Below are 52,547 nucleotides of genomic sequence, written 5' to 3'. Positions count from 1 at the left end.
GGGAAATATGAGGGTTTTTAGGCTGCTCAAGTGAACCATTAAGGGATGAAGGGGTAGAGATGATTTCAAACAAATGAGATTACTGGGTGTTCTTAGAAAAGACGCTGAAAAAATGGAAGCACCATAGAGAGTCAAGGGCAGATAAATATAAGCAGAGACTGGGTTCTTCCAGTCTTTTGCAAGTCAGTCAGATGGGAAGATCAGCAAGTTGCAGTCTCAAAAGAAGGGAAGTCAGTGAGGTTTGACATTTAGAATCCAAGACTTGAGTGGAAGAGATCTTGGTCACATCCTTGATGGATGCTTTCATTTAACAGATAAGGAAAATGGGCTCATGTGGCAGAAAAAATCTGCAGAGCTGAGACTAGCTCTTAGGTGACCAAGACCCCGTTCCAGGGATTTTCTGTGGGATGAATAAATAAATGGTGGATTCTGGTGTGATTGTCTGAGTGCTTCGTCTATGATTTCAAACCCTAACACAAACTATGTTCCAAGTTAAAGCAGTTCCATGGGATGTGAATAGGCATTTATTTATCACTTGTCTAGCATTCATTTTGTGCCATATTTTTTCTCTTGTCCTCACTTTAAAAAATGGTTGCGCTATAACTTATGTGCAGTAGATGTATTCAGTTCTGTGAGTTTTGACAAGTGCCCGGCCAAGTAGCCGCCACTACAATTAAAATATTTCCTTCATTCCAAAAACTTCCCTCTTGCCCTTTTGTAGTCATTGCCTCTCCTACTCCTAGACTTTGGCAGCCACCTATCAGCTTTCTGTTCTAGAAGTTTTACCTATTTCAGGATGTCATATGAATGATATGATACAACACGTAGCCTTCTGAGTCTGGCTTCTTTCCTTCACATAACGTATTTGCTATTCAGCCGCGTCCTAGCATGTTTCAGTAGTTCATTCTTCTTTGTTACAGATCAGTATTCCATTGTACACATCACAGTGTGTTCATCTATTTAACATGTAGGGGAGGAAAAATCTTTTTCCTCTACCCTCTTAGGTTCATTGAGTGGAGCACTGAAAATTAAACAGACGAAAAAGATTAACAGGGGGGAAAAAAAGGAGGGGAGGAAGTTGTATCCCTTCATCTCAACCCAGGGTCTTTATTTCCTGCCCCAGAAATGATCTCTTGCCAGGATGATTGGCAGCTAGAATGTTACAACCTCCACCTGCAAGAGGATGGCCTGGCTATAAGATAATCATATAAAAAGTGATATCAATCTGTTTTCCCAAGCTTGGTTTCAAAAAGGCTAAGGATACAGGTTCACTCATGGGCTTTTGATGGCAAATCCTTAACAGAGATTTTAGTGAAACAGTGCTTTAAATTATTAATGTGCCATCATTGTTGTCTCTCTTGACAGAACCATGTGGACTGGGCTAGAGGAAGGCAAGATGACTCTATGAGTTCTTAGACCTTACAGAAGCCTGTTAAAACAAATTATCTTGGGTGTTGGAACAAGGGAGGTACCACTTCCTTCCTGTTTAAAACCATTCCATGCATCCATGCCATAGGCAGCATTTCAAGTCATGCTTGGAGGATGGCCCTGCCTCTTTTAGCTGGGTCTCCACGGGACTGTGCAGAGTAGAGCTTTGCCTTTCTTTGCCAGTGTCAATTGGACACTACATGAGTGAGAAATAAATTTCATAAATACAGTTTTATATTTCATATAAATAAATAATAGTATTTTGCCACTGAGGTTTGGGGGTTTATGTGCGATAGCAACGAGCATTATCTTAACGAATACAAGATGCTTTATGATTGACTTTCCCTAGAATGTCAGCCCAGGTTTGCTGGAGATTTGGCTATGCGGTGACCAGGTACTTGAGGGTGTCTGGTAGGTGATTACCCTAAGTCCAATGTACCTTAAACCCAATATTCAGTGCATGTGTACACCTTTCTGAACAACAAGAAGGAAGGCTGATATTTAAAATATAAGTCTGGATCCTTGAATGTTGAGTAGATTTCCAATACACAGTAAGTACCAGCGTATATAGGTGGAAACATTCATTTACTGCAGATTTTTTAAAGTTCTTTCTTGGATTTCTAAACCCAAATGAACAGTTTTAGAATTACCTGCTCAGTAATTATTTATTGATGAACTAATTTAATTGGAGAAGAAAATACAAGAACTGTATATGCCCATCCTGGTTTGCACAAAATTGTTCAGATATCTTAAACACATAGTCCAAATAATAATCACTTGAGTTCTTAAATGTCTTAACAGTATCTATAGACGACTACTTAACCACCAAGATAATATTACAAAATCTACTGTGTTTTGTTTTTCATTTGGAGCCTTCCCCCTATAAGGAAGGATCCCATGTTAGGACAGCTCACTTTCACTTCAGTTAACTTTGGTGGGGCTTAGTCTCCTTCCTTTATCAGTCTGTCACAGGGGCTTCTTGGACTGGGAAGTTTGCCAAGTTCCTCACATTTCAGCCACAGAAAGCAAAACTCACTGGAAGAATACACTTCCCTTCTCGTCCCAGCAACAACTGCTTTATCCAGTCACCAGGAAGTCCTGTCCCCTGTCAGCAGTACAGTGTGTTTATGTGTGTGTGTGTGTGTGTATGTGTGTCTTACCCACAATGTGGCATTAAAAAGACATAAATATTGGGGCTTCCCTGGTGGCGCAGTGGTTAAGAGTCTGCCTGCCAATGCAGGGGACACGGGTTCAAGCTCCCACATGCGGCGGAGCAACTAAGCCCATGCACCACAACGACTGAGCCTGTGCTCTAGAGCCCACGAGCCACAACTCTGAGCCCACGAACCACAACTACTGAAGCCTGTGTGCCTGGAGCCCGTGCTCCGCAGCAAGAGAAGCCACCGCAATGAGAAGCTCGCGCACCGCAGCGAAGAGTAGCCCCCACTCACCTCAACTAGAGAAAGCAACGAAGTTGCTTTGAAAAGTAGCAACGAAGACCCAATGCAGCCAAAAATAAAATTTTTAAAATATATATAATATGTAAAAAAAAGACATAAATATTAAGATGCAACAGAAAAGGGCTTTTCCCATGACTCCCTGGAAATCCCTGATCTGTCTGATAAGCTTCGTTTGCTGCTTTCCTCCTGCAGGGACCACTCCTGCCTATGTTGGGTGGTGATCTTTCCTATACCTGCCGGGCAGTTCACCCTGGGGGATCCTGGGGGGACGGGCAGTTGTGCCTATTTGCATTGGTCTCTAGGCACCCAAATTGTGCTCACTTTTCTCTTCTAGAAAGGTGATTTACTCCCCCACCCCCCAAATATTTCTTCTTTCTGATGACATATGGCTATAATGATAACTCTGATTCAGGAACATTCCTGAACAGTAAATTTAGTGAAAATATGTATACTGCTCATACCTGGTGCCCCAGTTACTGTTGCTGCATAAGAAATTATGCCTAAAATTCAGCAGCTTCAAACAACCAGCTCATGGATTCTATGGGTTTGGAATTTAGACAGCAGGGATAGCTTGCCTCTGTTCCATGCTATCGGGGCTTAGACAGCTGGGGGGTGTCACACCCTTTGGGGGTTAAAATCATCTGAAGACTCCTTCATCTGCACATCTGGTGCCTGGCCTGGGAGCATTTGAATATGGGCACTGTGGACTGCAGAACCTATCCAGGGCCTCTCCACGCGAACGCTTCCTCACAGCATGGCAGCCCCAGGGTAGCTGCACTTCTGGTGTGGAAGCTCAGGACTCCAAGTGCAAGTGCCAGCAAGCAAGACAGAAGCTCCACAGCCTCTTGTGACCTGGAAGTCATGGAGCATTATTTCCACTGGCTTCTCCTGGTTACAGTCAAGTCACAGCTTTCCCAGATTCAAAGGAATGGGAATTCGACCCTACATCTGGATGGTTAGTGGTAAGGTTCTAGAAGAGCCTGGATACTCTTGTAATCTTTCCATCTTTGGACAATACAATTAGCTGCACCAGATTCTGCTTTTACAGGTTGTAAGGGGATTTGTGTTCAGAATTTGAAACCACACATGGTCGGTGCTTGTGCTTTGCAAACAAAGCGCTCTGGGGGTCCAGGAGGGGCAAAAATCTTTCCTCATTGAGATGAATCTGGTTGCATTTGAGCTAAACCCGGCAAGATGGGTGAGGCAAGAGGGAACACTAGGCAGGAGGACACTGCACTTTTAAATATAGGGAGGTAGGGAAGTATGGGGTAATGTGACTACATCATCGTACCTACAGAGTTGGAGGGGGTGCGCCGGGGTGGAGGGAGAGAAGCTTGAAATGTACATGGAGCCCGGATTTGTGTGAGCATTTGACTGACAAAGCAAAAGCCCAGGAAGGCTGTTTATATCTGTCCCTCCTGCCTTCTCCCTCCCCCCCATTAGTGTATATACATTTACTGGTTTGTTTTTTTTTTTTTTGGTACGCAGGCCTCATGACTGTTGTGGCCTCTCCCATTGCGGAGCACAGGCTCCGGACGCGCAGGCTCAGCGGCCATGGCTCACGGGCCCAGCTGCTTCGCGGCACATGGGATCCTTCCAGACCGGGACACGAACCCGTGTCCCCTGCATCGGCAGGCGGACTCTCAACCACTGCGCCACCAGGGAAGCCCCAGTGTATATACATTTAAAATATTTTATCGTGTCACTTGAAATAAGGTGAGCACTCCTTTGTTCTTCTGATACATTTAGGCATAAACATATTTTGCTGCCTTCTGGGCTCTCATTTTTATACTGTTACTTCTTTGCACACTATCTTGGCCCCTCATGACCACTTTGATTTTCTGAGACCTTATTCAAAATGTATAAGAGAAAATAGACCCACTTGGACTGGCTGTCTCCTCCATTCCTTCCAGCTCTCCTTGCTCTGTCAAACTGCATCTGATTTGGTCTCACACTTATTTTTACCTTTAGTTGTATGTGTTATTCATGCCTGAAAGAGCCTGTCCCCTGGATGCTGGCCAGTCATCCTGAACATTTTGCAAAGCAAATTTATTGGAAGTTGGGTCCATATTTAATCATCACTGTATCCCCAATGCCTAGCAAGAAGGTAAGGTACCGTGGTTGGCTCAGCACAGCCCATACCTGGATGTTATTCAAAGTAGAATCAGGAAGGAAAGTTAATTTTAAAATACCCTCTGAGGATCAATTAGGAGTTTGAGATGAGCAGATACGAACTATATATAAAATAGATAAACAAGGTCCTACTGTATAGCACAGGGAACTATATTCAATATCTTATAATAACCTATTATGAAAAAGAACATATGTGTAACCGAATCACTTTGCAGTACACCCGAAACTAACGCAACGTTGTAACTCACCTATACTTCAATTTTTAAAAAGTGGTAAAAATACCCTCTGAGAATTTGGATCCGGCAATTGCTGTAGGGAATAAAAAGACAAAGAATCAATCCCTCCCTTCAATGAGTTTCCAACCTATTGGGGGTGCCAGAGCGTGAACACATGGAAAGGTAAATGACAGGGTGGCGGCAGAATAACAGGCCCCTAAAACATCCACGTCCTAATCCTTGAAAACTGTGAATATGTTACTTTACGTGACAGAGAGAACTTTGCAGATGTGATTAAGTCAAAGCTCTGAGACGGGGAGATTATTCTGGATTATCTAGCTCAGCCCAATGTAATCACATGCGTCCTTGTAAGTGAAAGACAGAGGCAAGTCAGAGTTACACAGTATGGGAATGATTTGACTGGCCATTGTTGGATACGAGCCAAGACATGAAAACAGACTCTAGAAGCTGGAAAAGACAGAAAGGAACACAACCCTCCTACGACCACTTTGATTTTAGTCCATTAAGACCCATTTTGGAATTCTGATCTGCAGACAGTAAGAAAACAAATAGGTGCCGTGTTAAGCCATTACGCTCGTGGTAATTTATTACACCAGCAAAAGGAAACTAATAACAGCAAAGTTAAATGAGACAAAAATCCGGAAAATAGTGTCATAGGTCAACAAACCAGAAATTGCCACATACTGGGGTTTCTACTGAATGTCCTATATGCATCTTCCTTCCCCGCCCCCCAAAAAAACCTGACTTCTAAACATTCAAGCATGAAAAATAATTGGGCTTATGGAAAAAGTAGGGTTGGGGCAGATCATTTAAACGTATGGAACTTACAACCAGAGTACTGATCAAAGTAATAACCGTGCTAATAAAAATATTAGTACAGTTCATCTCAGCTGGCATTGCATCTACTTCAGTGAGTCCATCCTTTGCAGCTTTATACCCTGGGCTTGTTGCTTTCTCCCTGAGAATGGAATGTTCAGAAGGACATTGGTTTCTGAGAGTGACTTGCTTCCTTCATTAAAATGAAAAATATTGTCCTGAGATAGCCTTCTTGATCAATGACTTCTTTTCAAACACAGGGAGCAATGTCTTTGCAAACCCTTCACCCATACTTACAACTTCCCCAGATGTACCGGAAAGTCCCGTTTCTTGAAGTGATGAAACCAGCTCCTATTTGCATTAATGGAAGACGCTTCTGCAAGAGATTCAGATTTTTTTTCTACGTTTTCATAGAGCGCTGAAACTTTCTCTTGAATTCTGAACACCCTTGCTGCTCGTATCTGCAAAATGTTGATCGGCTTGGAAAGACTGGGGAAGAGCAGACTGTAATTAGTAGAAGCAGTGAGTGCTGCGAGCTCAGCAGTGGCAGTGGTCGGGCAAGGCCTCCTGCTGGCGGTGGTCTGGAGCTGAGCCTTCGGAATGACTAAGACTGTGGAGGGTACGCACTCCCTTCCAGGCGGCGGGAAGAACCATGGCAGCACCATCAACCTCGGCGCGTCCCCGCCGGGCTGCTTGGCTCGGGTACCACTGGCTGGCTCAGTGGCTAGAGGTAGGAGTCCTCCCAGGCACGTGGCTGCTTCTCATGGTATTGGACGGTGGGCATTTAGAAGCTTCTCTCAAAGAGGCAGTGCCAGCCCTATGCTCATACCTTATGCTACGGTTTCCTCACATATCCTTCAAGCTGCCTCACCGCTGTCATTTCCCCTTCAAACCAACGTCCTGTGATTTTTGTGGCACTGGCACTCTTGGAGGAAATAAAAATATAGAAGAGAAGTTTCTAGACGTGCATACTTCCCCAACATTTCCAGCCAAGGTCCTTCAAATGATTGCAATGCCTCTGCCTATATCACAGAACGCTTAGAGCAAAGGCCTCACCAACAAAGCGACTACAGGATAGGTGGGCCTTCAAAAGCATGTGCTGCCTCCTGCATGTCAGAAGCGCCTGCGCGCTCACGTGTACTATGAACTGATACCCATCTCTCGGCCTCGGAGCCACTCTTAACCCGTACCTATTCCTCCTCCTCCACGCCCTGCCGTGCAGTCTATTCTTTTCCCTCCCCTCTTCCTGCGTCTCTCTCCGTGTCTCTTTGTTCCCTTCACCCTTCAAACCCACCTCTAGGTTTGAAGACGGCGCTCCGGGTGGGAGGGGGCTGTGAGTGTCCGTGCAGCCGCAGCTGCGAAGCCCCAGGCGTGGCCTCCGGGCCGCGTGGCCTCCAGGCCGCGTGCCCACCGGCAGCGCCCGGGGCCGTGCTCTGCCCTTGCGTTCTGCTGCGGCCGCCCTGTGCGCGCGCCCTTCCTCCCGGGCTCAGGCTCGGCCTTTGTTGCAGAAGGGCCGCACGTTCGTGCCGGCGTTTTCAGACTCTACCGCTGCTCATCTGCCTGCCGTGCACTGAGGGGAAACTCAGGGCCGACCGGATGGGCCGGCTCAGGGCAGAAACACAGCCTTAAGAGGGCTCCAAGGGGGCCCCGGAGGCCTCGGGGAAACCGAGGCCACACGACGCGGGAAAGAAGGCAGGTGCTGGAGAACTTGCCAAGGAGGCGCTTCCACGGAGGAGGACTCGTTCTTTCCGCGCAGCAAGCAAGACAGAGTCAGCATCCCTGGGAAGGAAGCGATGCAGGAGCGGGGGGTACGACGGGTGCTGAATCTGTCACCAACGCAGAAAGCTCCAGAAAGAGGTCTGGGATGAGATACGACGACATGGAACTTCTTCACTCAATTTAATAAATAATAGTGACGGAGGGACAAATTAGGGGTATGGGATTAAGAGACAGAAACTGCTATGCATAAAATAGATGAGCGACCAGGACACACTGTACAGCACACGGAACTATAGCCATGATCTTGTAATAACCTATAATGGAGTATAATCTTCAAAAATACTGAATCACTCTGCTGTACACTGGAAACTAACATAATATTATAAATCAACTATACTCCAGTGAAAAAAATAATAATGAGGGCTTCCCTGGTGGCGCAGTGGTTGAGAATCCGCCTGCCGATGCAGGGGACACAGGTTCGTGCCCCGGTCCGGGAGGATCCCACGTGCCGCGGAGCGGCTGGGCCCGTGAGCCATGGCCGCTGAGCCTGCGCGTCCGGAGCCTGTGCTCCGCAATGGGAGGGGCCACAGCAGTGAGAGGCCCGCGTACCGCAAAAAAAAAAAAAAAAAGAGAGTTACACACAATGGATTAGTAAATGTCTATAAGGCACAGATTGGCTACCGAAGTGAAGTGGACTTAAATTACACAATAAGGAGCTCTATCCGGGGCAATTATGAACACTGCGCTGGAAAGCTTTAAAAAGAGGATCCATTGAAGTTGGTTTAAACTGGGACTTATTAAAGGCAAGAGGAGGAAAGAGTTAGGGAGGTAACTTTCCCTGTGCAGCCCCTGCCCAGGAAGCTGCACCTGGAGGTGTAAATATTTGTTCACCAGGTGGTTCAGCAAATCAACATATGCTGCCACGCCCACTGGCTCCCAAGTTCTCCGATTTGAAGCTGGTACGGTGAGAAGGGGAGAGTCATGTTGGCCTTTGTGTTCTAAAGCAGGGACACGGAGTACGGTGGACCTTGACCTTCCGTTAACACCGCAGAGAAATGATCTCCATAATCCCCTGAATTCCCATCATCCCACTGCATTAGCAAAGCTATCAGGTGGTATTTTTCCATGGACCATATGCCAGTGCAATGCCCCGGAGAAACGCTTGGGAAGTTGGCACTAGTACAATGTAGTACAGGATGGCGGGGATGGGAGGTGGAGAGGAAAGCAAAGGACTTATATGTTTTCGAAAATTGCTGCCAAAAGATAAGGTTGTTTCTGCAACCTCCAGCACAGGATGGGGGCAGGGGGGACTCTGCGAAACCAGGACAGAAAGAATTTTAGTCAGCAAATAAATACACGACACTAGCCAGTGGGTGGGGAAAAGGGTTGGGAAAGGACTGAGTCTGTAAATAGTCAGAGACTAATAATTTTTGAAGGCGTATCTAGGGCTAGGTGTCTGATTTAATTTCATTGGTATGGAGTGATGATTTGGAGTTAACATTCAGAAAAACAATTTATCTAATGGAGCACCAGACTCCAAATAGAGGTCTCTTAATAGAACCTGATCGCTGGATTCGAATCATGATGTCCCACGTCCTGGGGGCCAGATGGCTCTGCTGCTGGCCTCATACTGACCTCTGGGTAACAGAGCCTTGCCATGAGGGAAGAGGTGTTGGGCAGGTGTTGAGGCCGGCTGGGGGATTATGAAAGGAGTCAGTCACCTATATGAGTCCTGGCTGTTACCAGGAAATGATCTAAAAAAAATAAAAAGGAAAGAAAAGAAATATGCATATCAGAAGTTGGCACCGATCTTTTACTGAAAGGCTGTTTGGAGAAGTGCATTCACTTCAAGGTATTAAAACCCACCTTCTGTCTGGGTGGAAACACTGAAAGCTCCTCTTGGCTGCTTTGGGCTCTGAGTGTGACCAGATCATGCCTGGGAACCTCTTTCAGGTGGGGCAGGCTCCAGGGGAGGAATAAAAGCAGAGACTTTGATGAAAGTTTCTCAGTGACAAGCTCTTTCATCCATCATGTGTGTCCAGGAGGCAAATTCCAAAATCCTCCTTAAGCAAAACTTGAAGAGATCCAAGGACGCTGTCTTAAAGCCTGGGGAATTCATCACAAGGCAGATGGACACGGCAGCAGCACAGGAGGTGTGGGTGTGGGACTCAAGTCCAGCCACGGGCCAGGTTTTCTCAGCAGAGGGGAAAAAACTGACTCTGCTCGGGTACCTCTCCCAGGAAGATCCCGGCCCAGAGGAGACAGTCTGAGGTGTCTGAATATCCACGTGACTGTTCATGACATTGGGTAAATCTCAGGGTGGGACACCATGAGACCTCAGGTTAAGATTGAAATGTCGGCTGGATGCTTATGTGTGAATTTTATTTTTAAGTTGTGACTTCCTTCCTGTATCTGGTGGCCAATGCATGAGCGGGAGGAGGGAGAGTTGTTATTGCTCTGCAAGAGATGTTTCCCCAATTTTCTGGGTGGACTCTTGAGTCAATAGAAACCTGACACTGCTGAGAAGTAATGTAGACTCCGAATCACAGGCTCATGGGCCCAGAGACAGAATATCATGCATGTCCTTCCATCCATTTCTATTTGGAGACCCCAGAAGGGTGGGAGAAGGTAAGTTCTGCAGCAGCCTTTGCTGTTCCACAGCTGAAAGAGGAACTAAAATTGAAGGCAGGAAAGCAACATTTTGAAAATGCCTGTGGAATTCACTGAGCATTATAAAGGAAAGTGTCTTAAAACGTCCTAAGAAATCACCACTGGGGATATACTTTTTTCAGACCCTTGGGATGATCTGTCTTATAGTTGTTGTAAAATTGAAGAATTACCATTATTGCTTTTCTGACCACCTGCTGAAAATATGGTGATGTGAAATTCCAAAAGAAACACCAAACTATTCACAGAGAGGAAACCCCTTGTTAGTTGCTTCCCAGTCATGGGTTTTCATAAAATGGTGTTTAAAACCATTTTTCGGGCTTCCCTGGTGGCGCAGTGGTTGCGAGTCTGCCTGCCGATGCAGGGGACACGGGTTCGTGCCCCGGTCCGGGAAGAACCCATGTGCCACAGAGCGGCCGGGCCCGTGAGTCACGGCCGCTGAGCCTGCGCCTCCGGAGCCTGTGCCCCGCAACAGGAGAGGCCACAACAGTGAGAGGCCCGTGTACAGCAACAACAAAAAAACAAAAAACACCATTTTTCTATAGATGATATTCACCTAGAATGGAAGCTAAAATATTTTATGACCTCAGAACATCTCATTTTCTCTCTCTCTCTCCTCTCTGAGTTCTGTTTGGCTTAAATGTATAAAACTTTGGACCATGGAGATATTTCACAGAACTAGGTTAGGAGGACAAAGTGTTGAGATAGAAGGAATTTTTAGCCAGCAATTTCCCAGTAGCACACGATATCCTTTTTTTTTTTTTCCTTGCTTCTTGTTCTTCTCCAGAGGAGAGCAGGGTGTGTGGGGTGAGGACCCGACTACAAGGCTATCCAGGCAGGAAATACTGTCTTGTATCATCAGATTTTAAAAGGAAGAGATTTTAGAAAATGGTCTATATTTATGGTTTACTTCTTTCATTTTGTTCAACACCACGGACTCCTTCATGCTTTGTAGTAGCTCAAAATGAGCCCATGAAATTGAGTTCAGTGGCCACTCTTTTCCTAAAATGCTGGGGAATTTTTTTTTTAAAAAAAAAGCTTAGTGTGTTTTTTCAGTTGGTCAGAAGATATTTATAGATCTCCCCGGGGTGCACAGTGAGGTAATGGGTCCGCAGGGATAGCAATTAAAGAGCAGGCTTGGGCCCTGCCCAGCTGTATTTACAACCTTTTGAAAGAGGAGGCCTTACGTGTAATGTAAGAAGCTTGCCCCGTGCAGCCCAGCGGATTGGGGTGCAGACGGAGGAAGGGGCCGCACGGGGGGGGGCCCACCGTGGCGGAGGTGAGCAGAAACATTTGGCCGGGACCCCAAATCCAAACTTATACTGGGTTCTGGAAAAAAAATAAATAAAAGCAAGTGGCCTAGGCCTCTCGCGACCTCTGAGAGACACTGGCAGGGAAAAGGGGACACAGGAGAAAGACAACTGTGACAAGTGGTGGCCGTCCCAGCCCCTCCACCATTTCTACTCACTTCCGTCCGAACCAGTCACCTGGCTCTTGCCCTTCTCTGCCCAGCCCTTCTCCTGCTCTTTCAATGCTTACATCTTAACTCCCAAAGTTGATTGGGAGGCTGCTGGTATCATGGAAATAATGTGATTCTGGAGTACGTTGGACCTGGGTTCAAATCCTCTCTCTGTACCCATTTATAATGTTAGACTTTACGTTCCCAGTCTGAAAAATGGGAGCGCCGATACCTAGCAGTCGGGGTACTTAGGAAGACTAAGGTGGATAACGTATGCAAGCACACAGCGTGGTGCCTGGCCCAGGACAGAGGCTCAGTGAAGGTTACTTGTCCTCAGCCCCCTTAGGGGGAGCCAGTCATCAGGATTCGCCCGTGTTGATGTGTGAGTGGACCAGCTAGGGCATGGAAACTGGCTGTGTTGCCGACCTGATGTGAGGTCCCCCCGTTCCCCTGTTTCTACAGAGCCTGCAGTGATTCCACCGGTGTTGTGCAAAGTGCGGCGTGGCATGCAAGTTATCACCAGCATGTGCAATAGTCCCTGCTCATCCTAAGGAAGAGAGGAATAAATGGGCAGGAAGGAGAGCGGTTTGATCGTGAGATGGTTACTTGTGGTGAGATAATGTTCAGTTAGAGGTTTTGAAACATTCAATGTATGCTCTCTTTGCTTCCGATCGACCTGAGTGGAAAACATCTGGAGATACACACACATCTGTGTGAAATATCTGTGCATGAGTTGCGCCTGGGGCTGGTTCTTTGTCTGTAGCCTCTCAGCTCCATTCCCACTCTCCCTGCCTTTCTCCATGGAGGGCTGGAAGCCTGCAAACTACATTTCCCGGACTCCCCTGCCAGCTGGCTTCCAGCTGGGCTCTACCAATGGGAGACACGGCTGGGAGACTGGAAGGTAGGTGGAAAGGAGAAGCCAATTTTTAAAAAATTCTGCTGAAGTCTTTGGCAGCGGCAGCAGCAGTGGGTGATGTGGGTTTGTGCTCAGGTAGTGGAATGTGAGCAGGAGAGGCAGAGATGCCCCTGGAGCCTCCACAGCACAGGATTCCTGCACGCTGGCTCTGGTAACAGCAGGATCAGTGATCGGCACCTGTGGGTGGGAGTCCAGCCTCCTGGGTTCCGGAAAGATGTTCCAGCAATAGCAGTGGAGCAGTGGATGTCCTAGCAACCTCAGCAGCAAAGCAGTCGTGGATTCGGGATAACACCATTTTTTCTTTTCCCCAACACTATTTTTTCTCTGTTTGGTCAGCCCTAGGATGGTAGTAGCTTTCTGCAGTTACTAATCTCTGAGTGAGCTCAGCTTCTCTCTCTCTCTTTCCTTTTTTCCCTCCAGCCCTTCAACACATTTGTAGCTGATTTCCTATGTTAACGCCCTCCATTTGAAAGTCCTGCAGTGGTTTCTGTTTTGCTGACTGGACACTGACCCATACGCACACATATGAACTAAACACAAAAACTGAAGGCAAATCAAATTAAAATTTCAAGGTGCTTCATCTCCTACTCCACTTGCATTTTGGAGCTTTCAGTAAGGAAGGGATAAGCAAGACTTTTCCCCCCAAATATGACAACAAAACTCAGTTTCTTGTCATATGTCTTGCAGGGTCTACCAAGAAAAAGAGACAAGTTAACAAGACAAGTGTTCTAGAACAGGAGACTTTCCTTTGAGAGGTACCTGTCTATAACCTTAGTCCGTAATGACCTTAATAATAGATGCCTTTTCACCAGGTGTTTTTTTATATGTTAGGCCTTTCAGAGATGTTAGTTCACTTAATCATCATAATAACCCTAGAAATTAGGTATCGTTCTTATTTCACGTATGAGGAAAATAAATTTTTTTTTTTTTTTTTTTTTGTGGTACGCGGGCCTCTTACTGTTGTGGCCCCTCCCGTTGCGGAGCACAGGCTCCGGACGCGCAGGCTCAGCGGCCATGGCTCATGGGCCCAGCTGCTCCGTGGCATGTGGGATCTTCCCGGACCAGGGCACGAACCCTTGTCCCCTGCATCAGCAGAAGGATTCTCAACCACTGCGCCACCAGGGAAACCCAAAATAAAATATTTTTAACGGCACTGGTTGATTGTTTAATGGCTACCTATCCCTCCTTTGCTAGAATGCATACTTTTTGCAACGTGCCCCAGCCACGCCTCTTATTCCAGCGGCACAGTCTGTTTCTTCACTCCCTAGAACTTGAGATGACTTTGTGTCTTATTCTGGCCTGTAGAATGTGCCAGAAGAGACCTGCGAGTCCCAGAGCCCAGGCTCAAGAGGTCTGGCAGCTTCCGCCTTCCTTCGCTTGGAACATTGCCCTGTAATGTCCCTGAGGGCCGCAGGCTTTGCCTATCAGAGGATGAGAGACCCTGTGGAGAAGAAACATCAGAGCATTTAGAGTTATAGAAAGAAAACCAACCCTTAGGGACTTCCCTGGTGGTCCAGTGGTAAAGAATCCGCCTTACAATGCCGGGAACTCAGGCTCGATCCCTGGTCGGGGAACTAAGATCCCACATGCATGCCGCGACTAAGCCTGCGCGCCACAGCTAGAGAAGAGAAAACCTGCACGCCACAACCAGAGAGAAGCCCGCATGCCGCAACTAAGACCTGACGCAGACAAAAAAAAGAAAAAAGAAAATGTTAGAGTTCAAACTGATTACTTGAGGCCAAAACATCATTTCCTCAGGCTAATTCCACTGGTGACCCTGGGAAGGAATTGAGCTCTGACCTGGTTACCACCACCTGGTAAATAGGGTTGGTCCAAGGCACAGGCAAGAGAAAAGAGGCATCACTATTGGATACAGGCAGATTCTGACCAAGACTCCAGGCCAGGGGAAAGAAAAGAGAGAGTGCTCTCTTAAGCCCAGAGCGCAGTTGAAGGCCTGGATCTCTGGTCTGAGTTCCGACTAGAAACAATAAAATGTCATATCAAAAGTGCTGTAAAGTCTTCAATTGACATAGGCAGTGTGATATCTGTCTTTATTTAATTGACACCTCAGGAGCAGGTAGTTAATATTGAAAGACCCTCCTCGGGAATGAATATGCCCTCCAGGGGAGGTTTGTGGGAGGATTATTAGGAAGGTCCTAGGCTAGGGACAGCTATAAGCACTTCCCCTATCTTCATTCCCAATAAACACCAGCCGCCTGGATATTTAACACAATGGATCTTAGCAGTAATTTTCACTGGTGAAATAAGAAGTGTTTCAAATATGTGAGTTGGTTGAAAGTACTGTATCAGATCTTCCTGCCCTTGCTTAAAAAGGGTATTTTGATCTAGAAAGCCTAACTGATAGTTTATGACCTTCCCAATGCAGTCTGTCTCTGGCTTAGGATTTGAAACGGGACCTGTATCCACAACTTGTAGGAACATGGTCGCACCAGACTCTGACTAGATGTGTAGCTAAATGCGGTGTTAGAATATTGTCACATCTGCCTTAAGTGAATCTGTTATACAAGGAATCTGTCAGAGCGCCAGGAGGATGGAGAACTGATACCTCATTGAATTTGCAGAACTGGTTATGCAACCTTTTCGTGACTGCTGGCTTCCAAATGTTTATTTTATGGCAGAATTCAGTCTGAGACTTGCTTTCATTGTAACGTACCACCTGGTAATGAAGTTCAGGACAGGAGACCATAGCCCTCCCCTCCCGCTATTGCAGGCCCACAGGCCCACCTGGTGCCCACATATGAAGGTTTATGTCCCTTAGTTTGAGAAAGTTCTCAGAAGCTCGAGGCCTGGAATAAAGCATGAATCCCTTGTTAAGGACCTTGGTTGCAGCAGCAGAAGTGTTCTTTATTTCTAGGACCCCTTATATTTCTACATATTGGCTTTTCCACCATTAAACCTTTCAGAGTAAGCTGCCTCAGTTCTTGCATTAGAAAGACTTATAAGATGAAGGGAATGGTATTGAGCTGGGAGAATATTAAAGAGATTACCCTGCTTGCTGCTCCAGGAACCATTTTTTTAAATGTCTGTGTTTCGGGCTTCCCTGGTGGCACAGTGGTTGAGAGTCTGCCTGCCGATGCAGGGGACGTGGGTTCGTGCCCCGGTCCGGGAAGATCCCACATGCCGCGGAGCGGCTGGGCCCGTGAGCCATGGCCGCTGAGCCTGCGCGTCCGGAGCCTGTGCTCCGCAACGGGAGGGGCCACAACAGTGAGAGGCCCGCGTACCGCAAAAAAAAAAAAAATAAATGTGTGTGTTTGTGTTTATAGGGTCAAAAGTTTCAGCTTTTGAAATTTACTTCAGGCAGGGCTGACATCCCTGTAGCCAACAAACCCCCCTAAGGCTACAATTTCTACCCCCTGGCTTGAGCTAAGTGCTCTTCTTAATTTCAAAGCCTCAGAAACCTGTCCCACTCCAACTTATTTTTGCACTGAGCCAGTTACTTTGTTTGTTCTTTTTGTGTCTTTCAGTACCACCACTGGAGGGGGTGTACTTCTTTTTTTCTGTGCCGCATTGCTCATCTCTGTACCACGAATACACCACTGAGCGACGCTTTACTTCTGTGTCAGCCGACTTTGGTTCTGGTAAGTGAGAAAATGCTTACTTTTTGCTACCTGCGGTGTGAAATTCCTTTTGGGAGCCCCACCAATAAAATAAATAAGACCATCAGGAGTCCTTAGATTCGCTAAAATTCCAGACTCTATAAAAACAGTATTTCCTGTCTAATCTTAATGTTAACAAAATGATCAGTTGGGAGCCGAAGCATGGTTGTGGGATGAGCTATTTTGGACATTAACTGCCTGATGTTTAGAGTAGCCAAGTCACATTAACTTGCCGACGTGAAACATTCATTTCTCTGATATGCATTTATAAATGCCTCATAGTTGTGTACGTGTGTGATGTGTAAGTGTGCACCCCAAATCAGTAGAGAAAGCAGATAGTTTCATCACTACCATAAACATTCATGTTGAAAATCTATCATCGATTTAACTTTTTTTCACTCTTGGCCTTGAACTAAGCTTTGTGACCCCTCTGTGAAAACAAAAGCATCGTAAATGCAAAATCGTCACGGGTTAAATGATTCCACAGAGGTGAGAGGGCCTTTGCCCTTTCCGAAAATATGTTTCCTTAGGAGGACAGTTACCTCTTCTTTAAAGGCCAGAGGATGGGAACAGGGGGGGAGCAGGATGACTGTCTGATTGGAATTTATGCCAGTGGAATGCAGGCGAGTTGTACTTATAAGGCCTTATGCTCACCCAGCTGGGCGCAGTCCTATTCAGGAAAGCCATGAGATTTTTTTGGACGCATCAAACCACAGTGATCATTCTTTCATAAAAGCTTGGGCTATTTATCGTTAGGTTTGATGTAGTAGAACGGTTCCTGGATGTTTAACCAGAATGGTTAAGGAACTAGGCAGGGGGCTTCTCAGCCCTTTTCCGGAATCCACCGCCTTTCTCCATTTACCCTGTCATTCCATGAAAACAATTCTCTGTCAACCCTGGATCCGCTGAAACTGGGTTTAGCAAACAAGTTTTCATTTCAATGACTGTCAACCCCTCACCTATCCGCATATTCGATGACTCCAGCATTTGCTGTGTTCCTACTGTGTGTTACTGACTGAATTTTATAGGTGAGCGAATCGAAACTCAGAGAATATATAACTTCCCTAAGGGCAATAGCTGCTAAGAAGCAGAGCTGGGATTTGAAAGCATTTTTTTTTTTTTTTTTTTTTTTTTTTTTTGCGGTACACGGGCCTCTCACCGCTGTGGCCTCTCCCGCTGCTGAGCACAGGCTCCGGACGCGCAGGCACAGCGGCCATGGCTCACGGGCCCAGCCGCTCCGCGGCATGTGGGATCTTCCCGGACCGGGGCACGAACCCGTGTCCCCTGCATCGGCAGGCGGACTCTCAACCACTGCGCCACCAGGGAAGCCCAGGATCTTATATTTTTATTTTTATTTTATTTTATTTTATTTTTTTGCTGTACGCGGGCCTCTCACTGTTGTGGCCACTCCCGTTGCGGAGCACAGGCTCCGGACGCGCAGGCTCAGCGGCCATGGCTCATGGGCCCAGCTGCTCCGCAGCATGTGGGATCTTCCCGGACCGGGGCACGAACCCGTGTCCCCTGCATCGGCAGGCGGACTCTCAACCACTGCGCCACCAGGGAAGCCCAGGATCTTATATTTTTAATAACACTGTGGGGTAGGAAAAACTTTTCCTCTACCTTCCTACATTCAGGGTGCTGTGAATTATATTGACAAAAGACAGAGTAACAAGAGAAAAAAAAACATTTAATTGATTCATTTTTGCCATATTTATTCATGATTCTCTAAAAGGCCTCCCACCAGATAGTGCTGATTTGCCAACTGGGCTGATTCTCTTGGCATCCTAAGAAATCAACCTTTTAACCCTAGAAACGTTGACTGGACTTGATAGCCATGCTGCAGAGGTACGGAATGAGCGTCTCAGGAAGATGTATATGCCCAATTCACGTGGAAGAAATCACGGTTAAGTCATCTCACAGAAACTCCTGTGCATCCTCTGTGCTAGTTAATAACTAACTTTACATGGTAATTTATAATAGGGTTTTTCACCGGCATTGAGTCATTTGCTCCTCACATGGGCTGAGTAGAGCAGACAGGCAAGGGAAGTGAGCTGGAAGGAATTTCAGTTGCAGAGAAGGAGCTGAAACTCACATCTTCACCCATAAGCCCTGTCTCTTTCCTTCTTCTCTGATGAGTCCTATTTATCTTACACTGGGGAGTATGGCTTGAGAAGGAGGAGGACACAGGGCTTTGAATGCTTAGCTGAATTAGCTGATGAAAGTTCTTCAGAGGTAAGAAGCCAGTAGCTGATGCTGCCCTCCACTGATGTAAAAGCTTGGATACCCCCACCTAGTGTGGGCAGAATTGACTCTTCTAAGGGAACCGCAAGGGTCAGCTATCAGGCACATGCATCTCTAGGTCAAATAGCCAGGCACTGGCACTGGTAAGCACCTTGCTGTGGGTTGAATATTAATGTCGTGGTCCACCTGGGCACGCTTGGTCTTCTTTGACATGCGTGGACTTTCCCACTGTGAGTTATCGAGAAGTGGCAGGTCCTCGGACAGGAAACCAGAACTCAGAAGGTGGGCCTTCGTCAGGCAAGAGAAGGAATCCTGAGGTTTCTCTGAGTCTCACTTCTTGCGTCTGAAATTTAAGGAACTGAGAAATGCTTTAAAGGATTCTAAGCGTTAGGAGTTAAGTATGACCCCAGGGTCTGGAAGGCAGTTTGGGAATCCTACACTGGAGATCAGAACGCTGTATTTATTACGTCAGGATACTCAGGAGTCTCTGTGTGTTCATGGAGAGTTGCTACCCCATACCTGTAGAAACATTTCAGTTAAATGGCGTAATGTCGTATTAACTGTGTAGAATGCAGAGGTAGGTTGGGTGAGCCAGTAGGAAGGGAGGATATTAGAGGAAGGGTCATATGCCCACCCTCGGGCCATATTGGTAGATAAGGGAGAGGCGCTTCTCCCTACAGCCCATTCCGAATGTCAGTAGACCTCAGGGATCAGGACCTATGACAGAGACCACCTGCTCTTTTCAGTCAGAATTGGAGGGGACATGGGATTTCCCAAAGCTGGTATCTTTTTGTGGTTCCTTTAATATTTCCAAGTCAAGCAAGAGAGATACACTGTGCATCTATGCAAAGAGAAGTTAAATCGTTGCTTCTTCTTTCATGGTCTCTTCCACGCTCCGAGTTCACCAGATGTTCCAGTGCTTTGGGGACCACTATCTGCCCTGCCATCTTTAACTATCTGCGTTTGAAGTGTTAGTGTTTAGCCGTTATCATCCCCCACCTTGCAATCTGTCTAAACACCAGAATAGATGATGTGATGTTAATAGGTGCGCAAATCTTGTTTTTTTAAAAAATAATTTTCTGGAAAACATTCTGGAAAACGGACCACTTACATATCTCAAGCAGGTGTTTCCTGAGAGAGATGAAACTTCGGTTTGCCTTGGGGGCAGACTGTTCCCACTTGGCTGGGTCCCCCCTGGTAGCCAGATGTGATTGTTTGTACTTGGCTAAGGCTCCGTCTTAGTCACTATTTTGGTGGCACTGAGGGGGCAGAAATGCTTCCTGGCTTCATATGGACTTCGAATGAGTTGCACCAAAGCCTGCTGTCCAGCCTGGACTGAACCCGGCGGGTTCTTCTCATTGTGAGGTTATGCTCTCTGAACAGCTGTTCGTACAGGCTGGAGAGTTAAGAGCAGCCTTCTGCAGAAGGACAAGCGGACGACTCCTCAGCCTGTCCCAGCGGAAGGAATGTCACCAAGGTGGGCTTTGGCCCAGCTCTCCCCACATCTGACCTCGGGGTCCACCGGGTGAGCACGATTCCACCAACTCAGGGGCCTGCAGGGGCCAGGCAAGTAAGATAAATGACGAAAAGAGACTGGGTAGGATTCAGGCCAATCGGAGAATAACGCCCCGTTTAGAGAGAAGAGCTGCTCCTGAGCTTGAGCTGCTGGCTGGCAGGCAGATAGCTGGGTGAAGGTTGCTATGTCCTCCTATTGTTCAAGAGAAGATGGAGATCTTGATGTTTTACAAAGGTGGATATCTCAATTGGAATATTGATTCATAATTCATAGTTTGTTTTTTTTTTTAACTGCATTGCAAGTGTGTTGCACAGAAGTGGAAAGTCTTTGGTCTAAACGCGCTGTTCTCTTACACTGTCTACAGATTCGTCCTTGACAACAGTAATAATAAAATTGACCTGTACAGCCCCGATTCTCTTTCTCCCTTCCTTTTACATCTCTCAGGGCTTAGAATACATGACTTGGAATGAATTCTTTCAAATGTCCTGATAGGTGGGCGGGGCGAGACTTCAGCAGTTTCTACAGCAGAGAAGACTCCAGGGGCCCAGAGGGCTGCTTCTCTCCGCTCCTGCCCTGCGCCCCTCTGGGTGCAGGGTGAAAACCTTACGTTGCTGAAATGCAACCCTTGTTAGACTGAAGCGGGACACTGGGTTTCTCTTGCATCAGTAATAACGCTGTTTAAACGTCTAAGAGAGGAAGTAAGAGAAAAGCCCATGAAACCCCGTCCAGACCGGCAGGGAAATTCCATGTCTTCGTAGGTTCTGCCCATACAGGTGGCGGCCCTGCTCGGTGGTGACCCCCCGGCTCTGTGTCCCTCAGCGCCTCTGAAGTGCTGACAGAAGGAGGAACCACCGAGGTAGGCGCTGCACGTGCTGATGGAAATGTCAACACCAGCCCCGTCATAATGTCATAATATGAAGGTCAGCGGATGGGCCCCCTGGCATTTGGGGTCTGCAGGGGCAAATAGGCACCGTAACTCCCACAGTGCCCAGACCATGTCCATCCTCTTGGCTTCCATGGGGCCTGGGGCCAGGCTGGGCCCTGCAGGCAGTTGGGGGACAGTGTTCGAGGATGCAGAGGCCCCACGGTTGGGTGCGGTGGCGGCCGGGCCTTCAGTGAGGTCTGCCTGGGTACTTTCCTCCCGTCCCCTAGAATGCGTCCTGTTCCCGCAGAATGAGTTCTCTGAGCCTGCTTTCCTTCTGATCTTGAGCACAGCGTTCAGGGCAACTACACGTCCTCTGAGAGGTGATAAAAATAAGACCAAGACGACAGGAGCAAGACAGGTGTTTTGACTTTGGGCAGAGCCCCTGCGGGTGTCCCGCAGCAGGGCGCCGGCCTCGGATCTGGGAGCCCCTCTCTGCTCCTGTTTCCTTTGGGGAGGGTGTGTCTGGGGCAGCCTCACTCCTTCAGGGTCCTGTCTGCCCTCTGACCCTCCCTGTGGTCTTTATAGCTTTGCACGCTTTGGCTTTCCTCTGCCGGAGAAATATGAATGGAAACAGAAACAGCACACAGATGTCCACAGGCCCCTCCCTGGTGTCACAGAACAACGTACTCAGAGCCAGCGGTTTTGAGGAATGATGAAAAACATGTGGTTTTACCCCAACTTCCAAGAATTAGAGGCAGATTCTAGGAGGGTGGGGATTGTCTGGACTTAAAAATAGTAGACCAACACATCCGGTGAGGAGCTATTGCTGCCCATTGAAAGGACAAAATAGGAGTTGGTCTGGGGGGGCAGGGCATGTACCTTACAGGCTGTCCCCAGCCAGACCCAGACCTAGGGATGCTGCCTGCCCTCCAGGTGGAGGGGTGATAAAAATTCCCTCACACACTTCTACTGTCCACAAAGAGCACTGAGCATCCTGGTGGTGAGTCACACGCCCCTGTAATCGACCCCCACTTTGCCAGAGAGAAATTTCTAGAACTCAAGCCTGCACAGGCATGTCACTCCCCTATTTATATTGACTTCCTTTGGTTCCCAGACTCTGCAGGTGCTACAGACCCCCTCATGATCAGGCTCCAGCTTACTCACAGGTAATAGTCCATGTTTTCACTTGCTGTTGGGTTTTGTTTCTCCGTTTGTTCCAATTCTCTTTCTCTGCCCGCCTAACTCATACTTCAACATTCAGGCAGCAGGACATTTCCGGGGTGGCTGCCCAGCTCTGCCTAACCCATCCATGTCTCTGACCTGACCTTAAGCAACACTTTGAACTGTCTTTTTCCTTCTCTGTGTTTTCCATCACATTATCAGATCTTCAAGGGCAGGAACCACATCTCCCCTTTGTTCTCGGGAGTACAGATGTCTCCTTCAGTAAATATGCCTTGAGCTCTTACGCTAAGCTCTGTAAACACAATGGCAAAAAATACAAAAATAAAGCCATGATCGCTGCCTATATTAGTTTGCTAGGGCTGCCCTAACGAAGCAGCACAAATTGGGCAGCTTAAACAACAGAAGTTGATTGTCTCACAGGGATTGGCAACGTTGATTCTTTCTGAGGGCTGTGGGGAAGCATCTGTTCCAGGCCTTTCCACTGGCTTCTCCTGGTTTGCTGGCCACCTTTGGTGTTCCTTGGTTTGTAGAAGCGTCACCCCAGCCTCTGCCTTCACATGGCCTTCTCCCTGACTGTGTGTGTTATGTGTCTCCAAATTTCCCTTCTTCTTTTTTTTTTTTTTAAACTTAAAGAAAAATATTTTTATTGGAGTATAGTTGATTTACAATGTTGTGTTAGTTTCAGAAGTACAGCAAAGTGAAACAATTATACATATATGTATATCCACTCTTTTTTAGATTCTTTTCCCATATAGGCCATTACAGAGTATTGAGTAGAGGTCCCTGTGCTACAGTAGGTCCTTATTAGTTACCTATTTTATATATAGTAGAGTGTATATGTCAATCCCAACCTTCCAATTTATCCCCCACCCCCACCCCCTGGTAACCATGTTTGTTTTCTACATCTGTAACTCTGTTTCTGTTTTGTAGATAAGTTCATTTGTACCCTTTTAAAAAAGATTCCACATATAAGCAATATCATATGATATTTGTCTTTCTCTGTCTGACTTACTTCACTCAGTATGACAATCTCTGGATCCATCCATGTTGCTGCAGATGGCATTATTCTGTTCTTTTTTATGGCTGAGTAATATTCCATTGCAGATTTGTACCACATCTTCTTTTCCTCTGTTGATGGGCATTTAGGTTGCTTCCATGTCCTGGCTATTATAAATAGTACTGCAATGAACACTGGGGTGCATGTGTCTTTTTGAATTATGGTTTTCTCTGGGTATATGCCCAGGAATGGCATTGCTGGATCCTATGGTAGCTCTATTTTTAGTTTTTGAAGGAAACTCCCAAGTTTCCCCTTTTCATAAAGACATAGTTATGTTGGATTAGAGTCTCCCTTAATGACCTCATTTCAACTTGGTTAGCTCTGTAAAGACTCTGTCTCCAAATGAGGTCACATTTTGAGGTCTGCCGCATGTGAGTTTGGGGAGGGACACAATTTGGCGCGTACGCCCACCCTCATGAAGGCTGTGATTTCACTGGGCTTGGAAGCAATGTGGTATGAGCAGGACAGGCCCACACGTGGTGTGTGCTCATCCGGGAAGCCAGCCTAATTTTGACATGGTCCCTGGGAACAGGGACTGGCTCTGGAGGCCTGAGGCACCGTCGAAATTCATCAAATGAGGGGAAGAAGAAGAGGGGTTAGAGAAGCTGTTGGCACAGAGGGGGCGTCATGGGGGACAGTTCTGAGGCGACAGGGACTACGGCTCTTTGCAGAAATGTAACGCACATGGAGCCGGAGGAGGGACTGGGGAGGAGAGGCTGAAACAGGAGCAAGGCCAAGTTTCCATTCTAAGGAAACCGGGCCTTTGTCCCAAGGGCAGGGCAGGGTCCTGGAGGGGTGTTAAGCCGTGGGGTGAGGTGACCAGGTCAGCCCTCCAGAACCCCACGGCCTCGTGGGAGAAACAGACCTGCTGAGCAATCAATCCCACCCCAGTGATAACGGCCACGCTGGAAACGCGCGGGTGCAGAGGAAGGCGCAAAGCCAGAGGAATTCCTGCCCTAGGCAGAGGGCTCCCGAAAGAGGGACACGGGTGGCCGGGGGGCCCCGTCAGGAAAAGCTGTGGAGTGGATTTGGGTAGAGCACTTCTGCCCGAGCAGAGAGGCCCCGGGAAGCTGCCCCTGAACGTCTTTGCACGAGGGAGTCGGGGGCCGTGTCTGCACCAGCCCCGGGTGCGCGCTTCGGTAGGTTTTGGTTGAAACGGTGTCCATGGAGCAGTTGTCATGGGGGTGTGGACGGGGACTGAGCAAAGTCGTGTAATATCATAATCATACAAGCCAGCCAGTGTTCCCTCTGGCGGGGTCCAGGAGCGTCACCCCGGGGGGCAGGGGTGCGACCAGTTGAGGCCAGAGAGATGCCGAGGACATAGCATCACTGAACGGATAGCACGGCCCTGAGAGGGAGGGCCTCTTCCCTGCGGGGCCACGGGCACGTTTGCTTTTCCCATCACCAGGTTGGGCTCGGGCGCCAGCTAGAGAAGGGAAGGATTCACCCCTGTGTGCTTAGGAACACCATTCAGAGCTCATTTTCTTACTTAATTTAACCTTCACAACTACTGTATGAGTGTCGGAGGAGGGTGCCTCTATTTGCCCATTTTTACAGACAGAAAAGTGAAGCTTATGTTACATAGCTTACTCAAGGTCACGCAGTGATGAAGGGATTTGAGCCCAAGTATTTCAATTCAAAAGTATTCTTTTTTCTCATCCCCCGTTTAGCAAACTTTTTCAGTGAAGAACCAGATAGCGAATATTTTAGGTTTCATGAGGCACACAGTCTCTCTCTCTTTTGTTTTTTAATTGACATTAGTTGATGTACATATGATGTTAGTTTCCGGCATTCTACATAGTGACGTGACATTTGCATACAGTACGAAATAATCACCACGACAAGTCTAGTAAACATCTGTCCCCATGCAAAGGTATCACAGTATTATTGACCATATTCCTTATGCTGTATTTTACACCGTTGTGGCTTATTTATTTGATAACTGGAGTTTTGTACCACCATCTCTGTCCAGACTACGCAGCCCTGCTCTTGTACGGTGAAAGCAGCCATAGACAGTAGCTACACAAACAGGGGTGACTCTGCACCAGGTTAACTGTATTCCCTTTCTCCAGCCTTGTGTGCTTTCCTCATAGGCAGGCTCTCCTCGGTGTTCGGCCAAAGTCTCAAGAGTGAGCCTCTGCAGATCTCTGGTGCTCCGCCCTGCAGGCGCCGGCTGCCTGGTCCCAGGATCCCATCCCTGTCTGTGCAATGCACTGTGACCACTGGGCTCAGTCAGGGCTCTCGTCCGTGGGCTGTGCCTCTGAAACTCTCTCTGGGCAGTGGGCTGGGTCAATCACATGACTCCCTTCTCTCAGGTAGCAGTAGCCTGTGATGCTTGATGGTCAATGTCTGAAAACCGTTGTTTAAATGTTGTGCAGTTTTTTAGTTGTTTCAGGCAGAGGGCAAATCTGATTCCTGTTACTTCATCCTGTTCACAAGAGGATATCTTGGTACATTGATTTTTCAGTCATCTTCCAGTTCCATCTCTAAGCTCCATATCTACGTGCTGTAGTCTCTGAGTGCTTGCATATCTGCAAATCTCTCTTTGACTGTAATAGGGAATGATACCTTGGCTGCATCATTTCCTGGGTTGCAGTTCTTTCCTTTTGGCATTCTGTGATGTTTCCCAGCATTCTTTCTCATCCCTAGTGTTGCAGAAAAGAAGTCAAATGTCAGCTCATTTTCCCTTTTGTATGTAACTTGTTCTAAATGTCAAGAACTTTGTAATATATTTCTTTTTTGTCCTTGGAACTCAGAATTTTTTAAAACTAGGATATCCTTCTTTTGATCAATCCAGCCTGGAACATATTAAACTCTTTCTAACTATAGACTCAGCCTTTCTTCAAGCCAGGGACAATTTTCCTCTACTTCTGTAGTCATTACCTTTCCTTCATGTACACCCTTTTCCTGTTGTTGGAAATCTTAATATAGGGTCACAATCCCTTATCTAAAGTTTTAAATTTTTGTTAATTGGTTTTCTAAAAAAATAAATTTCCAGCAAACACCTTTGGTGGAAAAATATAACCTAAGCTAATGTGAGGCTATTTTTGGTCATTAAAAAATATTAGTATGAATATTCATATGTTTTGCTGCTGAAAATGTTTGATTTCAGAGTACTTCCCATATCTCCCTGGAGATGTTATCAATATATAGTATATACTATAAATATGTATATATATATATAATGTTAAAATATCATATACATAAAATGAATGCATACATAAATATATAATACATATATATATAATATACAGTATTATCTCTAAAAGCTGAAACAATCTAAAGTTCACAATTATTCTGGCTTCAGTGGTTTCAGATAAGAGATTGTAGATGTGTAATCACATCTTGCTCTCCAGGATCTATCTTCAGTGCTAACCTTTTCCTCATCCTTTGAGTTTTTCTCTAAATTTTCATCTCCTTCACCACTTGACCTTCCGAGCTACTCATCAGGCCTCCATACTTACCACCATCGACTTTAATTTTTCTGTGCTTGTCTTAACGACTGAAAATCATGACTTATTTATGGTACAATTAAATCTCTTTTACGCTTTCTCTCTCCCTGTTTTTGATAAAGATGCATGCTTTCTCCAGGAGTTCTATTTTACTAGAAAGCTGTAATAGTAACAGTCCTTTAAAACAAGTTTTGGAATAAGCGCTGTAGGAGTAGGGTTTGGTTTGACTGCAGGTGATGGCTTCCTTCCCCTCCCAAATAAATAAAAACAGCCACTCAAACAAGATAGATGTTGATTTTCTTTTTTCTTTTTTTTTTGCGGTGCGCGGCCCTCTCCCGTTGCGGAGCACGGGCTCCGGACGTGCAGGCCCAGCGGCCATGGCTCACGGGCCCAGCCGCTCCGCGGCATGTGGGATCTTCCCGGACCGGGGCACGAACCCGTGTCTCCTGCATTGGCAGGCGGATTCTCAACCACTGCGCCACCAGGGAATCCCAGATGTTGATTTTCATATGTTGCCTCCACAGTTATCAAGGAAACAAGTCTTTCTATTTTGTTGCTTCACCATCCTTAACACTTGGCTTCTGTCTTGTGGTTGGAAGTGGCCATCACATCTGTAATCCAGCCAATAGAATTGAGGTACAAAAAGGAGCCAGGCAGAGAGCTTCCCGCTAAGGACATTTCCTTGAGGTTGTATATGTCAATTCTGTTTCCGTTCCATCGGCCAGAACTTAGTCAATGACCACACCTACCTGCCAGGCTGTCTGAGGAACGCAGTCCATATTTGGGTGGTCATGCGTCCAGGTAAAAACCTTTAAAGAATACAGGGAGAATGGACATTTGGGAGACTCCTGGCGGTCTCTGCCTCTGTCTACTTGAGTCCGTTATTGTCTTTCCCCTACTCACTAACTCCATTCACCTTTTTTGTGTTCAGATCAAGTTGTTGGCACAAGTTATATGACACTATACTTGACTATCTCTTAAGACATACCTCATCTTGGACATCCATGGATACAATAATAGGAAAATATTTAAATACAAAGTTTAGGGACTTCCCTGATGGTTAAGACTCTGCGCTCACAATGTAGGGGGCCCGGGTTCGATCCTTGGTCGGGGAACTAGTTCCCACAGGCATGCCACAACTAAGAGTTCGCATGCCACAACTAAGGAGACTGCCTGCCACAATTAAGACCCAATGCGACCAACCAAATAAATAAATATTTTTTTAAAAATACAAAAAAACCCCCCAAAGTTTAGAAGCAACAGACTTGATATAAATGAAAGCAGACTAAAATAGGAACACTGATGATAATAATCTTCACTTTGCACTTTACAATTTTCATACATCTTTTCACGTTTTAAAAAACGATTTATTTATTTGACTGTGCTGGGTCTTAGTTGCAACACTTGGGATCTTTAGTTGTGGCATGTGGACTCTTAGTTGTGGCATGCATGAGAGATCTAGTTCCCTGACCAGAGATCAAACCTGGGCCCCCTGCACTGGGAATGCAGAGTCTTGGCCACTGGACCACCAGGGAAGTCCCAAACATTTTTCCACATTTTGAATAAACACTATTGTGCTTGATAATGAAAATGACCACCATTTTTAGAAATCTGTCTTAGTTTCCTCTTGCTGCTGTGACAAATTGCCACAAACGTAGTAGCTTAAAACAACACAAATTTATTAACTTACAGTTCTGGAGGTCAAAGCCAGAAATAAGTCTCATGGGACTAAAATCAAGGTGTTGGCAGGGTTGGTTCCTTCTGGAGACTCCAGGGGAGAATCCATTCCTTGCCTCTTTCAGCATCTAGAGGACACATCACTTCAATCTTTGCTTCTGTGGTCACATTGCCTCTACTACTTTTTCTGATGTCCTACCTCTCTCGTATAAGTGTCCTTGTAATTATACCAGGCCCACTTGGATAATCTCCTCATTTTAAGATTCTTGATGTGATTACACCTGCAGGTCCCTTTTGCCATACAAGGTAACATTCACAGGTTCCAGAGATGAGGACGTGGACATTCTGAGTGGTCATTATTCAGCCGGCCACAACAGGCAACTGTATTCGATATAGCACACTCATTGTTTTCCAAATACCACCTCGAATCCTCACAAGGTCCTGTAAGTGGGATATTCAATATAGGTGTTGTATTCGGTTTGCTGCTGAGAAATTTGAAGCTCACAGATCCTAAATAACTACTAGGTGTCACACAATCTCTAAGGGCTAGAAACAGAATTCAAAGCCAAAACAGCCCAACTAAAGCTCGTTCTCCCTTAATAACTATCAGCAGTCTCATTTCACAGATCGTGACCAGACAGATCATTGAAAACAGACTTGAATAGGTCAGGGAGCATCAGTGACTTCATGAATCCTTCCCGCCTCCCCCCACAACCCATTTCCAAAATTCTTGAAATTAATCCAGAAATCTGGGCCAGTATGAATCATCCACGTTCACTTCGTGAGTAAAAGTGTCCCTCAAATGCTAAGAACGTAAACACGATGATAGAACATAGTGAAACTTATGGCAGAGAATCGGCTACAATGGTGAAGACGGGGCCTTAGGGCATATTTCTCTGTGTGGGGAGATACTGATGGAGTCCGGGATGGCTCCCCTCAGGGAACGGAGATGCATCTTGTGATTTCCTTGGAAAGGGCAGGGCTGTGTTTTTCTGCACGTTCTGCAGTCATTCTTGTCTTATAGTCTCAAGGACAAAGCACAGTCATGAGTTAACTACTGGAGCTACTGACTCCCTTTTCTTTAGTAAACAGTGCTGGGAGGTTTCCTTCTGCTTCCTCCTTGCAACCATAGTAACCGTTGTTGGGTAATCCGTGGTTGCCAGACTCTTCAACTGAAGTAGGGCTGTTAAAAAACCTAATGTCATATCCAGGACAAACAAGAAAAGTCCTTTTACTCATATCAGACTCTTTATAGCTACGGTGTTTCCAAAGATTTTATACATCCCCGTGTGCCCCTTTCCACTGCTTTGGAAAGTGTAGTTTACATACAGAGATCTGTCTCTATTCTGAGAATAGATGGAGAAACTGTGATTAGAGATATTGCACAACAAATTCTCGTAGAGCCAGAATCCATAGGTGAACTAATTCAGTTAATCCTCACAGCTGCCTTTAAAGCAGGCACTCATATGATTCCCATTTCAGAGATGAGAAAGTTGAGCCTTGTGTCAAAGCTGTGTGTCAGTCAGGGTGGAGCTGGGCTTTGAACCTGCCATGAATGAATCCAAGCTAGAGTTTGTGTCATAAAACAATCTTGTTAGTCTGCCTTCAGTTTAGTTTACATACTATCCGTTATGCGTGTTTATTTCATTACCAACTAGCTTTCTAGTTCTAGAACCTATTCTCCTTCGTATAGAAAATACAGACTTTCAAGAAACATGTAAAACCAAGGCAAACTTTCTCTAACTGGGAGAAAGGGAGGATTCCCTGCAAACGAGGGAAGTAAGGAGCTGCCACTGTCGTCGCTCCAGCTTGATGTGGCAGCTGCAGGCTCCAGCCAGTGCGACCGCAGGGCAGGGGCCGCCCTGGGGCCTGCAGCTCTGCCGGCTTCCTGTGAGCTTGGTGGTGGTGGTGGGGGGGTTAGTCCTGCCTTCTGTGAAGAGTGGCCAGGCATTGGGGACCTACAATGACTTAGCATAAGTCACTGACCGAACCTTTAGCAGCAAACGGCTGGCATCTAATCACATTCAAGCATTCAAAATCCGCTGCTTTATCATGACATGCTGTCAGGACACCTTATAAATTAGGAGGCAATATGGAAACCAAAGGAAGACAGTTCTTATAAAATTTTTATTTGAGGGGCTGTAGTTCTCAAAGTGGATTTTCCCAGGGACCCTTTCCATGGCAGCATGTTACTACCCTGTAAGGAATTTCTATTATGATTAGGACTATTATTATATATTATATTATATTTATGTATTATATTATATATTAATATACTAGGAATAATATTTTTATTGAACTATCTGGACCTTATGGAACCCTCAGATGTAGGTTAACATTCTTAATGCACATAAAGAGGTCTTATAGATTCATACAGAAATGAAGACAAAAAACCCCACACAGTAATGGGAGAAATAAAGAAATAAGCCATTCACAACAAGGAAATAAACTGCCCTAAATTATAAGAAAGTAGACAATCTTATTCTTAATGAAAACAACTTAAAATAAATGAGATGCTATATAACGAGTTACCCACCAAACTGTCGAAACAACAACAGATTTAAAACTCAGTGCTGTACAGAGTATGAAAAAATAGAGTTTATATAGTGAGAGCATACGTTTGGTTCAATTATTGCAGAAGAGCATTTTGGAAAAAATATAACCTTTAAAGAGATAGATAATAGATACACACATATGTATATACATGCAGAAATAGAGATGTGTACACACACACACACTGCATATCTTTTGACCCAGTAATTAAATTTTCAGGAATGTGACCTAAGAAGGCCAATAAACTCGAAAAGATACTTAGTATTTTAGAAATCAGGGAAACGCAAATAAAATACCATAAGATCCCTTTTTTTTTGTTTGTTTTTGTTTTTGTTTTTGTTTTGCGGTACGCGGGCCTCTCACCGTTGCGGAGCACAGGCTCCGGTCGTGCAGGCTCAGCGGCCATGGCTCACGGGCCCAGCCGCTCCGCGGCACGTGGGATCCTCCCGGACCGGGGCACGAACCCGTGTCCCCTGCATCGGCAGGCGGATTCTCAACCACTGCGCCACCAGGGAAGCCCCATAAGATCCATTTTTAATCAGAGAGGCAACAATCCAAAATTTGATCATATAAAGTGTGGATGAGGTGGCAGTGACACACATACCCTCCTTTCTTCGCTGGTGGGAGCCTTCTTGTGCAGCCACTTTGGTGGGCAATTTAGCTCTTGAAATAAAAAATGTGCCTTCTCTATGACCCAGCAATTCTACTTCTCTGAATCTCACCAGAGAAACATTTGCACATGTGCACAAGGAAAAGATCTAATCCAGCATCGTCTGTCTTAGAAAAAAACTAAAAAGAGCCCAAATATGCAGAAGTAGGGAACTAACTCAATAAACAGTGATTTGTCCTTATTATGGAATCCTACGCAACCGTTACAGAGAGGGTTCCAGATCTTCATGTGCAAACATGGAAATGTGTCCAAGACATGGTGCCTAGTGAATATATATAGCATGTGAGCATCTGTGCACCATTCCCAGACTCACAAATAAAAGCTATCCAGCACTATATACTTTATTTAGATACATGAACACATATGTAAACACATTAAAAAAGAGAAGATATGCGTTAACCAGTAACAATAGTTATTTCTATTTGAATGACAGTGCCTAGATTGAAGTTAGTCACTAAGGGGGACTTTAGTCATATCTGTTATGTTTGAAGTTTTTACCAAGTGTATGTGTTCATTTATTACATATGTATTTTTAAAATATTTGAAAGAATGATTGCAAAGCTTTTGCTACAGTAATATTTATGGAGGCATTATTTAGAGTAGTGAAAATCTGGAAATAACCTGAATGTCCAACAAGAAATACTTTATGGGATATCACATGATGGATTACAACACAACCATCAAAATAATATTTACATGTCTACTACATAACAGAGGGGAAATGTTCACAGTAATTATCAAGGGGAGAAAGCAGATTAGCAAACAATGTGTACATTATTAAATACCTCTTAACTGATAGGTCCAAAGCAGAGATGTCGCATGACAAAATGTGAGTGTGCTATCTCAAAGGATTTTTAAAAGCTTCACTAATACCACAGTCAACAATATTGGCGATTGAAATGATGATCCCCGCTAAGATGGTAGCGTAACCAGGGGCTAGAGAAATTGAGGAGGAGAAAAGCTTGGCCAGGCAGCCGAGTGGAGGATGGAAGTGAAGTGCTAACGACACCACGGAGGATAAATCCATCGCAACCTCTCCTTGTTCAGGACCCTTCTGGAGTCCAGGATCAAACTGGAGTCAGCCCAGCTCTACCTAGAAGATCTGCTTCTTCACTGGATATGACCATCCTGGAGGTGGTCTGGTCCCCTCCCTCCACCTGCTTCAGCAGGAACCTGGTCAGGCCAAGGACATGTGTCTCCTCCTGCTGGAAGATCTTTTCAGAGTAGAGAGTGTGACACCCGCCCCCCTCCCCGCTTTGCTGGATAGTAACATGCATTCCACGTGCAACTCCATGGAGCGCAGAGCCCCATGTCACTTTCTGAGGGCAAAGCTAGGTGGTTAACACCTACAAGCCCCTTTTCTGTGGCTCAGTAAGAAACCGCTCATATTCATCAAATCATGAAAAATGTCACACAATACGGTGAGGGCCCCCTTGAAAGTCAAAAATGAATGTTAGAAAATTCCATAGTAGAACTAGTCAGAGAGAAACCTTGCAATGGAATAGATTTTACATTATGGAAAAAGAACAGAAAGAAAGAAGAGAACAGAAAAAAGGGGTGGATGGGAAAGAGGAGAGAGAGAGACTATGAATCTGGGGGAGAAAAAGACCAGAGAGGTTTCCACATTCACAAATGACAGACGCTCTTTATTTCTAACTGCCTACCTCCAGCAGCACTGCAACTTGAGTGAACTCGTGCCCTCCCATTTGGTGGAGGGTGGGGAGAGCAGCAAGATAAGACAAGGGGACGGGATAACAAGTCCAGTTTGAAAATGCAGGTGGAAAATAATCTGGGTCCTAAGTGCTAGGCAACTGTGGTTAAAACAATTAAAATAAGCCACCAACCAAACAAACTAATCAAAATCTCAATATGAGTGTGGGAATAGAGAAGAGGAATCATAAATGTGGGCATGGGGGAAAAACAAGGAAGAAGCAATTCTGATGCAGGAGGTGAATTGCAGGTGCTTGGAATGATTCCAGAAACTGTGAGCTTGTAAGTTCAACTCACTCCTCTCATCGCTCATTTTTTCCTCTGCTGTTTTTAAATCTCTTTTCCCCCCTCTCCTACTTTTATACCTGCATGAAGCAGTTACCCTCCGTGAAGGGGACAAAGACTTCAAAAGTCCCTCCTTGGTTTTATAACAAGTGGTCCCTTGCATGGAAAGGAAGCTCCCAGAAGGGGCAGATGTGGTGCGAAAGTAGCTGTTTGCCCATGGTCTGCAGACTTGCAGAACTGCAGACTTGCCTTGGTCAGGTGGGAGAACCGGTGAAACCTGCAAGCCAGCTTCAGAGATCGGAATAACAATTTGCTTTGTTTCTGTGGTCAAGCTTACAAACATATTTAAAAGCTTTTCTGGGTGATTTGTCAATGGATTTACTTCAACAGTTTACATCCTAACTCTAAGAATAGGTCTGTGCTTTTGAGCAATACTGACACCCAGTGTTTGAATTTTTAGGACTGAGGAGGAGGAAGAAGAAGAAATCCTAAATATAACATCTCTCGTTCATTGAAGTTCATTTGCACCAGCTGAAGTTCAGAGGGTGAAGTGATGATGGGCTAGTTTGTCTTCTTGCACAAGGCTGACTCCACTCAAAAACCAATGTGTGTGTCAGGGTACATTTGGGGGGCTTAGGGTATTATTTTATTTATTAGGAAAGTACATTCTCAACAATCATATTGTCAAAGATTGAAAGAACAACGCCCAGCATAAGACTTGTGAATTTCAGTTTTTACTCAGGGAACTTACTGATGTGATGTCTATAGCCCGGGAAACAACCTCTCAGTAGCTCAGAGAAACTGATCTGAAGAGGTAGGGGAGGAGCCAATACATATATACATTTTTTCGGGCTGGGAAATACAAGTAGTCAAGCATGCATCTTGGTAAACGATGACTGCTCATCACAAAGAACAGATGTCTCAGGTTAATGATTTTAGTGCTTTTCTATGTTTGGGAAGATGCAAGAATCTGGAGTCATTAGCATTCTTCCTGAGATACGCATCTTAATGATCAGTGGATCCCTTTATCCAAAGCACAGAGTGCCTCATCCTGTTTTTTTTCCATCCTGAATTCCCTCCAGAGAGCGCTGTCAGTGGGTCACTGCAGTGAGTTGTGACTTAACCTTTTATGTAACTGGATATGAGTGACACTCTCCTTTTTGCTGTTGTTCATAATATCTACTGTTTGGGAAAGTCTGTCAATAAGCAATTGAAATACTTAAAAAGAAATCTGAATATAAAAAAGTGGGACAATGCACTTAACATATTTAAGGGGGCCAGTGATGTTTGTCTTGGGATTCCCGCAAACACTGTATTTCATTTGCAAATTTATCATATTTACATATCTTTTGGAGCACATCTGACAGAAAAGCCTTTGCAAATATCTTATAATAGCTTTTAAACATCAGATAAAGCAAAAACATGAATGAGAGTTTGTTAAGTTACTGAAATGACTCAGTGTTGGTTTCAAACTGAAACTAATTATCTTGTTTCTTTCCACATAAAATTATAAGTGAGAACAATTGGTAGGGCAACTTTTATCACAGTGTTCTTGGAGTTGTCAATAATGCTGCTACTGGCACAGCCACCCTTCGCAAAATCTCATTTGCTGTGAAATAGTGCTGGCGGGGGGGGGGGGCCGCTTCCCAATGTTTTTTCCGTGTCATGGTGCACACGGCGAATGCTAACATCTGCCCAGCCACTGGGGCCCATGGAGAGGCTTCTCCAGACTGGAAGTAACTGTCCAGCCAGCCCTGCCTGACCTTCTGAAAGCTGCGGGCCCCGTGACTGTCCCCTGTAGCCCATCAGCAGCTCAGGGATGGGCTGCTGCGCTCTCACTCGTCGGGATCTAGCACTGGTTATGGGCCTGAGTGTGGACCAAAAGCAAAACCTTAAAATGAGAACTATCACAGGTCATGCTCTCACAAAAGGATAGTATAATTTCTGTCAATTAGAAGAAATGAGTAACCGGTCTTTCAAAACCAGTAGTCAGATTCAACTCCAACATGGTCACAACAGCTACTCACCCTGTGCTCAGAGAGGCCCAGAAAAAGTGCTTCTCTCTGGCTCATCTGATTTTCCTTATGAGCCCACCCCCACTGGGTAACAGGAAAAACAAGCTACACTCTGCTTAGAATGAGCTGGCGTACCTAGTCTGTTGGCAGTAATAGAAACAGTCCCAGTTTGAGAAAACTGCTCAGTCCCTTTAGCAGAAATGCTCAGGCTCTCAGTTTCTATTGTCTTGCTTGGCTCTTCCTCAAGACGATGCCTGTATCCTGGCTGGAGTAACCATTATAACTCATCCTCCAATGGGTCCACTTTAAAACACACACACACACACACACAACTGGTACAACAAGCCATGCATATAAAATAGCACAACACTTTCCATATCCCCACCCACTGGCCAGGTAACCATTGTTAGCAGTACCTTTCCAAACACGTTCTCTGCAGATGTGCAAACACAAAGAAACCTGAGACATACAGGTGATTTTTTTTTTCTGATTAATAAATGGAATCACAATATGTACCTTATTCTATATTATTTATTCTATAAGCACACATGCCAGATCAATTTGGGACATGTTTGAGATAGAAAGAGAGCACCATTAATAATTATTTCAGGATGACAGGTGGAATGAACTGGTGAAGTTGGTATACCTGGTAATGGAGGAGAGGCGTGGCTCTTGCAGCCTCATGGAAGAGGGGATGATTAGGTCCATTTCGTGTCCACTATTTACATGCCAGTTTGTGCAGTGAAGTGGCTGGGTTGGGCTATCTCCTGCACAGATCCTTCTGTGTGGGCTTCTGGCCTCATCTGGCCCTTTGGGGTGCTATACTGCAGCCCCCAGTGGAGTCTGGAGACCTGGCCATTTTCTCTGATCTTCATGTCAGGAATTACCAAGGCCTTTCTGAAGTGATCCGAGATCTCTGTTGGCGGATGGCATTCTTAGCATGGCTGTGCTCCCTTCCTGTGGCACCTAGGACTGTTGGACTCCAGCCACACACAGGCCCAGGGCATCCAGAAGCCCTGCCTTGGGTTTATCTGTCACCCACTTGCCATTACCTTGTGCCATTTTGGATACGGCGTTGAGCTGAAGGCTCGTGTTCCCCATGGACCTGAAACTTCCCCTTCCTCTGCCCAGAGACGTGGATTTCCAATCCTGAGGTTCCAGCCTTCCTTCAGCGATCTGGATGTTTCTACAGCTCTCTTCCTAAGAGCTGGTCCTGAGAGAAGAGGTAAACCAAAGCCTCAGAGTTTGTCCTCCTTTATCTCCTTCCCTTCCTCCCGTAACTCCTCAGTTCTAGAAGGGACAGGTTCTGGGCTTCCTGTTTCCTCCATGTGACAACATCTTTCTGCCTAAGGATTACAGCCTAACCAGCTTAGCTGTCACTGAAGGATGGGGGGGGAGGGTTCTCTATCTGTGTGGAAAATCATCTGGGTCATCTAATTTGGTTTTTGACCTACTTAAAAAATGAAAAAAATCTCTCTCCCAATAGGAATCTGCTTTCAAGCTGACTTCCTCACTGCAGACACAAACAAAACCCCAGCTTGATGGTCAATGTGGAGCAAAGATGTCATCGTTATGGTAGAGATCTGCCTTTCCCCCACCCCGGCACTTAGCCCGTGCTGCTGAAGGGCAGGAAGCCTTGAGTAGTCACTACACAGGAACGGTAGCAGCAGCCCGGGTGTTACCCTGACCTGACACACTCTTGGGGTGCATATGGGTGACTTACTGCCTCTGGGGACAGGAAAGAAGGAAAGAAAAGTGAGAAAGGGGGCTCCCACCACCCACATAATTGCTATCGTTCCAGCTCATCAAAACAAGAGTCTCAGACAGTTGCTGGAAAGTACCTTGAATGATCCCTTCTTAGAAACAAGAGCAGAGAGGAAAAACTGTACAGTAAATTTTGGGCACTAAGCAGACATTCTCCACTAACTGTCCTGCTTTGTCCTCCCTTTATCTTGCTTCTCCCAGCAGCTGAGTTATAGGTCTCATTTCCCCTGGATTCTATTCCTTCTCCCAGTGTTTGCGAAAACCAAGTCCTGTTCCCAGCGGCTCCGAATGCTCCTGGCAACTCAAGGAGGGCACAGCAGGGCAAGCGGCCGGGCGGAGGGTAGAAGAAGCGAAGGATTCGGGAGGAGGCAGACCCAGGTCTGAGTCCCAGGTCAGCGGATGTATGACCTACAGCCATTTGCTTAATCTGTAAAATGGGATTAATATTATCCACTTAATGGGCTGTTGTGGGAATTAACTATGCTCCCGGGTGTGGTGAAATCAGCTCTCTGTTGGAGAGACATGTGTGAACAATCTAAGCCTTCCTCAAACCATGCAGTTGCCTGCAGGTGTCACAGCTGGGCTCTGGGGGACATGGCGATGGCCTGCCTCTGTTGCTGATTTCTTTCCTGGCCACTGCTTGTAGAATTTCAGAAGTAGAGTTTAAATTCCTTCTTGGGAAGAACTGTTTTTACACTTAATTGCATGTGTGAGAGTTGATTAACATGTTCAAGTGCAAAAAGAGCTCAGGGCCATGAGTTCAAAAGTCAGCTAAAATCCCCAACTAATATTATGACTTTGAGAAAATCACCCAACTTCCTGGAGGTGAGTTTCTTTATCTTCAAATGGAGGCTTAGGACCAGATGATCCCTGAGGTCCCTTCAGCTATGACATGCTTTGATTTCACATAACGTTGCAGAACGCAGCTGGCTGGTGTTTTTCCCTCTCGAACGTTCTCTGGCCAGCAGTTTGATCACTGACTCCTTCCTATCTGACATCAGACTCAGCTCCCAGTCCCATAGCCCCCTCCATATGCCGACTCCTCCAACTTCCCTTTTCAGTTCAGGCCTGTAAGGGAAGTTATGCTAATGAGAGCTGGCAGATTCAGCTGAAAGGGGAGCCCCTGGGCTCCCCTTGATCTCAAGGCCCTTCCTTGCCTCTTCTGCAGAAAACAATCTTTCACACCTGCCTGATGCTCCGGTGACATTTGAGAACTGTCCTAAACAGAGGCTCCTCGGATCTTCCAAGAAACCAATTCAAGACACTCTTTCAAACAGTAGCCAGATCCTCAACTCATTAACGATTCATACAGAGACATCCCAACTAGTGTCTCTCTGACAACATGTCTCTGTCTTAGAAAAGCCTCCACGTGGCACCATCGCCAACAGACTATCCGTTGGCCAGAGAGCTCCAACTCTGGCTTCAAAGCTAAGAGGAGATGAAATCACAGGCCAACCAGGATTCCTTAGGTTGCCTGATTGTAAAATGACAAATGCAGTAATGAAAGTAACTGTAATAAGTCCACTTCAATGTTTCCAGGGGCATTATAGAAAAAATGAGGTAACCTAAACCATGCTATTCAAAGTGAGGTCTAAGGATCAACAATATCCCCAGCTATCATCTGGGAGGTTCTTAGAAATGCAGCATTCCGGGCCCCACCCCAGAACTATTGAATCCAAATCTGCATTTTAATAGGATCTGTAGATTTCCAATGCACATAAATGTTTGAAAAGCACTGATCTAAACTGCCTTGAGAAATTAGAGGAACTCTGTGTTGAAAGGTCAAGGATTTACATTGCTAGCTCTTTAAGGAAAACAGTATCTCCCGGGAAGATATTGTTACATGTGTGTTTAGATTCATGTATGACAGAAACAAGTACAGGAAGACCTTCTCCTCTTTCTCCTCCCTTTCAGTGGTAATATGTAAAGCTGGAAAAATTGAAAAACTTAGTGCAGGCAAAGACAGAAACAGGAGGTTCCCTCAGGTGGAAAAGAATAGCTCACAAACTTGGGAAGAGATAAGGGTGAGAGAAAGATGAGAAATTCTGGCTGAGAAGCTTCTGGGATTAGTGAAGTTTAATGAACTTTTGCTTAGGTGGGTGATGGCTTTGCTCTCACTGCTTCTGGAGTTAGATTTATATTTCTTTTGGATGCAATACAGCAGCAAGATGGGCCATAAAGTGATAGAAAGAGTCCCAGAATTTTCCAGGACTCACATGTAATCTCTCCATAATTCTACTTCTTATGCTACCACTGTTTGCCCAGAATAGTGTTGGGAAAACATAAAAATATGAAATGTTCAGATATTATTTTAAAGATACTTTGGATGTCATAACTCCGATAATCTCACATCACAGATGAACATCCCTGAGTCTAGAGATTCCAAGTACATGCCCAAAATTCACAAGGAAGAGGCTGGCTCAGATGCTGGGCTACACGTCCTTGACATTCATCACAAACGAAAGTAATGCCACATCAAAACCTCAGGTCCCCAACTCTTCTTCTGAAAACTTGAAAGCAGTAGATACATCTGGTCTTGTGCACGGCTGGGGAGGAAACACTAAGGTATCTGGAAATTACCCAACTTCCATGGAAACTCCCAGTTGACACCCCATCTGCAGATAACGGAAGTGCTTTGAAGGGCAGGCAGCTAAGAGTGAAGATGAGCCCTGCAGGGGCCGCTCCAACAGCACCACCGCGTGGCGGCCAGAGCTCCCAGCAACACCTCCCTTCCCTGCAGCACCCGGTTCTTGGGCTCTCGCAAGTAAGCTGCCTCCTCCCAATCCCCTTCATAGCTGCTCTGTAGGCTTTGAACGCGTAGTGCTCAGATGGGCTATTTCAGCGACCTGAACATCCACGTGGCCCAAACACTCTTCTATTTCATGCCAGAACCCAACTCAGGCGACTCCTACTTTTCCTCCCAGAAATGAGAAGTGGAAGCCCAGGAGGAGGTGTGGGAGAGGCAGGAGGCTGCGGGAAGTGGAGGCCAGCGAGAGCGGCTGCTAGGACCAGTGTCAGGGTAGGGGCCGTGGGGACACCGGGAGGCGGCTGTGGAGTATTAAGCGTGCTAGTGACTGAGGGGCGGCTCTGCCTGCCCCGGCTGACTGGTGTCAAAGACAGACAAAGCTGGACACTAGTTAAAGTGGGAAGGATGGATTTCAATCAGTAATACACCACTGGCACAGGGCCAAGAGCCCAGCGTGAACTGAACTCAACTTGGATTTTACAGAAGTAACCGAGTGTTTTAAAGGGAGAATGAGGGAATATGCAGGGCGGTGAGCAGGGCTCAGTAGACTCAGGGAAGTGAGAACTCACAGAAAGTGAGGGCGGGGGCGAGTGGTCCACGTGAAACCCACCTGGGTTGGTCAACTGGCATTTCATGAAGTTAGCTTCCCCTGCTCCTACAGAGGCTGGGGGCCAGGGGCCCTGCAATCAGGTGTTGGCTGGAACAGTCAATTCTTTGTCAGCCTTGAGTTTTCTCAAGCTGGCAGTTTAAGGGGGGCTTAGGGTCCCCTAGGGATGCGGCCTTGAGCTGTGAGAAACTCGGTTAGTGTTTGTTCAGGTCTCTATAGGACAAAGTTGAGGTATAGTTGAGAAGAGGGCTCAGAGGAGCCTGGCTGGAGTTTGGTCCAGGAGAGACGCTTCGTCAGCGGCCCGAGGGGGTCCCCCTCAGGTTGAGAATCTTCAACGGTGGTTTTTCAAGCAGTGCTCCCTCCGATTCTCAGGGCGGACCCACTGAACACAGACGGCTAATATTGGGGCTTGCGCTGTGCCGGGCACCCTGACCGCATCATTGCCACTCGCTGAGAGAGCATCTGGGAGCGTGCTGGCCTGCTTTCCAGCCTGTCCCGTATGCCCAGTGTGGGGAGGCCGCCAGCCAGCTCAGAGGAACCATGGAAACAGGCTGGCTTTGGCGTTGGAACTTGGTCTGCATCCTGATTCTGCCACCTAGGCTTCCATTTCCTTGTCTATAAACCGAGGGAAGGGCCCCTCTCCTCGGGCTACTGGAATAGATGGACTCACTCTGTACAATGGTGGCATATGAGGAACATTCAGTAAAAGGTCGTTCCTCGGGGCTTCCCTGGTGGCGCAGTGGTTGAGAGCCCGCCTGCCAATGCAGGGGATGCGGGTTCGTGCCCCGGTCCGGGAAGATCCCACGTGCCGCGGAGCGGCTGGGCCCGTGAGCCGTGGCCGCTGCGCCTGCGCGTCCGGAGCCTGTGCTCCGCGACGGGAGAGGCCCCAACGGTGAGAGGCCCGCGTACCGCAAAAAAAAAAAGAAAAAAAAAAAGGTCGTTCCTTTTCTCCTCTTGTAGAAGAAAGTTCAGAAAGTGCCCGATTTAATAAACGGGCTGAAGACCCAAATTCCCCTCGTTAGTTAGTCGTCTGTAACTTAGAAACAAAATACATTATATTTAGATTCCCGGGACCACTCACAAACATGTATGCTAAATATAGACGGTTTTGCTACATGCTTACAACAAAACATGTAGAAGCAAAAACCGTGGGTTTTTTTGGCCAGCAGTTTCAGTGTGCAAGATATTTACAAGGGAGGCACCTGTTGTCTGAAGTGAAGACTCTTCCTGAGAGTGCAGAGCCCAAGCACCTGTAACGCTTGTCACCTCACACCTGGAACTTTCTGTAAAAGTTAAGAGAACAAATTTTAGTGCAAAGCAGACTTGAGTTCACGTCCGGACTCCTCTACTTAGTTAACTGTGGTGTGGGGCAAGCCATTTCACCCACCTAAGCCTCAGTTCCCTCATCTGGGAAACGGGCTAATAATGGAGGGTTCTTAGAAGGATCGAATGAGAAAACGCAGGAAAAGTGCGTGGTCGAGTCTCTGGTCAGCGCCCCCTCAGGATGTTTATTTCTGAGCTGCCTCGTGTGCACCCACTGCTCAGGGAAGGTCTGGAAAACTGATCTAAAGGGAGAGAGGGGGCTTCCCTGGTGGCGCAGTGGTTGAGAATCCGCCTGCCGATGTAGGGGTCACGGGTTCGTGCCCTGGTCCGGGAAGATCCCACATGCCGCGGAGCAACTAAGCCCGTGAGCCATGGCCGCTGGGCCTGCGCGTCCGGAGCCTGTGCTCCGCAACGGGAGAGGCCACAGCAGTGAGAGGCCCGCATACCACAAAAAAAAAAAAAAAAAAAAAAAAAAAAAAAAAAAAAAAGGGAGAGAGGGTAAGGAGGAGGACTCACCCCGCCTTTACGACAGCAACACTTTTCGGGGATTGCGCTTCACGACAGCCATTCTTTACGGCAGCCGCACTTTACGACAGCCGCTGATTGCGGCAGGTCGTGGGGTCTCTGCTGGGCCATTTTTACGGACTGAATAGGTGTGGAGCTGGAGGAACAGAACTCTAGACAACTTAAAGGTCTTCCAGGCATGCGTGCAATTTTCCAATTCTCTATAGAAATCGTGCAGGAAGTCACATGAGCTCCAAGGGCTCCTTCAAGCTCTGAAGCGTCCCAAGAGTCAAAGCTTTGGTCTTGGCTTGACTGAGAACTGGATGGTACCCCAGAACACAGATTCGGAAAGGGAATTTTTATTTCGTGTCACTGAAGACTTGGAGGAGAGGTGAGATTCTAGAAAACATTTACCATAGGGGCATCAACAAAGCAATAGGCTTTGGCCTGCAACCCTGGTGGGCGTTAGAAATGCGATGACGGTGACAACGTCCCCGGGGCCCTTAGCTACCTCATTCATTAATTCACCAAACAGTGCTCCCATTGTGTGCTTGGCACAGTTCTTGGTACTGTGGGCACAGCTGGGGACAAAGCAGAAAACCCCCTCCCGGGCTGCATGGGGCTGACATGCTGGCATGCACCTGTCTTCCAGGAATAATTCCAGAGTATGGGGGGCAGGAAGGAATCAAGCAAAAGCGGGGAAAAGGAAAATTGAAGAAGTAGAAAAGCAGGACGGTGGAAGCAAAGAATGAAGAAGCTCATGTCAGGGCCTGGAAGAATCCAACACACTTCCGTAGGGTGCCTCTGGTTGTTACCACTGTTATTGGTCTCTGATGGTCATCCTTGAAGTTGAGAGCACGTTTCTGTTATTTTTGTGACATTCATATCTGACAGTCACAAAGCCTCTGTGTGGGTTGACTAAAACCCACTAGTGAAATCCAATACTGAGACAATGACCCAGAAATTCTCAGCATTCAGTTTTCTTCTCAAGACTGGGCATATGTACAAAAATTTCAAATATCTTACGCAAAGGGTGGCAGGGACTTCATGTGACCTTGTGGTGAACTTATCAGAATATGGTCACAAATCTAGAAAGCAGGACCTGTCTCCATAGAAAACATGCAATCCAGAGGTGGAGGGTTGAGGGTCTAGGAAGATCTGAAACATGGGCATTGTTAGGACAGGCCTAGGTGGGCTGCCACAGTAAGATACTCAAACTGGCATGAATCTTTGAGTCTGTGGCCACTGGATGCCTGAAGTTTCTGGGCAGGGCCTGGCTACATGTGACAATGTTTAACTTTCTCATTTTACCATGTTCCCAGGGGGCCTCTCTACCCACTTGACTTCCCAGAGGAAAGTCACTTCTCCACGCCATGCCCAGAGCACCAAGTGGACTCCCATCTCATCGCTCCCAACATGTAACTTGACTCCTGGAATTCTGCTGGATGGAGTGGCCCTCCCTGTTGCAGCATGGGAGAGCCAATCCTGTGGGAAGGAGCTCAACCCCTTCCCTTCCTGTCCACTGCCCTGCCCCAGATATGTTTTCTCCAGCTCCCCACCTGGGTGTGCCCCCCTTGTTCTCCCAGATCCTGCAGCCACCACGCCTGGCCTCAATGAACACTTGGATCATCTGAGCTATCCCAGTGCAAATATTGGAAAAGAAAAGAGTCCTTTTCCACTGAGTTCTGTCAAGACAATCAAGAGTTTTTGATAAAGATTGTTCAATGGCACAAGAAGGAAAAAAGTAACAGAATTCACAAGCTTAGAAGGGAGCAAGCATGGGTCTCTCTGACAAGCATCTGGATTCTCTTCCCAGGCTGACTTGGGCTCAGGTCACAGGCCCCAGCTGTTGGAAACTACGCTAAGCTCTTCACCTTTTCAGGTAATTTTAGCTGGCACTAGCTGGATGTCTTCTTCTTTTAGAATCTGCCTGGAAAGTCGGAGGATAGTGGCGGGGCAGACTTGGGGCTACACTGGAGCTGTGATCTTCTTCTGCTTTGGTTCTGCCCATTGGATGAGGATAGCCCTACCTTACCTGACCTGTCTTTCCTCCTCCTACCCTACCCAGAATGACTGGTAAATAGATAGGTGGATGATAGGAGAAATGTTTGTTGTAGAATATTGCTTGTTCATTCAAAATTATAAAAATGGGGAATTTAGTATCCACTTGGATCAGGGGTGGGCAAATTTTTAATGTAAAAAGCCTGATAATAAATAGTTTTGGTTTTCAGTGTAGTTTCCTATAATAAATATTCATGGGTAATGGTTATAAGCCAGTTGCCCTTGAAACTGTGAAAACAAACTTCAATATTACAGAAAAGCTCTTTGCCCTTCTTTTTTTTTTTTTTTTTTTTGCGGTATGCGGGCCTCTCACTGTTGTGGCCTCTCCCATTGTGGAGCACAGTCTCCGGACGCACAGGCTCAGCGGCCATGGCTCACGGGCTTAGTTGCTCCGCGGCATGTGGGATCTTCCCGGACCAGGGCACGAACCCGTGTCTCCTGCATCGGCAGGCGGATTCTCAGCCACTGCGCCACCAGGGAAGCCCTGCCCTTCTTTATAAACAGCTATTCTGTTCAGCTTTGTGATGACAAGATACAGAAATAAGTATCGATTTACCTGGATTGATATGCTGAAAGTTTTGTACATATTCACCAATGTAATTATAAGATGAAGGATAAGCTGCCTGATCTATCTTCTTAAACCACCTATATATCAGCTAAGGCTGAATTAAGAAATAAGTTGCCTTTAATTCCCATTTCTCTATTGGTTATGAGTTCCAGTTGTGTCATATTATTCCAACTGGGTCAGTTCTGGACCTAATTAAATACTAAGGGATCAACATATAAATATCTTGTCCTCCTTCTGGAACCTCAGCTTCACCTACTGAAGAGTCAGGGAACTGTAGCTCTTTGGAGAGACTCTCCCTGGCTATTTCATCTAAGTAGTTCTGCCTGCTAATCTCTAAACCATCACCCTGTTCATTGTCTTCACAGCAATTACGCAATCATGTAAAACAAATCAGAGTATTTTCACTCACTGTCAAAATTTTCACTCACCTTTCCCAATTTTTGTAGATATTCAGGATTTTAGATAGAATTTTATTAGTAGTAAACTATGTTTTTCATTGTATAATTTTTCTTTCAATTATAATGGAGGATTTTATTTGCTTTCTATTTTGAAAATATATTTAACACAACTTTTTAGACTTATTTCTATGATTAAATTAAAACATTCCCATTCACTTTTTCTGTATCGTAACTTCTCCATTCTTGAGTCACCCCTCGTCAGAGAGGAGTTGAGTAATTTTTTTGTGGGTAAAAACATGTGGATAGTGTATTTTCTTAGCCCTTGTGGATGTGTTCATATCTTTTTATTGTTTTCTCATGTGAGTAACAGGGAGAGCTTTCTGTAGAATTGTTGAGTAGAACTTGTTATGTTTCAAACCTCTAGATGTAGCTCCATTGCCTTCTGGTAATTACTGTTATGGAGCAAAAGTCTAAGGCCATGCTGATTTTGCATTTTTCTCTCCAGATAACTTTAAAAAAATCTGATTACTTATTTTGTAAATTCAAGCATTTCTCAAGGAAATATCCAGATGTTGGACTGTAATTTTCCTTGATAAAGAATGAGTTTTTACATTTTTAGACTTAGGTATTTTTCATTTCAGGACACTATTCTTTTTTCTTCGATCATTGTTTTTACTCAGTTGCTTTGGTTCCTTCTTTAGAAATTCCAAGTATCCAGAAAAGAGTTCTGTATTCTTTGTCATCTTTCTCATCTCTTTAATCTCTCAAGTTTGCCACTCACAGCCTACCTTCTATTTTCTGCCATTTCAGTTCTGTTCTTCAGTACCTGCAACGTGGTTTTAGTTTTGCTGTTGCATTTTTAGTCTTTCCTACTGTTCTTTTGTATTCATCTACGTTGTCAAGCCAGACACCTGAATCATGCTTAATGCCTTGCTGTCCTTCCTGACTTCCTCTAGTCCATCACTAGTTACAATTGTTTCAACCTCCAGATATTTTTTTCAGCTGTCAGTTCCCCTCCATCTTTACTGCCATCACCTCAGTTCAAGGCACCATCATCTCATCCCTGAATTAAGATCGTCTTTTTGCTTCCTTTATTGTCTCTTCTCGTTTGTTCTCTATACCGTAGCAATGAATAATGTATGCATATATTTAAATATATGTATATAAATGCATGTATTTGCACAAATAGATACATACAAATACACCCACATGCACAAACATACACATACACATACACATACACATTTGCAGTCAATTTCCTTTTGTACCTAAAATTTAAAGTGCTTTTCCTGGCTGTAAAGGTCCTAGATGATCTGACCACTGCTTATGTTTCCAAATTCTTCTTGGACCATTCGCCAGGCACATTGGTATTTTGTCAGTTCCTCAAGCACGCAGAACACTCTTTTTCACCCTGAGACCTGCTGCTTTCTCTGCCAGTAATGCTCTTTACTTGCTCTTTCATAGCTGACTCAGATGAAATACCACCCCTTTACAGAAGCCTTCCCTGATGACTTTATCTAAGTAGGTACCCCCCTGTTATTCCCTAAATAAGCACCCTGTTCATTTTCGTAATAGAAATTTTCACATTTTATTTATTTATTTATTTTTGCCTGCGGCTCGTGGGATCTTGTTGAGGCACCTCGTGAGATCAGTAGTTGTGGTACACGGGCTTAGTTGCCCCGCGGCATGTGGGATCTTAGTTCCCTGACCAGAGATCGAACCCGCGTCCCCTTCAATGTAAGGCAGATTCTTTACCACTGGACCACAAGGGAAGTCCCTCACATTTTATTTTATTTTATTTTATTTTATTTTTTTTGCACAAGCAACTGACGGTTGCAAGGGAAGTTTAATAACAAAGCGTAGCCATCTATATCCCCCTAAAGCAGGGAATTTGCTTAGTCACGCCTTATCGGCATCAGCTGGTTGATTGGCTTCTCAGCTTGGTCACGCCTTATCGGCATCAGCTGGTTGATTGGCTTCTCGGCTTCTCCCTCAAAGGCACCAAGTTCCCCTCCAGGGTTGCTTTTCCTAGCTTTAGGGAACAACCAGGGACTCCCAGTGACTGAGCAGGTCCCTGGAGCGATTTGGCCAAAGGCCATCTCCTTTTTTACGTTCATACCATAAAGTCCAGGATGCAGACCAAGGAGAGTACAGTCGGGCCCTGAGGCTTATGAGGGTCTTAATGGCGCCTTCCTCAGAGGGCAATGCTCGCCACATTTCCCCCTCTTTTATTTTTTAAAGCTTGATAATGCAATTTCAACCCATACACCTCCTGACGAAGAGCAGCGAGACGGCCAACAATAAAGCATAATAAACAAGGTAAGGCAATTAACATCAACAATACACATGACCCCACGGTAATCAATCCTGTGAGTCCATTTTGAAACCAATGCATTGGGTTTAACCACTGAAACTGATCCAAGAGTCCTTGAATTAATTGTTGGGGCCCATCTTGTAGATGAGCTTCTTGAATTGCTTGTATTTCCGCATTAAGTTTTTGTATGTCCAAACTAATGTGTCCATCAGTCCATACACTTAAAAAGTGCATTTTTACTTTGTTCCAATCCCAGTCAGTTTCATTATAAGCGTGTTGAGTCACACAAATCCAAGTATATTTAGCATGGCAAATCAAACGCATTTTCCATTTTAAAGCCATAATTTGGTCTCCTAAACCTATGAGAGCATTTTTTAACTCATCAACCTCAGTTTTTAGTTGAGTATCAATATGACTTTGTAATGCTAATGCAATACTGGTATTTTTAGACAATTGATTAACATAATGTGCTTGTTGTACAGTTTTACTTAATGCTAAACCGGCGGTAGCGGCTGTGGCTGTTAAAGCGGCTAAGGCTAATATGCTACATATTAATATTCCAATGAATCATTTAGGTCTTTTTAAAACTTCAGATAATTCTAGCCAAGCTTGCATGCTAGTACTATGATACCATGGTTCAGAAATATTTACAGGCAGCATTACATAGGAAGGTTGTTTTAACATCATAACAGAAAAAGTTCCTTACATAGGCAGAATGCAAGTACTAAAAATACAATTCTGACAAGTTATATTATATCCTAAGGAACCAAAAGTAAACTCAATCTGTAAATCTCCTATTAGCAAGGCATATGAAGGTGTAACACAAGTAATAACTGGTTGATAAGAATAAGACAATGCAAACTTCCCAAAATCCCAGTGCTTATAAAAAACCAAACTATTATTAGTAACAGAAACTGAAGAAATTAAAATGGTACCATTATTATAATTTAAGGTGCACCAGATTTGAGAATTCAAAATCAGATTGGGGAAAATCAGAAGGAAAAAAGGAGGGAAACTTCAAACTTGTAACAGCTTGAACTAGCTTTAAACTTTGGCCGGCCAGTAAAGTCCCTTGTCCTCCTACATATACTTCAACACAAAAATAGTATCTTTGACTTTGCAGCTTCTATTAGAGCTCCACTTTCAGCTTTATGATTAGACCCATCTTTGTTGCTGTAATTACCAGTCTCATTCTTTCCATTTTTGTTATTGTTGCCCTGTGAAATCATTTTTTCTAAACAGCAAGAAGATGTAAAGCTTTCTCACCTTGGTAGGTTAATATATACAGGTCTACGAGCAAAAAACACACTGCTTGGGCAAATTTTTCTTCAAAAGGTTCTATGAACTGATAAAGTTTTTCACCAACGGATATGGCTTCTGTATACTGTAGGACATGATACAGGATGACTGCTTGATTGTAATACAACATACTATTTTCAAGATCATCTAGTCCATGCTGAGTGCACCTGATTCTTCAATTGGTTAAGTGTCTGTCTTAAACTATCTGTTGTTGTCTGGTTACTTTTGAAAAACTCAGCTACTGCCGTATTCAAAATTATTTTATAATCGTCTTTGTTTATATCTTGTAGGCAGGCAAGATGTTGCAGACAGACATCATAATTTCCAGCTGTAAAAGCCTGGAAAGCACTGGTGGACAACTCCTTCTCTTGATCAGTGATCTCTGGTCGCTTCTTGGATACTTCTTGTCCCATATTTTTTTTTACTTCTGACTATTGCCCCGAGTTACTATCAACTTTACTATGTGGCCACACTTTCACTCTTCACTCCGGGGATTCACCTACCGAGATTCAGATGTCCCTCTCGTCCGGTCCCTGTTCGGGCGCCACTTGCTGCCAGCTGCAGCGGGTCCTCAAAGTGCAGCAACAATCGACGAGAGGGTGTAGGGAACTGAACGCACCAAGGTATGGGATCAGAAGGGTACAAGCAACTGATGGTTGCAAGGCCCCTCACATTTTAAATTATCTGTTTATTATTGTATTGTCCATGAACCCCACCTAAGTATAACCTACATCCAAAGTGGTATTATGTCTGTTTCACTCATCTCTGTATACTCCACCCCTAGCACAGTGCTTGGCTCAAAATGGGTTCTTAATAAATATTTGTTGAAAGCATTAGTTTATCTCATATCACTCAATTTTCATCTTACTTCTTCTTTCTTCATGGTTTCTTGCCCTTGCTTAATAGAGGCTATATGTTTTTATATCCTGTAGAGGTTGCCAGTTCGTTGAATCTTCTGGATTCTGCTGTAGACTATTTTTAGAGAAACCATTCTTCTGGATCATCAAGATAAAATCCCTTTCCTATTTTTTGTAGCTTTTTAGAGTTAGCTCCCTCCATAGGGTTTCCACCTTTATTTGTTCATCCTTAAATGACGTGACATCTGTGTAGAGCTAGTATTTGTAAAGAGATAGGGCGAGCTGATTATACGTGGTCACATCCCCTTGTGTGGAATCTCCTTCTTGGACCAATAGCCAGAGGGTAGGTAGACAATACAAGTTCCTGTTCTCAATTTCTGGCAAACTCTGACCTGTAAAAGCTCTGATTTACCAGACTGCCAACTTCTCCTACCTTGTCTAATTGGTTCTCTGATACTGTATTCTGAGTCCAAGAAGTGCATGGAAAACTTAGGTTTCTAATATACTGTTAACCAGTATATTTCATTCTCATCTATTACTTAGAGAACTTGTGGGCACTGTTTTTCCTAAAATGTGATGAGCTAACCCCAGTTCCTTCTACTTTCTGCACAGGATTTTTGTTTTTTAAAGTTCTTCCTATCTCTGAATGAATAGAGATTAAAAGGGGAATGGGATGGGAGTGGAATCACAAAGAAAGAAGAACTTCTGTGTGATTTTCTGGTTGTTTCAGGGCTCAGATCCTGGGTCCCGGAAGGAGAGGCAGACTGCAGGGTTGTACGACGTACCTTCCAACTTCTTTTATGTGGTCTCAGTTTCCTGAAGTGAAACCTGGATGTGCTTGAGGAGAAGACTGTGGGTAGGTGTTCCGTTCACCCACTTCTGTCTGCTCTGCCAATAATGGAGTTTGTCTACATTTTCCGTTAGATTATCTGTTAAGCCTAGATTTGGTGATGGTGTAAATTTTTGTTTTTGTTTTTCCTTGGGCAGCTGAGAGAAGTTACATTTTAGGGTTGCTGATCAGATCTCATTAAAAACAAAAATGTATTATTCTTTTATGTGAGACACTGACGTGATTTTCCTCAAAGCAGCATAAATAATTATAAAATATTAAATACTTTTTCTCAATCAGCTGTATGTTAGGAACTGGCACTAAAGGAAATTAGAAGTTTCACATTTTCATATTTGGTTGAGGCTATTTAAAGCCTTTCTTCCTCATAGGTACAGTAGATTCTCTTATTTTCCTCTGTGCTTTCTGTCCTGATTAAGGGAAGATCAACAGCAAATGCCTATTTCTCTTTGAATGAATCTCTCCCCCTTGTCTTTTCTATTTTCAACTATATCTGAACATATACGGGCTGGAGAAACATAAATTTTAAAAACCTTGAACAGGTCAATAAAAAGGCTATTCTGTTTTCCCAGGGTTTTTGGTGATTATTATGGGGAAAACAGAACCACTGGAGCCAGAAAGCATGTATTTATCACTCAACCACAGAGAGAACTTTAAATATACATTTAAAAATATTATATAAAATATGTATTATATATATATAATATACAATATATTCAACAGGTGTTTTATATATAATTGGAGTTACAAACTATGTATTTAACACTCAACAGCAGGAAGAGATTTAAATATATAATATGTACAATTATATATAAAATGCAGTAGATAGATATACATTTAAATACTCTGTACATTTATACATAAAATAAATATGTGTGTGTTACATATTACTTATATAATATATATTAAATATATATTTTATGTTAGAATGTATTTTAAATATATATTTTAAATTCTCTTTGTTGAGATAAACACGTTTTGTATCTCCCCTGGTTCTGTTTTCAATATATATGTGTATCTCCGTTGTATTTACTTTTTTTTTTTTGGTAGTACGCGGGCCTCTCACTGTTGTGGCCTCTCCCGTCTGGAGCACAGGCTCCGGACGCGTAGGCGCAGTGGCCATGGCTCACGGGCCCAGCCACTCAGCGGCATGTGGGCTCTTCCCTGACCGGGGCACGAACCCATGTCCCCCGCATCGGCAGGCGGACTCTCAACCACTGCGCCACCAGGGAAGCCCTGTATTTACTTTTAAGACAATAATCTAGGGAACGAAATGGAAAAAGTTCAGCTCATGGCGGCCTTACTGTAGACTGCAGGTTGGCAAAAAAAATCTGGTTGGGAGCCATTGGGCTTGGTGAGCAAATCCTTGCAATAAGCCTTTGACATTGTCAGGCTATAAGGCCTTTTGAGTTGAAAGCCAGTTCAGAGCCGAAGGATTAAGATTTTATTTTGAAAATAGAGCTCCACCTAGTGGCCATTTGAAGGCTGACTTCTAAAGTTGAGTTCCAAGAAGCCACCAGTTTGGGAAGCACCTCTCTGAACTTGTTTTCTTTCTGCTGTTATTTTCTACCCCTGTACTTGTGCT

General features: G+C 45.2%; 1 long non-coding RNA gene across 2 annotated transcripts; it reads left to right on the top strand.

The window, feature by feature from the left end:
- Positions 1-4,433: 4,433 nt before the first annotated feature.
- LOC136793323 (uncharacterized) lies at positions 4,434-49,828 on the top strand. 2 transcript variants are annotated; one of them, XR_010838469.1, is made up of 6 exons: positions 4,434-4,604; positions 12,381-12,529; positions 16,320-16,433; positions 43,941-44,500; positions 47,887-47,964; positions 49,549-49,828. It is a non-coding gene; the product is annotated as an uncharacterized lncRNA (long non-coding RNA). The 2 variants fall into 2 exon arrangements; XR_010838468.1 differs by lacking the exon at positions 4,434-4,604 and adding an exon at positions 6,461-6,803.
- The last annotated feature ends 2,719 nt before the right edge of the window (positions 49,829-52,547 follow it).

The sequence above is a fragment of the Kogia breviceps genome, chromosome 20 (genome assembly GCF_026419965.1).
Source record: "Kogia breviceps isolate mKogBre1 chromosome 20, mKogBre1 haplotype 1, whole genome shotgun sequence".
NCBI classification, from domain to species: Eukaryota; Metazoa; Chordata; class Mammalia; order Artiodactyla; family Physeteridae; genus Kogia; species Kogia breviceps.
Note: the sequence above shows the minus strand (reverse complement) of the source record. Positions and strands in the feature narration are given on the sequence as shown.